At 42.4% G+C, this 72069-nt stretch overlaps 1 protein-coding gene and 1 pseudogene across 1 annotated transcript; both read left to right on the top strand.

The window, feature by feature from the left end:
- The first annotated feature begins 44287 nt into the window (after positions 1 to 44287).
- On the top strand, positions 44288 to 53060 carry LOC128068911 (pregnancy-associated glycoprotein 1-like). Its single transcript, XM_052662183.1, has 9 exons — positions 44288 to 44388; positions 45331 to 45481; positions 46456 to 46573; positions 46673 to 46791; positions 47989 to 48182; positions 49102 to 49218; positions 50896 to 51037; positions 51125 to 51223; positions 52911 to 53060. Exons 1-9 carry the CDS (start codon positions 44288 to 44290, stop codon positions 53058 to 53060), a joined length of 1191 nt encoding a protein of 396 aa, XP_052518143.1.
- A 6744-nt stretch (positions 53061 to 59804) lies between these two features.
- LOC128068561 (pregnancy-associated glycoprotein 1-like) lies at positions 59805 to 71534 on the top strand (annotated as a pseudogene).
- Positions 71535 to 72069: the final 535 nt, after the last annotated feature.

The following is a 72069-nucleotide window of genomic DNA, read 5'->3' as shown; positions in this document are numbered from 1 at the left end:
GGTAAGGTGATCTGGTACTCCCATTTCCTTAAGAATTTTCCACAGTTTGTTGTGGTCCACACAGTGAAAGGCTTTAGCATAGTCAGTGAAGCAGATGGAAACGTTTTTCTGGAATTCTCTTGCTTTCTCTATGATCCAATTAGTGTTGGCAATTTGATCTCTAGTTCCTCAAACCAGTTTGTTTATCTAGAAGTTCTCAGTTCATGTACTGTTGAAACTTAACTTGAAGGATATTGAGCATTACCTTGCTAGCAAGTGAGATGAGCACAATGGCTTGATAGGTTGAACATTCTTTGGAATTGCCTTTCATTTGGATTGGAATGAAAACTGACCTTTTCCAGCACTGTGGCCACTGCTGAGTTTTCCAAATTTGCTGACATATTGAATGCAGCACTTTTATAGCCTCATTCTTTAGGAATTTTAAACAGCTCAGCTGGAATTGCATCACCTTCCATAGCTTTTCTTGTAGTGATGCTTCCCAAAACCCACTTGACTTCATACTCCAGTATATCTGACTTTATGTGAGTGACCCCAGCATCATCCCTATCCCTGTCATTATGAACTTTTTGTATAGTTCTTCCGTGCATTCTTGCCATCTCTTCTTAGTCTCATCTGCTTCTGTTAGGTCTCTGACTTTTCTCGTCTTTATTGTGCTCATCTTTGCATGAGGTGTTCCTCTGGTATCTCTACTTTTCTTGAAGCGATCTATACTCTTTACAATTCTATTGTTTTCCTCTAATCCTTGAACTATTCACTTATGTAGACTTTCTTATCTCTCCTTGCTATTTTCTGGAAGTTTGCATTCCATTGAGTATATCTTTCCCTTTCTCCTTTGCCTTTCACTTCTCTTTTTTTCTCAGCTATTTTTAAGGCCTCCTCAGGAAACCACTTTGCCTTCTCATATTTGTTTTCCTTGAGGATGGTTTTGATGACCACCTCCCGTACAATGTTACAAACCTCCACCCATGGTTCTTCAGGCTAACAGACCTAATCTCTTCAATCTATTTTTCACCCCCACTATATAATCATAAGGGATTTGATTTAGGTCATAGCTGAATGTCCTAGTGGTTTTCCTTACTTTCTTCAATTTAAACGTGAGTATAATTTGCTTCTGCCTAAGCATTGCTTCCAGATCATCACCTACCATTCCTGGTGGGTGTGGAGCAAAAACACACAATTTGAGGACTGTTACCGTGGGTTTGTGCTTGGCTTTTCACATGCTTCACTGTGTGAGCTTGATCAAGTCTCTTAACCTCAGTTTTCTCATCTGGAAAATGGGCACCATGATGATAATTCCACCCTCTAGATTGCGTGTGTGCTTGCGAAGAGCAAGTGGTGCTGAGAGGACTTTCTGGGTTCCTGAGTCTGGAACAAATATGAATTATTCTGCCACCTGGGGAGAAGGAAATCTTCTGTTTAGAGGTTATGGCTTCCATCCCCAAGGCTAAATATTGATTCAAGCCAAACGACATCTATCTCTGAACCCTGACCCAGAACTCTGAGCTGATGCTTGTTTTTGTGGTCCCACAAGAGCTAATGATTACTCTCTCAGATTACTCCCTTCCTCAGCCTTACCAGTCAGCCTTTCCTTGTCAACTACTTCTCCCCTGAAGTCACACTGCAAGGAAAGTCCTAAAGGCTCTTGGTCTCTTGCCAGTTTCCCACATCTCTAGCATAGCAACAAGTAGCTGTTATGGCTAGTTGTCATAGTAACAACTATGGCAACCTGTACAGTCCAATCTTAGCCTGTTAAGTGAATCTTTCCCCATTTGGCCCCTTATGTTTAAATTATCTATAATTGCCTTAGTAACCTTTCTATGCTTGCTGTTTAATGTTGAAATATGTGTGTACCTCATCTAGTTTTCTTTCCCAAGCATAATCCCAACCATGCAATGAAGTAACCAAACATTTAGTCATCTAACTACCCACAGGAATTGACAAAAGCAAAACACCCATCATGCATTTCTTGCTTGCCCCAAAACACTATTGAAATGATCTGCTGAAACAATGTGATACATTGGCATGTACACTACAGAAGGGACACTTTTTCTCTGGATTTGCTTTCCATCTAGTGAAGAATGTCTACCATAAGCCTGGCCCTCCAGCACCTGGTCACCTAATTTTTGCAGATTCAGCCCACTCCAGATCCCTTCCACATCCCTCAGTAAAATCTAGAGAACAGACTCAGTCGAAGTTCTCAATCCTGCAGAAAACAGTTTTGTTTGTTTGTTTGTTTAGAAAACAATACTTGGTAATACATTCAAATCTTCAAAATTTGGAAACACAAAATTTTCTTATGCTACTTGCCTTGGATTCAAGGACCTGCACCAAAGGATGAGAAGCCTCCCCTTCCAACTAAATCTTTTACCTCTCCCACCAGGCCCACAGGCTTGACTGGACCCCAGAGACTTCTGCCTGTTTCCTGATGTCCTCTGTACATCAGTTCAGTTCAATTTCTCAGTCATTTCCAACTCTTTACTATATCATGGGGTGCAGCATGCCAGGTTTATCTTTCCATCACCAACTCCCGGAGCTTGCTCAAACTCATGTTAATCAGGTCGGTGATGCCACCCAACAATTTCATATTCTGTCTTCCCCTTTAACTTCTGCCTATAATCTCTCCCTGCATCAGGGTCTTTTCTAATGAGTCAGTTCTTCCCATCAGTTGGCCAAAGTATTGGAGGTTCAGCCTCAGCATCAGTCCTTCCAATGAAGATTCAGGACTTATTTCCTTTAGCATGGACTGGTTGAATTTCCTTGCAGTCCAAGGGACTCTCAAGAGTCTTGTCAAACACCACAATTTAAAAGCATCAATTCTTTGGTACTCAGCTCTCTTTATGGTCCAACTCTCACATCCACTCATGATTTCTGGTAAAACAATAGCTTTGACTATACAGACCTTTGCTGGTAAAGTAATGTCTCTGCTTTTAGCATGCTGTCTAGGTTTTTCATAACTTTTCTTTCAAGGAGCTACCTCTTCCCCCCGCCCCCGCACCTCCCCACCCCACAATTGTGGTCACAATCTACAGTGATTTTGGAGCCCAGGAAAATAAAGTCTGTCACTGTTTTCATTGTTTTTCCAGGTATTTGCCATGAAGTGATAGAGCTGGATGCCATGATCTTCATTTTTTGATCTGTACATGCCACATCAAGACCATCCCAAAGAAAAAAGAAATCCAAAAAGGCAAAGTGATTGCCTGAGGAGACGTTATAAATAGAAAAGAAGAGAAGCAAAAGGCAAAGGAGAAAAGAAAGACAACTCAACTGAATGCAGAGTTCCAAAGAATAGCAAGAGGAGATTTAATAAAAGCCTTCCTAAGTGCAAACAAATAAAGGAAAACTTTAGAACTGTAAAGACCAGAGATCTCTTCAAGAAAATTAGAGATAGGGAGGGAATGTACAAGAACTGCACAAAAGTGATATTAATGACCCAGATAACACCGATGGTGTGATCACTCACCTAGAGCTAGACAATTCTGAAATGCGAAGTCAAATGGGTCTTCAGAAGCATCACTAAGAGCAAAGCTAGTGGAGGGGATGGCATTGCAGTAGAGCTATATCAGATCCTAAAAGATGATGCTGTTAAAGTGCTGCACTCAATATGCCAGCACATGTGGAAAACTCAGCAGTGGCCACAGGACTGGAAAGGTCGTTTTCATTGCAATCCCCAAAAAAGGTGATTTCAAAGAATGTTCAACTACCACACAGTTGCACTCATCTCACAGGCTACCAAAGTAATTTCTCCAAGCAAGTCTTCAGCAGTACATGAACTGAGAAATTGCATATGTTCAAGCTGGATTTAGAAAAGGAAGAGGAACCAGAGATCAAATTGCCAACATTCACTGGATCATAGAAAAAGCAAGAAAATTCTAGAAAAACACCTACTTCTGCTTTATTGACTGTGCAAAAGACTTTGACTGTGTGGATCACAACAAACTGTGGAAAACTTACTGAGAAGGGAATACCAGATCATCTTACCTTCCTTCTGAGAAATCTGTATGCAGGTCAAGAAGCAACAGTTAGAACTGAACATGGAACAGCAGACTGGTTCCAAATCGGGAAAGGCGTACATAAAGTCTGTATATTGTCACTTCGCTTATTTAACTTATATGCAGAGTACATCATGTGAAATGCCCAACTAGATGAAGCAAAAGCTGGAATCAAGATTGTTGGGAGAAATATCAATAGACTCAGATATGCAGAAGAAATCACCCTCATGTCAGAAATTGAAGAGGAACTAAGAGCCTCTTGATGAAAGTGAAGTAGGAGAGTGAAACATCTGGTTTAAACTCCACATTCAATAAATGAAGATCATGGCATTTGGTCCCATCACTTCATGGCAAATAGATGGGGAAATAACGGAAACAGTGAGAAACTTTATTTTCAGGGGATCCAAAATCACTGCAGATGATGACTGCAGCCATGAAATTAAAAGATGCTTGCTCATTTGAAGCAAAGCTGTGACAAACCTATGCAAAATTTTTAAAAGTAGAGAGATTACTTTGCTGAAAAAGTTCAGTATAATCAAAGCTATGATTTTTCCAGTTGTCATATATGGATGTGACAGTTGCACTATAAAGAATGGTGAGCAATGAAGAATTGATGGTTTTGAACTGTGGTGTTGGACAAGACTCTTGAGAGTCCCTTGGACTGCAAGGAGATCCACCCAGTCATCCTAAATGAAATAAAACCTGAATATTCATTGGAAGGACCAATGCCGAAATTGAACCTCCAATACTTTGACCAACTGATGTGAACAACTGACTCATTAGAAAAAAACCCTGTTACTGGGCAAGATTGAAGGCAGGAGGAGAGAGGATGACAGAGGATGAGATGGTTGGATGGAATCACCAACTCGATGGACATGAGTTTGCTCAAGCTCCAGGAGTTTGTGAAGAACAGCGAGCCCTGGCATGCTGCAGTCCATGGGGTTGCAAAGAGTCGGACATGACTGAGTGACTGAACTGAACTGAACATACCACATAGCAAATACTATTTGTGGTTGGCATGTTTCTCCAGCAAGACTGGGGCTCCCTAAGGCCCCAACACATATCCCAATCAAGTTTGCACCCAGGCACAGAAGTCAGTGTCTAGCATTCACAAGGTGAGTCTGATTGCAGGGGGACCTCCATTTTAGTCGACATAAAGGAGTAAAGGACACATTTATCCTGCTGTTTCAAATAACTCCAAAGTAGAAAAGGCAAATGAAAAAGCATTGTTTTACATCAAACATCTGGCAGCAAAGAATGGATTCCCAAGGCGGGGAGCAAGCAAGGAGAGTTCTATAATTGCTTCTACTCTAAAAATATTTTCCATCACATACATGGAAGGTGTACCTAGGCAGAGACAAACAGTCTCCCCAAGAAGAGAGATTTATGACTCTATATAATTAGCATTCACAGGAGAGCACTACATAAAGAGAACTGTGTGAGTGTACAGATGATACCCTTCCAGTTTTCAGCAGAGAGTTGATAGTATGGTCTGAATTCTAGCGAACAATCCTTGAGTCTCAAATTTGAATAAATCTAATTTTGTCCCTACCCACCAGCGTTGAAATTACTCATTTTTAAATATAAATTTATTTACTTTAATTAGAGGTTAATTACTTTACAATATTATATTGGTTTTGCCATACATTGACATGAATCTGCCACGTGTGTACATGTGTTCCCCATCCTGAACCCCCTCCCACCTACCTCCCCATACCATCCTTCTGGGTCATCCCAGTGCACCAGCCCTGAGCATCCAGTATCATGCATCAAACCTGGACTGGCGATTCATTTCACATATGATAATATACATGTTTCAATGCCATTCCCCCAAATCATCTCACCCTCGCACTCTCCCAGAGTCCAGAAGACTGTTCTATACATTTGTGTCTCTTTTGCTGTCTTGCATACAGGGTTATTGTTACCATTATTCTAAATTCCATATATATGTGTTAGTATACTGTATTGGTGTTTTTCTTTCTGGCTTACCTCACTCTGTATAATAGGCTCTAGTTTCATCCACCTCATTAGAACTGATTCAAATATGTTCTTTTTAGTGGCTGAGTAATACTCCACTGTGTATATGTACCAAAGCTTTCTTATCCATTTGTCTGCTGATGGACATCTAGATTGCTTCCATGTCCTGGCTATCATAAACAGCACTGCGATGAACATTGGGGTACATATGTCTCTTTCAATTCTGGATTCCTAAGTGTGTATGCCCAGCAGTGGGATTGCTGGGTCATATGGCAGTTCAATTTCTAGTTATTTAAGGAATCTCCACATTGTTCTCCATAGTGTCTGTACTAGTTTGCATTCCCACCAACAGTTTAAGAGGGTTCCCTTTTCTCGACACCCTCCAGCATTTACTGCTTGTAGACCTTGGGTAGAAGCCATTCTGATTGGCGTGAAATGGTACCTCATTGTGTTTTTGATTTGCATTTCTCTGATAATGAGTAATGTTGAGCATCTTTTCATGTATTTTTTAACCATCTGTATGTCTTCTTTGGAGAAATGTCTGTGTAGTTCTTTGGCCTATTTTTTGATTGGGTCATTTATTTTTCTGGAATTGAGCTAAAGGAGCTGCTTGTATATTTTTGAGATTACTTGTTTGTCAGTTGCTTCATTTGCTATCATTTTCTCCCAATCCGAAGTCTGTCTTTTCACGTTGCTTATAGTTTCCTTTGTGCAAAAGCTTTTAATTTTACTTAGGTCCCATTTGTTTTCTTTTTGCTTTTATTTCCAATATTCTGGGAGGTGGGTCATAGAGAATCCTGCTGTGATTTATGTCGGAGAGCATTTTGTTTATGTTCTCCACTAAGAGTTTTATAGTTTCTGGCTGTACGTTTAGGTCTTTAATCCATTTTGAGTCTATTTTTATGTATGGTGTTAGAAAGTGTTCTAGTTTCATTCTTTTACAAGTGGTTGACCAGTTTTCTCAGCAACATTTGTTAAAGTGATTGTCTTTTCTCCATTGTATATTCTTGCCTCCTTTGTCAAAGATAAGATATTCATAGGTGCATGAATTTATCTCTTGGCTTTCTATTTTGTTCCATTTATCTATATTCCTGTCTTTGTGCCAGTACCATACTGTCTTGATGACTGTGACTTTCTAATAGAACCTGAAGTCCGGCAGGTTGATTCCTCCAGTTCCATTCTTCTTTCTCAAGATTGCTTTGTCTAGTCAATGTTTTTTGTATTTCCATTCAAATTGTGAAATTATTTGTTCTAGCTCTGTGAAAAATACCGTTGGTAGCTTGATAGGGATTGCATTGAATCTATAGATTGTTTTGGGTAGTATCCTCATTTTCAATATATTGATTCTTCAGATCCAAGAACACGGTATATTTCTCCATCTATTAGTGTCCTCTTTGATTTCTTTCACCAGTGTTTTATAGTTTTCTATATATAGGTCTTTTGTTTCTTTAGGTAGATATAGTCCTAAGTATTTTATTCTTTTCGTTGCAATGGTGAGTGGAATTGTTTCCTTTATTTCTCTTTCTACTTTCTCATTATTAGTGTATAGGAATGCAAGGGATTTCTGTGTGTTGCTTTTATATCCTGCAACTTTACTATATTCATTGATTAGCTCTAGTAATTTTCTGTTGGAGTCTTTAGGGTTTTCTATGTAGAGGATCATGTCACCTGCAATGGTGAGAGTTTTATTTCTTCTTTTCCAATTTGGATTCTTTCATTTCTTTTTCTGTTCTGATTGCTGTGGCCAATACTTCCTAAACTATGTTGAAAAGTAGTGGTGAGAGCGAGCACCCTTGTCTTGTTCCTGACTTTATGGGAAATGCTTTCAATTTTTCACCACTGAGGATGTTTGCTGTAGGTTTGTCATATATAGCTTTTATTATGTTGAGGTAAGTTCCTTCTCTTTCTGCTTTTTTGGGAGTTTTATCATAAATAGATGTTGAATTTTGTCAAATACTTTCTCTGTATCTATTGAGATAATCATATGGTTTTTATTTTTCCATTTGCTAATGTGGTGTATTACATTAAATGATATGCAGATATTGAAGAATCTTTGCATCCCTGGAATAAAGCCTACTTGGTCATGATGTATGATCTTTTTAATATGTTGTTGGATTTTGATTGCTAGAATTTTGTTAAGGATTTTTGCATCTATGTTCATCAGTGATATTGGCCTGTAGTTTTCTTTTTTGTGGCATCTTTGTTTGGTGTTGGTATTAGGGTGATGGTGGCCTCATAGAATGAGTTTGAAAGTTTACCTTCCTCTGCAATTTTCTGGAAGACTTTGAGTAGGATAGGTGTTAGCTCTTCTCTAAATTTTTTAGTAGAATTCAGCTGTGAAGCCATCTGGTCCTGGGCCTTTGTTTGCTGGAAGATTTCTGATTACAGTTTCAATTCCATGCTTGTGATGTGTCTGTTAAGATTTTCTGTTTCTTCCTGGTTCAGTTTTGGAAAGTTGTACTTTTCAAGGAATTTCTCTATTTCTTCCAAGTTGTCCATTTTATTGGCATATAATCACTGAGAGTTGTCTCTTATGATCCTTTGTATTTCTGTGTTATCAGTTGTGATTGCTCCATTTTCATTTCTAATGTTATTGATTTGATTTTTCTCCCTTTGTTCCTTGATGAGTCTGGCTAACGGTTTTTCAATTTCATTTATCCTCTCAAAGAACCAGCTTTTGGCTTTGTTGATTTTTGCTATGGTGTCTTTGTTTCTTTTGCATTTATTTCTGCTTGCATTTTGAAGATTTCTCTCCTTCTAGTAACACTGGGGTTCTTCATTTCTTCCTTTTCTAGTTGCTTTAGGTGTAGAGTTAGGTTATTTATTTGACATTTTTCTTGTTTCTTGAGGTATGCCTGTATTGCTATGAACCTTCCTTTTAGCACTGCTTTTACACTGTCCTACAGGGTTTGTGTTGTTTTCTTTTCATTTTCATTGTATTTTTCCTCCCAGTTATGTTGCCTTCTGAGGTGCCAAGGCTCACCACAGACTCGCCATTGAGACTGTTTCGTGGTGTTTGGAAACTTCACTCTTTTTTAAGACTCGATTCCTGGCACGGATTTCTGTCCCTACCTTTTTTGTCTCTCTTTTTATATTTTTACATTTTTTCCTACCTCCCAAGGCTATGTTTTTTCCAGTGGTCATGTATGGATGTGAGAGTTGGACTGTGAAGGAAGCTGAGTGCCAAAGAATTGATGATTTTGAACTGTTGTGTTGGAGAAGACTCTTGAGAGTCCATTGGACTGCAAGGAGATCCAATCAGTCCATTCTGAAGGAGATCAGCCTTGGGATTTCTTTGGAAGAAATGATGCTAAAGCTGAAACTCCAGTACTTTGGCTACCTCATGAGAAGAGTTGACTCATTGAAAAAGACTCTGATGCTGGGAGGGATTGGGGGCAGGAGGAGAAGAGATGACAGAGGATGAGATGGCTGGATGGCATCACTCAGACGAACTCCAGGAGTTGGTGATGGACAAGGAGGTCTGATGTGCTGTGATTCATGCTGTGGTCACAAAGAGTCAGACACGAGTGAGCAACTGAACTGAACTGAACTTCAAAGACAATGGGCTGCTTTTCTGGGTGCCTGATGTCCTCTGCCTTCATTCAAAAGTTGTTTTGTGGATTTCCTCAGTTTTCAAATGTGGTTTTGATGAATTTGTTGGGCAGAAAGTCTTCCCCTTGTCATCTTAGGAAGATGACATCTTCATCTTGTCATCTTCCTTCCCCTCCGCCATCTTAGGAATGCCCCCTTCTAATGCCTAAGTCAGAAACTTTCTCTATCTCCTTTATACTTAAATAAAATTTTATTACACAAAAGCTCTGAGATATCAAGCTTTGTCTCTGGCCCCGGATTGAATTGTTTTCTTCCGGGGGCCAAGAATCCCAGTGTCGTGATTCAACAACAACCTTTCATCTTGGGGGCTCATCCGGGATCCTTCAGGACAAGGTAAGGATGCTTGGAGCTCTAGTTTTTTGTTCTCTTAGTGAACATGTTTTATGCTGCGCTTTACTAACACTACGGTGTGCTTGTGTGAATGAATGACATGCCCTGTGAGAAGCAAGTGAGGAGTCATGCTCTGCGGTTCCACAGTGATCTCATACAGCTTATGGCAGAAAACTGTCAGGGGTTTATATTGACCTGCCAATGCCAAAGGAGACATTTGGGAACCGACCAGAAATGGGCAAAGCGTGTGGACCAAACTCTCCTTTCTTGGTCAAACTTTTCGGTCTCTCTGACCATTTCATAACTCCTTGGGAATTAGAAGTTCTAACCTAATCTATCGGATCATAGACTTTCAAGGGACTTATGATCTATACTGTTACTGTGTACTGTGGCTTAGGTCCCAAGCTTGGATTGGTAGTCAAGAAAGTGCCTAGCCTCGCTAGAAATCTAAAGTTCAGAAGCTAGATAGAGCTCTAGCTCCAAGAACACCTCTGAGGTTAAAGGTTACTCAGATTGGGATTGGAATGGGTTTTTTTACCTTTGGTAACGCTGGCTTTTAGTGTACCAGAGGAGGCTCTTATACCGGTGTGGTGATGCCTGAAAACAACATCTTAGCTTTATGTTTGTATCGGTCTTATTGTGGTCAGGAATATACTCAGGGTCATGCACAGGCACTCAGGTGATGAATGATTCCCCCCCAGCAGTCTTAGCTTGGGAGGCATTCCAGAAGGTTACTCTGATTGCACTCTGGGTGGTATCAGAGGCCAGCAAGGTTAAAGGTGAAGAGCTGTACATCAGGTAGAGATGCTATCAGGTCTACCCCCTGGAACATCCTCACCCCATCTTGGTGGTAGAACCGGGAGGGTCGACGACAGCGCCTGCATCAATAAGGGACAGACTAAGTCCGACCAGGAAGGAAAAGCTTTTGGTGTAAAGTCTGTCTACACCCCCATCTAGAGCAGGGAATGACGCCTCCGGTAGAAAAATGGCGCTGGTCGCTTTTTTTCTCCCTTACAGATGAACTGTATCCTGAAAAACTGGGATAGATTTGATCCCCAGGGATTAAAGAAGACACACCTGGTCTTCCTATGCAATACTGCATGGCCACAGTATCCATTCGAGGACGGAGAACGGTGGCTGGTTGGAGGGTCTCTTAAATATAACACTGTTTTACAATTAGATCGGTTCTGTAAGGAACAAGGGAAGTGGGTAGAAGTAGCATGTGTGTTGCCCTTTTTCTCTCTGCAAAATATGCCAAACTTATGTCCTAATGGTATAGGTTTGGACGTGAAACCTTCAGGTCCCTCTTTTCCTCCTACTTTGCCCCCATACCCAGGGCTCCAAGCTGAGTAAACTGACTTCAAACTGCCTTGTTCTCAGTGGAAACCCAAACTGAGATTCAAACTGCTTTGGTCTCAGTAGAAACCCATACTGAGATTCCAACTGCCCACATGGAGGTCCAAACAACTCCTGTCTCCGTATGACCTCAGACTACTCTGGTTTCAGTAGAAACTCAGACCATCGAAGTAAGAGATGAGATGGATGACAGGAGACAGAGAGAAAAAGAATAACAGGTTTCTCCAGTCTATCCCTGGGATCTTATGCACAGAGCTGCCAGAGAGACTGAGGAATAGCCACACAGCTGTTGCCTCTTCATGAAACACCCACCGGGAGAAATAATCAGTCTATGAGAGTTAATAAGCCTTTTTCTTATCAAAAAATACAAAGAATCAAGGAGGATCTGGGAGACTATTTAGAGGACCCAGAAAAATATATTGGAGCTTTAAAAGGTGTTACTCTGCTTATGACCTTACTTGGAAGAATGTGATGTATATCTTGGGACAAACAATGACTTCCAACTCAAAGACTTGAGTTTTGGGAAAAGTGGTTGCTTATGGAAATGAATGGCTTGGTAATGAATCAGTAGGGAAGAGGGAGGAAAAGACAGTGGCCCTCCCCCTGGGAATCATGTGGACCCAACTATAGAAGCAGACTGGGACTACAACACAGCTAAAGGAAGATGGGATCAGAGTCATTTTGTCAGATGTATTCTTGAAGGACTCAGGCAGGTGCGTTTTAAGCCTTTAAACTATAGCAAATTGGCTGAAATAGAACAGGAGGAGAAGGAAGTTCCTGGTAAATTCCTAGACAGACTAAGAGAAGCTCTTTGCAGATTCATTGAGATTGATCCCAAAAGTGAAGAAGGAAAAGTGATCTTAAAAGATAGATTTCTCACTCAGTCAGCTCCAGATATCTGCCATAAGCTACAAAAACGGGTGTATGAACCAAATCAGTCTTTAGATACTCTGTTACAACTGGCTCAGACAGTCTATTATGGTAGGGAATATGAGGAAAAGAAAGAAAGGCAAAAAAAAAGACAAAGGAAAAGACAGAAGCCTTCACAACGGCTATGAAAAACGTTCTTAAACAGCCAGAGAAAAATGCCCAGAGGGACCCAGGTGACAAGGGATGGGCTTGCTATTACTGTGGAAAGGAGGGCCACCTCAAGCGGGATTGCCCTCAGGAATCTAAGCCGCCCCCTGCTCCATGTCTGGTCTGCAAAGGACCACACTGCAAGACAGACTGCCCTTAGAGGTGTAGGTGTCCAGGGTCAGACTCTCAAGACAATCAGGACTGAAGGTGCCCGGGGGTCCCCACACAAGCTCCAGTCCTAATTACACCTGAGGAACTCTGGGTATTAATAATTGTGGGGGGCCAATTGATCGATATCCTTTTAGATAATGGGGCAACTTACTCTGTGCTTACTGAAGCCCCCGGCCCACTTGCTTCCCAATCCACTTCCATAATGGGACTGTCTGGATGAGCCAAAAGGAATTATTTCACTTATTCTTTATCTTGCAACTGGGATTCTGTGCTATTTTCACACGAGTTTCTGATCGTGCCAGAAACTCCCTCACCCCTTTTGGGGAGGGATATACTGAGCAAGGTCCATGCCTCTCTTTTTATGAATATGGAGCCCTCCTTTTCTTTCCCCTTAGTTGAACAAAATGTAAATCCTGGAGTATGGGCTGATGGAAAATCTGTGGGTCGAGGACAAAATGCTATTCCTGTAGTTGTCAAGCTCAAAGACCCGCACTTATTTCCACATAAGAAGCTGTATCCACTGATACCTGAGGTTAAGGAAGGGTTAAAACCTATCATTGAAAATTTAAAGGAACAGGGACTATTAATTCCCTGTAACAGTCCTTGCAACACAGCGATTTTGTGCATAAAGAAATCAAATGTTAAATGGAGACTAGTTCAAGATTTACATATAATAAATGAGGCTGTAGTTCCTTTACACCCCGTGGTGCCTAATCCTTATATTCTATTGTCTGAAATTCCTGAACTAGCCAATATTTCTCAGTAATTGGTTTAAAAGATGCCTTCTATTCAGTGCGTTTTTAACCTGGACAGTTTTGCCCCAGGGATTTCATGACAGTCCTCACTTATTTGGACAAAATTTGTCACGGGATCTACAAAACTTTAATAGCTCTGAAGCGGTAGTGTTACAATATGTGGATGATACTTTGCTCTGTGCTGAGACAGAGGAAGCTTGTTCGCGAGCCTCAGAAGATTTCTTAAACTTTCTGGCAGGTTGTGGTTACAGGGCATTAAGAGAAAAGGCTCAGCTTTGTCAACAATCGGTTAGATATCTGGACCTAACCATATCAGAAGGGACTAGGGCCATAGGCCCTGAGAGAATTAAACCTATACTAAATAATCCCCTATGTGTGACTTTAAGACAATTGAGAAGATTTTTGGGAATCACAAGTTACTGTCGCATTTGGACTCCAGGTTATGGGGAACTTGCCTGGCCTTTATATATACTTATAGCTGAAACTCAACAGGCCCAAACTGACAAACTGGTTTGGTCTGCAGAAACTCAAACGGCTTTTAAGGTTCTTCAGACTGCTCTCCTGCAAGCCCCAGCTTTGAGCTTGCCCATGTGGTCAGAATTTAATTTGTTTGTCACTGAAAGGAAAGGTATGGCCTTGGGAGTTTTGACACAACCCCGAGGGCCTCACCAGCAACCTATTGCTTATCTAAGCAGAGAATTAGATGTAATGTCATGTGGGTGGTCCCACTGCCTAAGAGTAATTGGGGCAGTGGCTTTATTAGCACCTGAAGCTTCAAAAATAATTAATGGATGAAAACTTACTGTACTGACTTCTCATGATGTGAGTGGAATCTTAAATTCTAAGGTTAATATTTGGATGACAGACAGTAGGTTTCTTAAATATCAGTCATTGTTGTTAGAAAGACCAGTCACTAAGCTTAAAGTTTGTGGAAATTTAAATCCTTCCACTTTCCTTCCTGAGAAAGAAAATGAAACACCTGATCACGATTGTTCTCAATTCCTAACTTTAAACTATGCAGCTCGGGAAGATCTAATGGATACCCCATTAGACAATCCTGACATGGAAATATTTACAGATGGCAGTTCTTTTGTTCGGGATGGAAAGCGTAAAGCAAGTTTTGCCCTGGTGACTGCTGAACAGGTTTTGGAAGCAAAATCTCTCCCCCAGGGAACCAGTGCTCAGTTAGGGGAGCTTGTGACTCTGACCCAAGCTCTAGAGTTAAGCAAAGGGCAGCGGGTAAATATCTACACTGATTCTAAGTATGCTTATTTGACTTTACATGTTCATGCTGCAATATGGAAAGAAAGACAATTTAAAATGGCAACAGGAGAACGTGTTAAGCATTTCAGGGAGATTTAGAGATTTTTAACTGCTATATAGTGTCCTAAAGAAGTAGCTGTTATGCATTGTAAAGGGCTCAGCAGGGATGGGAGTACAGTAGCTTGAGGTAATCAGCTGGCTGACTGTCAAGCCAGAAAAACAGCACTTTACAAAGCCCCTTCACTGCAGACGCCTTTGATCGGGACAGGTCCTGTGGAACAGGAAAAACCACAGTATACTGAGTAAGAATTAGAAAGATATGAAAAAAGAGGAACAAAGATTACTGATAAAGGATGATTACAGTCTGAGGATGGACGATTAAAAATTCCTGAAAATGCTCAATGGAAAATTCTTAAGGGTTTACATCAGAGTTTTCATTTGGGTGCGGAGAGTACTTACTAAGTGGCTTCTCGTTTGTTTGAAGGTAAAAATGTAATGAAAACTTTAAAGAATATTTTCAAAAGATGTGAGGTTTGTCAGAAAAATAACCCAAAGACTGAAAAGCTAGCAAAATGTGGATTACACCGAAGTGGGAAGTACCCTGGAGAAGACTGGGAAATTGATTTTACTCATATGCCAAAAGCTAATGGATATTCTTGCTTAAAAGTTTGGGTAGATACTTTTACTATATGGATTGAGGCTTTTCCCTGTCGTAGTGAACAGGCTAAGGAGGTTATAAAGATTTTAATCCGTGAAATTATCCCCAGGTTTAGACTGTCACGGGGAGCCTTCAGAGGGTATCTAAGGCTCTAAGAATAGAATATCACTTACACTGTTCCTGGAGACCCCAATCCTCAGGAAACGTTGAAAAAGCTAATGCCGTTAAGAGACACAGGACAATTAGATTAAAGTCCTTCCCATAGCTTTAATGAGGGCTCGAACTTCCCCCCAAAAAGAGGGACATTCCCCCTTTGAATGTATTTATGGAAGGCCTTTCTTACACACAGACATTGTTATAGACCCTGAAGCCTTGGAATTAATTAGTTATGTAACTCAGCTCTCAGCTATTCAACAGACATTAACAAAACTCCAGGAGACGACTCCTGACCCCGCCTCTGAGTCAAGCAAGCCTCTATTTGAGCCAGGAACTGAGGTCCTCATAAAAACTTTGGGATCTGGGGGCCCATCCCTTGAGCCCCTCTGGGAAGGCCATTACCAGGTTATTCTTTCTTCTCCCACAGCTGTCAAAGTGCCAGGAATTGATTCGTGGGTACATCACACTCAAGTTAAGAGGTGGCACCCTGACCAAAACTAAGTGATACCTTTTTATGTCTTTATTTTCTATGCTCTGACTTTGTACTTTTCAGATGGGCCTGATAACCTATGTGAGCTTACTTCTGCTGACTCCAAATATCCTGAATCTGCCATTGGATCCTCAAGACAATGCCTTCCTGTCCTGGGCTCACTCCTATGCTGCACTCCACAATCAGTCTAACTGCTGGGTCTTGGAGCACTTCCCTCTTCATCAGTGGAAGGCTTCCCATGGTGGACTTCTCCACTTCAGGGAAAAGACTTTCTCCAAGTGTGTGAATACCTTCAACAACAGTCACATGCGATGCCTCTTCTTCATCTGATGACATCTAACAACCCTAAAATGGACTAGTGCAACACATTGTACTTTAACTATGGACATAATATGATTTTTAATTTTGATTTTAACTTGTTTTAATGACTATGTTGCCTTACATCTGTAACTGTGTAACTAAATTTGTTTCTAGCCACATGAAAGCTTTTAAGTTACAAATGGTTGCTCAAACTCCTGCTACTGCTGCACCTGCCTCCAACTACTATTTGGGGCCCCTGGATCAGACATCCTCAATATGAGGATTAGGAGAATATGTTGCCTCCCCAATTTAGGGACAACGCCCCTTCTCAGCTTGGAAGCAGTCATGGAAATGTTAGGTAGGTATAATAGGGAAAAGGAGTCCAAAATGGCGGTGGCTATAAGACAAGGAAGGTCCGAGGATCAGAGTGAGGACCTCAGGAAAAACAAACCACACTCCTGGCTGGCCCAATTTACATAAGACAGGCCCAGGGAGAGATAAGCATATAAATTGAGGAGCCAAAGCTAGCTCTCTCTCTCTCTCCCCCGCACGCTGGGATGCTCTTCTCCTGTCTTTAGATCAACGTGCCCTCATGCCTCAAAGATTGATTTTCATGGTATCTTCTAAATAAAATAGAGCTGTAACACTGATTTGTCTAAGAGCTATAACATGGTCCATTTGAGACCTGAGAGCTATAACACAGTCTATCTAAGACCTGAGAGCTGTGACACGCCAAGGGGGCTTTAATATCCATCACTCTAAATCTCTGTTGTGACAAGACAAAGAATCAAGGAACATACACTCGCATGACATCTATGGGGCCGTGACTTGGGTTTAACCTGGCTGAAACAACCTCTGCTTGGAAGAGGCCAAGCACAGCAGGAGCCCAACTCAGCGAAGCTCTCGCGGTAGAGGCAGAATGCGAAGAAAATCCAGCGCAGGGGAAGGCCCATCGTTGTGGAAACCGGGACAACGGAAAGCCCACGCAGCCCAGTCTCAGATCCCAGGAGAACTCTAGTTAAGGTAAGAGGTCCTTGCTCTTCTGGCTGGAGGGACATGCCTAACAAAATCTTAATTCCTTTACAATCTCTTGTTTCTTGTTTCCTCGAACCTCCCGCGAATAGGTGGGCAGCAGGGGGCAAAACTGAGGGACTCTGGAGAGGCTACTCCTCAGCATGTCCAAAAGGTGCTATCTGCTGAGCCTCAGTAGCTGTTACACAAGCCGGTGGGGGTTCTTTTGTCCTTTCTCTTCTCTGTACCAAGGATGGGACCAAAGAAATGGTGAGCACCGGTCAGATATTTAGCAAATTTTCCAGTGGGCTATGAAGGGGATTCCTTGGCACGTTTTTCCCACTGCTTTTTCTTCCTGTCCTTCAGCTCTCTCCTGGGACTCAAGCCCGGCCTAAATTAATAAAGCTTAGGCTCTGAGGTCTCGTTACAAAAATTCATTGAGAGTCAAAGCGATAGACTTACCAAGTAGACTTGTTAAGATTCAGAGAAAAGTACTGCACTCTACAGGGTACTGGTCATGGAATGCTGCCTGGCTAGGTTTTGCGAGCAGGGTGAATTCGTATGCTAATGAGTGAGAAGATCATCCCACCCATTGGGGAACCACCCACTCCCCCATCTTTTTCACAGCGCCTTGGAGCTGTCCTGCCAACTCTGGGTGTGTATGTTGGCTTATAGATTGGGGATTAAGGTTTACTTGAATTTGACTTGCCATCTTGGATTCAATTGATTTTAATTGGTTTACATTATACCCTTGTGCTATGTCATTCTTTCAAAGGTTGTGCTCTGCCCTCTTCCCTCCTGTTTCATGATCTTATTTCTTTTTCTTGTTTCTTGAGGTATTCCTGTATTGCTATGAACCTTCCCCTTAGCACTGCTTTTACAGTGTCCCACAGGGTTTGGGTTGTTGTGTTTTCATTTTCATTCATTTCTATGCATATTTTGACTTCTTCTGTGATTTGTGAGTTATTCAGCAGCGTGTTGTTCAGCTTCCATTTGCTGGAATTTTTAATAGTTTTCCTCCTGTAATTGAGATCTAATCTTACTGCATTGTGGTCAGAAAAGATGTTTGGAATGATTTCAATTTTTTTGAGTTTACCAAGGCTAGATTTATGGCCCAGGATGTGATCTATCTTGGAGAAGGTTCCGTGTGCACTTGAGAAAAAGGTGAAATTCATTGTTTTGGGGTGAAATGTCCTATAGATATCAATTACGTCTAACAGGTCTATTGTATCATTTAAAGTTTGTGTTTTCTTGCTTATTTTCTGTTTAGTTGATCTGTTTAGTTGATCATAGGTGTGAATGGGGTATTAAAGTCTCCCACTATTATTGTGCTATTGTTAATTTCCCCTTTCACACTTGTTAGCATTTGTCTTACATATTGTCATGCTCTTATGTCGGGTGCATTTATATTTATACTTGTTATATATTCTTCTTGGATTGATCCTTTGATCATTATATAGTGGCCTTCTTTGTCTCTTTTCAAAGCCTTTGTTTCAAAGTATATTTTGTCTGATGTTGGAGATTACGAGTGAAATGACATAAAACAAGACACACACAAAGGAGAGACGACACGTACACACTCCAGCTGGAGGAACAGAACAGAACTGCCCAAACTATTTGGGCTTTATTATTATAAAGCCCCCCCTAGGCAGGATTCCAGACTGCATGAATAAGCCTTTTCAGTACAGTGCAGGTGCATACATATGATCATACAGCAAAGGGGAGTGAAATTCTGGCCTTCTGCAGAGTCTGTCCAGAGCCCTTATCACAAGAAGGGAATGTTCCCTTACTTGCAAGATCAATCTCTAGGCTGTGTCCGTCTCCTTGGCAGAACAACTTGTTTGCAAGCAGCACATCTCCACTTTCCCTATTGTGGCCACATTAACACTTCATCTCCCCCTTTTTTATTTTATTTAAGCCCTCGAGACATTTGTAATGGAGCCCAATCTCGTCAGCATTAAAGGGCTTTTTTTTTTTTTTCCAATCTTGGGGCCATTGTTGAGAAGAAATGACTGAAACATCTGTCCCTGTGTCTATTAGTCTTTTAAAGTTGTGGGGTTTTTTTTTTTTTTTTTGTATAATCAAGGAGGGAACAGGGTGGGAATCTTTGATAAGCATTTTTTAAAAATATATGTTGCCCAGTATTCTTAAATCTTTTTGTTTGTTTATTAGGAAGAGCCAAAAAGGGGTGATAAGGTAGGAGAAGTATTTGAGCAATATGTTTTTCAGCTAACAATGAAAGTGTGGTAGAAATAGAGACCATAATTAATTTTTTTTTAACATAGTCAGAGTCTATTACCCCAGGAATTATGGTTAAACCTCTCAAAGCCGAGATGCCTAATATCAAGCCAAAAGTGCCTTTAGGCAGTGGCCTAAATACATTTGTTTTTAATATATAAATGCTTCTCCCTGGTGACAAAAGACCATTATCAGCTAGTGGCAAATCAGCAGCAGCACTCCCTGAAGTAGAAGACAGTAAATCTGAAATCATCATTTGAGGTCTTTTTAACGGGTCATCGACTCATAACGGTTTTTGGGAGGGAATAGGGTTGGGGCAGATGGGATGGGAGGAGGGCAAGGAGAAGTCTCCCGTATTGTTCTTGGGCCCCAAGGACTTAGGCCCGCAGGATAGTTTTTTGGTATCGGGTTGCTCATTTTGTCCATTTTAAATCTGCATTTATTAGTCTAATGAAACCCCTTTTTGCACCGATGGCAACGTCTAGGAGGAGTCTTATTTTTTTTTTTAGCAAGAGATCTGTCTTTAGGAATTGCACCTTGATCAGCTTTCAATTTTTAACGTTTTTTTTTTTTTTTTATATGACCAGGTTTTTCACAATGAAAGCAGTTACCTCCCTTTGGTGGTCTCATAACTTTGGCCAAGGCTGTAGCAAAGACATTAGCCTAATGCTTAGTCTCTCCTATTTCCGAGCAGGCTCTGATATATTTAGCTATAGATGCACCCTGTCCCTTTAAAGGTTTCAGTATACGCTTGTATTTAGGATTTGCATTTTCAAATGTTAAAGTTTGTAATAATATCTCTGAAATTTTATCTTTCCCCTAATTTGCATTTCCCCAATGAATCTAGCATAGCCAAAATAAAGGGAGATTGAGGACCATATTGCGCTATTGTAGCTTTAAGATCTTTAAAAAATTTATATTCTAAAGGAGCATATTGAACATTTATCACATTGCCATCCTGCTGTCTCTGGATGGGAAATAATTGTGGAGGATCGATAAACCCACCAGCGGGTGCAGGCAAGTCATCATCATGAAGCATAGACAAAGGAAAGGAGAACCGACAATGTTCCCTGCCCACATCGGGCCAATTAACCTCAGTGGGGAAAAGAGAAGCACAAGGAGGAGCAGAGGGTGTAGATTTTTTCTCCTTCTTACGGGATTTTTACCATTCCCGGAGTAGATGGGTCATTTCTTTAATCTCCTTGCCCTCCTCTGACAAAACCGGAGAAGCCTCCGAATCTGATTTTGAACTATCAGATGTTTCACCATTTACAGGAGGAGGCTCATTTGTATCCTTGCCTTCAGGCGATGCAGAAGCCCCACCAACGTCTGACACATCCTCATAAATTATTTCTCCCCTCCTTGAAGCATTAGATTTAGTTTTATTATCAGTAGAGAGCAAGGTCAAAGCCTGTGTTATAGCATTACACAAAGTCTATAACTTCAAAGGGATCACATTACCCTTTTGATGTTGCTTTTTAAATTCTTTTTGAATTATTTTCCATTCCTTTAAGTTTAACTGTAACTTAGTTTGATATTGAAACCAATGACAATATTGCTCAACCAAGCGAAAGAGCTCACTCAACCGACGAGTTGAGGCCTTAACGCCTATGGAGTGGAGAAGTCCTTTGACTAACTCAATGTACATGAATTCCCCTAGCAATTCTCTATGATTTTTTGAAATTTCCCCTGCTAGGGTGAGGAATTCCCCATGATTTTCTGAAAGTTCCCCTGCTAGGGTGAGGAATTCCCCCATGATTTTCCTGAAAGTTCCCCTGCTATGGATTTAAAATCCCCCCAGGGTTACTCACCCTTTCAGTTTCACTCAAGCCCCACGTTGGGCACCAGATGTTGGAGATTACGAGTGAAATGACATAAAACAAGACACACACAAAGGACAGACAACACGTACACACTCCGGCCGGAGGAACAGAACAGAACTGCCCAAACTATTTGGGCTTTATTACTATAAAGCCCCCCTAGGCAGAATTCCAGACTACATGAATAAGCCTTTTCAGTACAGAGCAGGTGCATACATGTTATCGTACAGCAAAAGGGAGTGAAATTCCGGCCTTCTGCAGAGTCTGTCCAGAGCCCTTATCACGAGAAGGGAATGTTCCCTTATTTGCAAGGGACCATCAATCTCTAGGCTGTGTCCGTCTCCTTGGCAGAACATCTTGTTTGCAAGCAGCACATCTCCACTTTCCCTATTGTGGCCACATTAACCCTTCAGTCTGATATGAGTATTGCTACACCTGCTTTCTTTTGGTCTCTATTTGTGTGAGATATCTTTTTCCAGTCCTTCACTTTCAGTCTGAATGTGTCCCTTGTTTCGAGGTGGGTCTCTTGTAGACAACATATATAGGGGTCTTGGTTTTGTATCCATTCAGCCAGTCTTTGTCTTTTGTTTGAGGCATTCAACCCATCTACATTTAAGGTAATTATTGATAAGTATAATCCCATTGCCATTTACTTTATTATTTTGTGTTCAAGATTATACACCCTTTCTCTGTTTCCTCTCTAGGGAAGATCCTTTAGTATTGGTTGGAGAGCTGGATTGGTGCTGCTGAATTCTTTCAGCTTTTGCTTGTCTGTAAACCTTTTGATTTCTCCTTCATATTTGAGTGAGATCCTTGCTGGGTACAGTAATCTGGGCTGTAGGTTTTTTTTTTTCTTTCATTACTTTAAGTATGCCTTGGCATTCCCTCCTGGACTGAAGAATTTCTTTTGAAAGATCAGTTGTTATCCTTGTGGGAATCCCCTTGTGTGCTATTTATTGTTTTTCCTTTGCTGCTTTTAATATTTGTCCTTTGTGTTTGATCTTTGTTAATTTAATTAATATGTGTCTTGGGGTGTTTTGCCTTGGGTTTAATCTGTTTGGAACTCTATAGGTTTCTTGGATTAGGGTGATTTTTTCCTTCCCCAATTTAGGGAAGTTTTCAACTATTACCTCAAATATTTTCTCATGGTCTTTCTTGTTGTCTTCTTTTTCTGGGACTCCTATGAATCAAACGTTGGGGCTTTCAACATTGTCCCAGAGGTCTCTGAGATTGTCCTCATTTCTTTTAATTCTTTTTTTGTTTTCCCTCTCTGTTTCACTGATTTCTACCATTCTATCATCTACCTCACTTATCCTATCTTCTGCCTCTGTTATTCTACTCTTGCTTACCTCCAGAGTGTTTTTGATCTCATTTATTGCATTATTTGTTATATATTGACTCTTTGTTATTTCTTCTAGGTCCTTGTTAAACCTTTCTTGCATCTTCGCAATCCTTGTCTTGAGGCTATTTGTCTGTAATTTCTTTTTGTTTTCAAGATTTTGGATCATTTTCATTATCATTATTCAGAATTCTTTATTAGGTAGATTCCCTATCTCTTCCTCTTTTGTTTGGTTTGGTGGACATTTATCCTGTTCCTTTGCCTGCTGTGTATTTATCTGCCTCTTCATCTTGTTTATATTGCTGCATTTTGGGTCACCTTTCCGTATTCTGGCAGTTTGTGGAGTTCTCTTTATTGTGGAGTTTCCTTGCTGTGGGTGGGGTTGGATGGGAGGTTTGTCAAAGTTTCCTGCTTAGGGAAGCTTGTTTCTGTGTTCTGTAGGTGGAGCTGGATTTCTTCTCTCTGAAGTACAATGAAGTGTCCAGTAATGAGTTATGAGATGTCAGTGGGTTAGGAGTGACTTTGGGCACCCTGTATATTGAAGTTCAAGGCTATGTTCCCGTGTTGCTAGAGAATAGGTGTCATATGTCTTGCTCTGCAACTTTTTGGCCCTTTGGTGGTACTTGATTTAAGTGTAGGTATGGAGGCGTTTGATGAGCTCCTATCGATTTTGGTTCACTGGACTGAGGAGTTCTCTGGTGTTCTCAGGATTTGGACTTAAGCCTCCCGCCTCTGGTTTTTAGTCTTACTCTCACAGTAGTCTCAAGACTTTTTCATCTATACAGCACCAATGATAAAACATCTAGGTTAAAGAGGAAAAAATTTCTCCACAGTGAGGGACACCCAGAGAGGTTCACAGAGTTACACGGAGAATAGAAGAGGGAGGAGGGAGATAGAGGTGACCTGGAGTAGAAGAGGGAGAATCAAAAGAGGAAAGAACAAGCTAGCCAGTAATCACTTCCTTATGTGCTCTCCACAGTCCGGATCTCTCAGAGATGTTCACAGAGTTACATAGAAAAGAGAAGAGGTAGGATGGAGAAAGAGGCGACCAGGAGGAGAAGAGGGGGAATCCAAAGGGGAAAGAGCAAGCTAGCAAGTAATCACTTGCCTAAAAAAGGAATATGTCAAGGGTGCATATTGTCACCCTGCTTGTTTAACTTATATGCAAAGTACATCATGAGAAACGCTGGACTGGAAGAAGCACAAGATAGAATCAAGATTTCTAGGAGAAATATCAAAAACCACAGATATGTAGATGACACCACCCTTATGGCAGAAAGTGAAGAGAAACTGAAAAGAAGCTTCTTGATGAAAGTGAAAGAGGAGAGTGAAACATTTGGCTTAAAGCTCAACATTCAGACAACTAAAATCATGGTATCTGGCCCCATCACTTCATGGGAAATAGATGGGGAAACAGTGGAAATAATGTCAGACTTTATTTTGGGGGGACTCCAAAATCACTGCAGATGGTGACTACAGCCATGAAATTAAAAGACGCTTACTTCTTGGAAGGAAAGTCATGACCAACCTAGATAGCATATTCAAAAGCCGAGACATACTTTGCCAACAAAGTCTGTCTAGTCAAGGCAATGGTTTTTCCTGTGGTCATGTATGGATGTGAGAGTTGGACTGTGAAGAAAGCTGAGCACTGAAGAACTGATGCTTTTGAATTGTGATGTTGGAGAAGACTCTTGAGAGTCCCTTGGACTGCAAGAAGACCAACCAGTTCATTTTAAAGGAGATCAGTCCTGGGTGCTCTTTGGAAGCAATGATGCTAAAGCTGAAAGTCCAGCACTTTGGCCACCTCATTTGAAGCGTTGAGTCACTGGAAAAGACTCTGATGTTGGGAAGGATTGGGGGCAGGAGGAGAAGGGGACGACAGAGGATGAGATGGCTGGATGGCATCACCAACTTGATGCATGTGGATTTGAATGTACTCCCGGAGTTGGTGATGGATAGGAAGGCCTGGTGTGCTGCAATTCATGGGGTCGCACAGAGTCAGACATGACTGAGCGACTGAACTTAACTGAAGTGATGTGCTGTCCACAGTCTGAATCCCTCAGAGATGTTCACAGAGTTACACAGAGAAAAGAAGAGGGAGGAAGGAGACAGAGGTTGCCAGAGTGATAAAGGGAGGGAATCAAAATGAGAGAGACAGATCCAGCCAGTAATCATTTCCGTAAGTGTTCTCCACAGTCTGGAACACACATAGAGATTCACAGTGTTGTGTAGAGAAGAGAACGGGGAGGGGGGAGAAAGAGGTGACCTGGTGGAAAAAAGGAGACCCAAATTGGGAGCGAGCAAGCAGGCCAGTGATCTCTCTCCCATGTAAAAATGGTTACTGAAGATTGGGTTCTTAAAGGTACAAAATTGATAACAAATACCAAAAATCAAAAATTGAACATCTAGAGTAGAAGTTGGATTCTCAAAAATACAATGTTTAAGGAAAAAAACAAAGTCACAAAAATTATTTTATATATATATATGAAGTTTGCTTTAAGAAATAGGGTCTTTTTTTTTTTCAAAGTAATAGCAGGTTATAAAAATGAAAATTAAATGAGTAGTAGAGGACTTAAAATTTAAAAAGTAATAAATTTAAAGAATGAAAATAATAAAAAAAAATGTATCTAGGACTTTCTCTGGTGTTGTTGTAAACCATGTGGGGTCAGTTTGCTTTCAGATAGATCCTTCATCCAGCTTATACTTCTCAGGATCTATAGTCTCCTCCCTCGGTAGTCGGTGCTAATTGCAGGGTTTTAATCTATTGCACCTGTCACTTCCAGGGTCATTCCCTCTGTTTTAGCTTCTTCTGTTTACTGGTCTCTTCAGTGTCTAATTTCACCCTGACCCAAGGGGATGTTGGTGGACAATTTTTTAGGCTCACTTGTTCAGTCGTGCTGTGGGGATGGAGGAATACTGCAAACAAATATCACTGGCGTGTGTGGGGAGTGCTCCCAGTGTCTTGGACACACTGGGTTTGCCCCCTCTCACGGGGGCGTGTGTGCTTTCCCAGTCTACACTGCTCAGGCTCTAGGTTGCTCTGCAGGGAACTGTCTGAAGTGGGCCCTGGGTTGTATGAACTTCCCAGGTCTAAGTCGCTCAGGTTCAGGTACTCAGATACTCCTCAAAGGCACAGACTCGGTTGGGCCTGCATTTTGTGACTTTCCCAAGTAAGAGCCGCTCAGGTGACCAGATGTTTGGAGAGTGCGTCCACTGTGACTTATTGCCTCTCCCATCCCTGCCGCTCATTTTTCTGGGTGTACAACTGGCGCAGCTTCTCAGGCGGATGTTGACCATCCAGAATCCCAAGAAGTCTTGGTTAACAATGAAGCCTGCTTGCAATTTGGTAGATGATGCCTCTCTAGGGCCATGGTTGCCCCCTTCCAGCTCTGGCTGCCCTTGCCTCCCTGTCTTTGGCAGGGAATGGGCCAGCCAGCTAGCTCTGCTCAGTCCTTTGTTCTGTGAGCAGGACTGGTGGTGTCTTAGTTTAGGGCTTTTCTCTGGGGTAGCTATCCCAGGGTCTGGTTTGCTATCTCAAGTTAATTCCCTCAGATTTCCCTCAGTGCATTCAGGCCCGGTCCTTACTTTAAGCAATGCAGCCTGTGCCTCCCTGCCCAGCCCCCGCTTGCTAGTGGCAGATGCAGGGGTCTGTGCTGCTTCTCCACTGGGAGTTACCATTGGGTGTGTAATCTGTGGGTTTAAATTATTTATTTATTTTTCCAACCAGTTATGTTGCCCTCTAAGGTTCCAAGGCTCACCACAGACTCGCCAGTGAGAGTGTTTCCTGCTGTTTGGAAAATTCTCTCTTTTCTAAGACTCCCTTCTGGGGACAGATCACCATCCCTACTTCTCTTGTCTCTCTTTTCATCTTTTATATTTTTTTCTACCTCCTTTCAAAGACAATGGGTTGCTTTTCTGGGAGCCTGATGTCCTCTGCCTGCATTCAGAAGTTGTTTTGTGGCATTTACTCAGTGTTCAAATGTTCTTTTGATGAATTTGTTGGGGAGAAAGTGTTCTCCCTGTCCTATTCCTCCACTATCTTAGGACTGTCCCTGAAATTACTCATAATTCCTATGAAATCAATAGGGCCCTGAAGACAATATTAACATCCTAGTGGGCAATGGTAAACCTGGTCTAAAAGCTAGTTTCATCTCAGCTTTAAAAACTTTACAGCAACCGTTCAAAAAAGGCAATTGTTTCCTAGAAATTAACAGTGTTTGCAAAGAGTGAAAGGGATAATTTATGAAAATTAAAAAAATATCCAGCATCCAAAGGTAAAGTGACCACATCCACAATCCAATTTAAAATTTCTATATAAATTGTGAAAGTATTTGTCCTAGTTTTATCTCAATATTGTAAGGTAATTATCCTCTGATTAAGATAAATAATAAATTTAAAACTAAAAAAAATACAGATGTGTAAAGAGGAAAGAAAATATCCATAACGAGGGGAAAAAAATTAGTAAAAACACAAGTTAAATATTTACTACATAATTAGCAGGGAAGGACATTATAATGTTTACTATATCAACAATTCTTATATTCATGAAGCTGAAGATTATTCAGTATGTTAAATACAGACATGTAAAATAGAAATGCAAAGATTGTGGAAAAAATTAATTGTGCATCAGAAAGATTTGAAGTAAGTTTAAGAGTGCTAAAATATATGTAAATAGAATCCCACAGGAAGTAATCGGGAGGAGAATAGAGCAAAGAACATCATAATTACTGGCTGAAAAATTCCCATGGATAATGAAATCTTTAAACCCATTAACACAGAAGCTCAATTAATTCAAGGACAAGAAATATGACAATTACGCAGAGGCACATCATAATTCGTGGTTTAAGACCATCAATGAAAGAAATGTAACCAGAAGGAAAAATAGACACAGTAGAACAAAAAATGGGGATGACAGCAGATTAGGCAAATGAAACAATGTTAGCCAGAGGACACTGGCACCACATCTTAAATGCTGAGAGAAATATAATTGACTCAGAATTCTATACCCAAGAAAAATACACATCAAAAACAAGATAAAATATGTTCTCACACATACAACAATATAAGACTGCATCACCACCACCTTTTATAAAAGGTCTCCAGTCAGAAGGAATTTAAAAAGAAGTGAAAATCTGGATTCACAGGGGGAATGAACAGTACCCAAAATAATAAGAGAGAAAAAGAGAGAGAGGCTAATCCCATCATGAGGGACCACCATCAAAATCCCATGTCAACCTGGGTACTTCCCAAAGGCCCTACTTCCTAATTCCATCACATTGGGAGTCAAGGGTGGACACAATATAATCAGCTATCGGTTTTTAAATCAAGACAGACAGTCATTTCATTCTCTCTTTTACCCCTTATTCATTTTTCCTGAAGTATTTTAGGGACACGATGAACATTTCACAAAATGTACATAATGAGTTTGTAGTAGAATGATAGGACATGAAAAAAATGCTCTTTTGTTCCCTCCAAAATGAACATTTTATATCCAGTCCATGTGCAAATTTCCCTGATGCTCAAAAAGCAGATGTCTTTTCACAGTTAATTAAAAGAATGTAGTCATATATTGCACTTGGTTGTTCTCCTTTAGGACTAAGTAACTGTTCCTCTCCCAATTTTAATGCCATTTGTTTGTTCAGAAACAGGGAGGAAGCAGGGTGGTTTTACCTACAGAATGTCCCACTATTGGGTTTAGAGCAGGAGTCCACAATACCAGCACAGTGGATCAGGACCAGTACCAGTCCTTGGTCTATTAGGAACCAGACCTCCACAGCAGGAGGTGAGCTGCAGGCCAGTGAGTGAGGCTTCATCTGTATTATAGCTGCTCCCCATCACTCTCTCATCACCCCTAGAAGGGACAGTCTAGCTTGTTTCCCTGGAACCGTTTGTAGTTACATAACCTATACTTAATAGAAACAAACATAGCATAAATATTGATGAATATTTTTCTTTCTCAGTGCTCAGAATGTTGAGTTGGTGGCCTAGCAGTCTATCACAGTGACAATTTAGATGTTGACTATTAACATTTGGACACATTGGGCCAGCTTAAATTTAAATATTTAAAAACTAACATCATGGGATCCAGCCCCATCCTTCATGGCAAATAGAAGGAGAAAAGTTGGAACCAGTGACAGATTTCTTCATCTTAACTTCTAAAACCACAGTGGATGCTGCCTGCAGCCATGAAATCAGAAGACGTCAGCTTCTTGGCAGGAAAGCTTTGGGAAACATAAACAGTGTGTTGAGAAGCAGAAACATCATTCTGCCCAACAAACTGTTAGATGTTTAGCCTTTTCATTTGGATTCCTCAACTTTCTGTCCAGTCCCCATTGGTCTTTGAAGTCCCTCACTTTTCTGGTCCTTCATGATTCCAAGATTATTTTGAGCATTTCTTTACCCAGTCCTGAAATCAGCCATCTCTTTAAGATCTTCTGATGAAAAATGTATTTAGAAGCTCAATGTTAGACCTCAGAATAGTCCCTGTTATCAAGTTGTCATTTCTTCTAGGCTTTACAGTGGTCGGAGAAGGAAGTACACATTTTCCTTAAAAATTAAAATAGAATGGGATGTAATTAGCTTTTAGAAACTTATGCTTTCAGTTCAAGATTTAAGACAGCAGGGTTTGAATTAAACTTCTAAATGTTATGTGTGAACCTCTTTTTCTAGCCACTGAAAGGCTTACTTCAGAACACTAGTTTTAATTATTGTCTTGCTTGTACCTTTTAGCATACATACTATTCTGTCACAGTAACAGAAACAATATGGGGAACAATAAGTTGTTGAATTATTGCTTGCCGCAGCTGTGATGGTGGTGCAGATGCATGGTAGCTGTAACGGGAGCGCAGACGCAGGGTGGAGATGAACTACCCCACGTCCAAATCAGGGGCAGCAGCTGAGATTATCTACCTTACTTCCAAGGTAAGGAGCAGAGGCTGCACTTTGCTGGAGCAGCCGTGAAGAGATATCGCATGTCCAAGGTAAGAGAAACCCAGGTAAGATGCTAGGCCCTGAGAGAGAGCATCAAAGGGCAGACCGATTGAAAACACATTCACAGACAACTAGCCAATCTGTCACACGGATCACAGCCTTGTCTAACTCAATGAAACTAAGCCATGCCTTGTGGGGCCACCCAAGATGGACGGTTCATGGTGGAGTGGTCTGACAGAATGTGGTCCACTGGGGAAAGGAATGGCAAACCACTTCAGTATTTTTGCCTTGGGAACCCCATGAACAGTATGATAAAGCAAAAAGATAGGACACTGAAAGATGAACTTTCCAGGTTGGTAGGTGCCCAATATGCTACTGGAGATCAGTGGGGAAATAACTCCAGAAAGAATGAAGGGATGGAGCCAAAGCAAAGACAACACCCAGTTGTGGGTGGGACTGGTGATAGAAGCAAGATTCAATGCTGTAGAAAGCAATATTGCATAGGAAGCTGGATTCTTACTTCCATGAATTGAGGCAAATTGGAAGTGGTCAAACAGGAGATGACAAGAGTGAACATAGACATTCAAGGAATCAACTAATTTAGATGGACTGGATTGGGTGAATTTAATTTAGATGACCATTATATCTACAACTGGGCATGAATCCCTTAGAAGAAATGGAGTAGACATCATAGTCAACAAAAGAGTCTGAAATGCAGTACTTGGATGCAGTCTCAAAAATTACAGTATGATCTCTGCTCGTTTCCAAGGCAAACCATTCAATATCACGGTAATCCAAGTCTATGCCATGATCAGTAACACTGTAGAAGCTAAAGTTGAACAGTTCTATGAAGACCTACAAGACCTTCTAGAAAACACTCAAAAAAGATATCATTTTCATTATAGGGGACTGGAATGAAAAAGTAGGAGTCAAGAAATATCAGGAGTAACACGCAAATTTGGCCTTGGAGTACAGAATGAAGCAGGGCAAAGGCTAATAGAGTACTGCCAAGAGAACGCAGTGGTCATAGCAAACACCCTCTTCCAACAACACAAGAGAAGACTCTGAAAGGTTATTGTTGAATTACGATGCCGGGATTCTTGGCCCCCGGAGGAGAAGAATTCAATCCGGGGCCAAAGACGAGGCTTGATCACTCAGAGCTTTTGTGTAATAAAGTTTTATTAAAGTATAAAGGAGATAGAGAAAGTTTCTGACATAGGCATCAGAAGGGGGAGAAAGAGTACCCCCCTGCTAGTTTTCAGCTGGATGTTATATAGTCACCAGTAGCCTGTTAATGAAAGAAAGGAATGTCTCAAAACGTAGAATGGCACCAGGCCCATCACCCATAAGATGTATTTTGAGATAACCTTGGCACCAAATGGTTTATCTTGGGCCATAAAATGATTAACTTGAATCTTGAAGAAGGGCAGATCGCAATATAGTTTCGTTTATATAGATTAGAGGAACAATATCAGAGTATAACATACTGGTTTATCAAGTAGGTTCTGAGCCAAGAGGCAGAACCCAATTGAAGACAGAGTTTGGGGTAAATGCATAGTTCATTAGCATAGCTTAAGATAGACATTTCCATAAGAAAAAGGCATTGGTTAACTTCAGGTGAAACCAGGTGTCATTATGGCAATATAGAATTTTAAGAGAAACCTCCTTTTAAATTTGTATAGAGAAGGAAAAAAAAAATATATCACTAGTTTGTTTCCTCCTGCTGCTTAAGAGAGATAAAAATGTCTGACAGTTGCAGGCTATTTCCTACATTTGGAGACCCCTGCTTTCCTGCCTGTTATCCTCTCATTCCCCACTTTTCTTTTAGGAGAATTATGTTGCCTAGGGAAAAGGGGCGTTGTTTTCGTTCCATAACTGCTTCTGAGCTGAGAAGGGGTGTTGTCCCTAAATTGGTGAGGCAGCATATTTTCTTAATCCTCATATTGAGGATATCTGATCCAGGGGCCCCAAATAGTAGTTGGAGGCAGCTGCAGCAGTAGCAGAAGTTTGAGCAACCATTTGCAACTTGAAAGCTTTCATGCAGCTAGAAACAAATCTCATTATACAGTTACAGATGCAGGGAGCCAACAGTAAAAAGAAAACAATCAGAATTATTATAATTAAGATAGTTGTCCACCATGGGGAACTAGTTAACGTCTCCCAAAGTGAGGCAATTGAGGCTTCAGGAGTATCCATGGCCCCAATCATCTTGTTCATGTGTTTAGTAAAATAAGTAACATTTGTGTTCATATTGGATATATATGTACAGCATTGGGTATGAGTAATAGCACACGTTCCTCCTTGCGCAGCTGTCAGAATATCTAAAGCCAATCTGTTTTGTAAAACCACCTTTTTAATTTGTGCTTGTTCAGCATTAAGAGCTTAAATAGCCTTTGGAGAATCTTATGATGCCTGTGGAGTAAAATTAGTCAAAGCATCCACTTGTAGCATAACATCTGTAGTTCTCAAAGAGGGAAGAAACACTGCAGCCAAATAATCATATCAGTGAAATACCAATCTGGCCCACGGAGATTTAAGGTGGGGTAAATTATCAGGCTTTTCTGGAAGCTCTGAAAATACAAAGGCGTGAGTAAAGGCTAGACCCAGAGTGCATCTGCCTATCCAACCAGGGAGAAGCCATGCCCATATTAAGAGCCACATATCCAGTAAGTCCTGTTTGGAGCAAGCCAGCATGACTGAGATATCCAGTCCCAATTAGTGCCTGGCCACACAAAGGGAGAACTTGAACCGGGGTTGGAAAACGTGGGAATGATTATGTTGCATATTTTCTGAGGCAAAAATCCCAATTGTTTCCAATCATTGTAATTAAGTTGTTGGCTAACTTTTGGGGATGTCTCTGTTTGTCCTCCGGAGAAGGCAATGGCACCCCACTCCAGTACTCTTGCCTGGAAAATCCCATCGACGGATGAGCCTGGAATCTGCAGTCCATGGGGTCGCGAAGAGTCACACACGACTGAGCGACTTCACTTTCACTTTTCACTTTCATACATTGGAAAAGGAAATGGCAACCCACTCCAGTGTTCTTGCCTGGAGAATCCCAGTGGCAGAGACTGGTAGGCTGCTGTCTGTGGGGTCGCACAGAGTCAGACACGACTGACGTGACTTAGCAGCAGCAGCAGCTGTTTGTTCTCAGCATATAGGGGCAGTAGATATTAAAAGTCCTTTTTCAGGAGTTAGCCATATAACCTCATCCCATATGTGAAAAACGTCAGGTAAACAAGCATTAAATCTAGACCTATTTGCTTTATGTGTAGCAAAAGTCATTGAACCAAGACAATGTATAACAAAATTAAAAGCCACTTTATGTCCATAGTTAAAAGTACAAAGTGTTGCACCCATCCATTTTAGGGTTGGTAGATGTCATCAGATGAAGGAGAGGCATCGCATGTGACTGTTGTTGAAGGTATTCACACACTTGGAAAAAGTCTTTTCCTTGAAGTTGATATGTCCACCATGGGAAGCCTTCCACTGATGAAGAGGGGTGTGTTCCACTGACCCTGAAGTTAGACCGATTGTGGAATGCAGCATAGGAATGAGCCCAGGACAGGAAGGCATTGTCTTGAGGATCCAATGGCAGATTCAGGATATTTGGAGTCAGCAGAAGTAAGCTCACATAGGTTATCAGGCCCATCTGAAAAGTACAAAGTCAGAGCATAGAAAATAAAGACATAAAAAGATGTCACTTAGTTTTGGTCAGGGTGCCGCCTCTTAACTTGAGTGTGATGTACCCACGAATCAATTCCTGGCACTTTGACAGCTGTGGGAGAAGAAAGAATAACCTGGTAATGGCCTTCCCAGAAGGGCTCGAGGGATGGGCCCCCAGATCCCAAAGTTTTTATGAGGACCTCAGTTCCTGGCCCAAATAGAGGCTTGCTTGACTCAGAGGCGGGGTCAGGAGTCGTCTCCTGGAGTTTTGTTAATGTCTGTTGAATAGCTGAGAGCTGAGTTACATAACTAATTAATTCCAAGGCTTCAGGGTCTATAACAATGTCTGTGTGTAAGAAAGGCCTTCCATAAATACATTCAAAGGGGGACAGTTCCTCCTTTCTGAGGGCAGTTCGAGCCCTCATTAGAGCTATGGGTAGGACTTTAATTGTCCTGCGTCTCTTGAGGTAATTTGTGCAGATGTCTTTTGATAATGTCATTAGCTTTTTCAACCTTTCCTGAGGATTGGGATCTCCAGGAGCAGTGTAAGTGATATTCTATTCCTAGAGCTTTAGATACCCCCTGAGTTACAGCAGCTTTAAAGGCGGAGCCATTGTCACACTGAAGGCTTCGTGGCAACCCAAACCTAGGGATAATTGCATGGATTAAAATCTTTATAACCTCCTTAGCCTGTTCACTACGACAGGGAAAAGCCTCAATCCATCCAGTAAAACTATATACCCAAACTTGTAAGCAAGAATATCCATTAGGTTTTGGTATATGAGTAAAATCAATTACCCAGTCTTCTCCAGGATACTTTCCACTTCATTGTAATCCAGATTTCGTTAGCTTTTCAGTCTTTGGGTTATTTTTCTGACAAACCTCACACCTTTTGATAATATTTTTTAAAGTTTTCATTACATTTTTACCTACAAACAAACGAGAAGCCATGATAAGTACTCTCCACACCCAAATGACAACTCTGATGTAAACCCTTAAGAATTTTCCACTGAGCATTTTCAGGAATTTTTAATCGTCCATCCTCAGACTGTAATCATCCTTTATTAGTAATCTTTGTTCCTCTTTTTTCATATCTTTCTAATTCTTACTCAGTATATTGTGGTTTTTCCTGTTCCACAGGACCTGTCCCGATCAAAGGCGTCTGCAGTGAAGGGGCTTTGTAAAGTGCTGTTTTTCTGGCTTGACAGTCAGCCAGCTGATTACCTCAAGCTACTGTACTCCCATCCCTGCTGTGCCCTTTGCAATGCGTAACAGCTACTTCTTTAGGACAATATATAGCAGTTAAAAATCTCTAAATTTCCCTGAAATGCTTAACATGTTCTCCTGTTGCCATTTTAAACTGTCTTTCTTTCCATATTGCAGCATGAACATGTAAAGTCAAATAAGCATACTTAGAATCAGTGTAGATATTTACCCGCTGCCCTTTGCTTAACTCTAGAGCTTGGGTCAGAGTCACAAGCTCCCCTAACTGAGCACTGGTTCCCTGGGGGAGAGATTTTGCTTCCAAAACCTGTTCAGCAGTCACCAGGGCAAAACTTGCTTTACGCTTTCCATCCCGAACAAAAGAACTGCCATCTGTAAATATTTCCATGTCAGGATTGTCTAATGGGGTATCCATTAGATCTTCCCGAGCTGCATAGTTTAAAGTTAGGAATTGAGAACAATCGTGATCAGGTGTTTCATTTTCTTTCTCAGGAAGGAAAGTGGAAGGATTTAAATTTCCACAAACTTTAAGCTTAGTGACTGGTCCTTCTAACAACAATGACTAATATTTAAGAAACCTACTGTCTGTCATCCAAATATTAACCTTAGAATTTAAGATTCCACTCACATTATGAGAAGTCAGTACAGTAAGTTTTCATCCATTAATTATTTTTGAAGCTTCAGGTGCTAATAAAGCCACTGCCCCAATTACTCTTAGGCAGTGGGGCCACCCACGTGAAATTACATCTAATTTTCTGCCTAGATAAGCAGTAGGTTGCTGGTGAGCCCCTCGGGGTTGTGTCAAAACTCCCAAGGCCATACCTTTCCTTTCAGTGACAAACAAATTAAATTCTGACCATGTGGGAAAGCTCAGAGCTGGGGCTTGCAGGAGAGCAGTTTGAAGAACCTTAAAAGCCTTTTGAGTTTCTGGAGACCAAATCAGTTTGTCAGTTTGGGCCTGTTGAGTTTCAGCTATAAGTTTATATAAAGGCCAGGCAAGTTCCCCATAACCTGGAATCCAAATGTGACAGTAACCTGTGATTCCCCAAAATCCTCTCAGTTGTCTTAAAGTCATAGGTAGGGGATTATTTAGTATAGGTTTATTTCTCTCAGGGCCTATGGCCCGAGTCCCTTCTGATATGATTAGGCCCTGGTATCTAACTGATTGTTGACAAAGCTGAGCCTTTCTCTTGATGCCTTGTAACCACAGCCTGCCAGAAAGTTTAAGAAATCTTCTGAGGCTCACAAACAAGCTTCCTCTGTCTCAGCACAGAGCAAAATATCATCTACATATTGTAACACCACCGCTTCAGAGCTATTAAAGTTTTGTGGATCCCGTAACAAATTTTGTCCAAATAAGTGAGGACTGTCACGAAATCCCTGGGGCAAAACTGTCCAGGTTAACTGAGAAGCTGGCTGCGCAGGGTCTTCAAAGGCAAATAGAAATTGACTTTCCTCCACCAAAGGCATTGAATAGAAGGCATCTTTTAAATCAATTACTGAGAAATATTTGGCTCGTTCAGGAATTTCAGACAATAGAGTATAAGGATTAGGCACCATGGGGTGTAAAGGAACTACAGCCACATTTATTATACGTAAATCTTGAACTAGTCTCCATTTAACATTTGATTTCTTTATGCACAAAATAGCAGTGTTGCAAGTACTGTTACAGGGAATTAATAGTCCCTGTTCTTTTAAATTTTCGATGATGGGTTTTAACCCTTCCTTAACCTCAGGTTTCAGAGGATACTGCTTCTTATGTGGAAAAAAGTGCGGGCCTTTGAGCTTGAAACTACAGGAATAGCATTTTGTCCTCGACCCACAGATTTTCCATCAGCCCATACTTCAGGATTTACATTTTGTTCAACTAAGGGGAGAGAAAGGGAGGGCTCCATATTCATAAAAAGAGAGGCATGGACCTTGCTCAGTATATCCCTCCACAAAAGGGGTGAGGGAGATTCTGGCATGACAGAATCCCAGTTGCAAGATAAAGAATAAGTGAAATAATACCTTTTGGCTCATCCAGACAGTCCCATTATGGAAGCGAATCGGAAGATTGTGGCTCAGGGGCTTCAGTAAGTACAGATTAAGTTGCCCCAGTATCTAAAAGGGAATCGACCAATTGTACCCCCCAATTATTTATACCCAGAGTTCCTCAGGTGTAATTAGGACAGGAGCTTGTGTGGGGACCCCCGGGCACCTGCAGTCGTGATTGTCTTGATAGTCCGAACCCGGAGGCCTACACCTCTGAGGGCAGTCTCTCTTCCAGTGTGGTCCTTTGCAGGTCGGACATGGAGCCAGAGCCTGCTTAGATGCCTGAGGGCAATCCCTCTTGAGGTGCCCCTCCTTTCCACAGTTAATAGCAAGCTCATGCCTTTTCACCTGGGTCCCTCTGGGCATTATTCTCCGGCAGTTTAAGGAAGTTTTTCATAGCCATTGCGAAGGCTTCCACCTTTTCCTTTGTGTTTCTTTGCCTTTCTTTTCCTCATATTCCCTACCATAATAGACTGTCTGAGCCAGTTGTAACAGAATATCTAAAGACTGATTTGGTTCATATGCCCATTTTTGTAGCTTACGGCGGATATCAGGAACTTACTGAGTGAGAAATCTATCTTTAAGATCATTTTTCCCTTGTTCCTTACAGAACCAGTCTAATTGTAAAACAGTATTATACTTAAGAGACCCTCCAACTGGCCACCGTTCTCCATCCTCCAATGGATACCGTGGCCATGCAGTATCGCATAGGAAGACAAGGTGTGTCTTCTTTAAGCTCTGGGGATCAAATCTATCCCAGTTTTTCAGGATACAGTTCAAAAGAGTGAGGCTGGAATTGTTAGCTCCCATCTGTAAGAGAGAAAAAAAGTGACCAGTGCCATTTTTCTACCAGAAGCGTCCTTCCCAGCTCTAGATGGGATGTAGACAGACTTTACACCAAAAGCTTTTCCTTCCTGGTCGGACTTAGTCTGTCACTTACCGATGCAGGTGCTGTACTCGAACCATCCGGTTCTACCACTGAGATGGGGTGGGGATGTACCAGGGGTAGACCTGCTAGCATCTCTACCTGATATCCAGCTCTTCACCTTTAACCTTGCTTACCTCTGATGCCACCTGGGGTGCAATCAGAGTAAACTTCCGGAATGCCTCCCAAGCTAAGACCACTGGGGGGGGGGGGGGGTGGGGGGGGGAACATTCACCACCTGAGTGCCTGTGCACGACCCTGAGTATATTCCTGACCATAATAAGACTGATACGAACATAAAGCTGGGATGATTTTTTCAAGCATCACCACACCAGTATAAGAACCTCCTCTGGTCGACTAGGAGCCAGCATTACCAAAGGGGGAAAAAAAAAATTGCAGTCCCAATCTGAGCAACCTTTAACCTCACCGATGTTCTTGGGGCTAGAGCTCCATCTAGCTTCTGAATTTCTGATTCCTAGCGAGGCTAGGCGCTTTCTTGACTACCAATCCAAGTTTGGGAACTAAGCCACAGTGCACAGTAACAGTATAGATCACAAGTCCCTTTAAAGTCTATGATCCAATAGATTAGGTTAGAACTTCTAATTCCCAAGGGGTTATGAAATGGTCAAAGAGACTGAAAAATTTAACCGAGAAAGGAGAGTTCAGTCCACATGCTTTGCCCATTTCTGGTTGGTTCCCAAAGGAGACATTGGGTGCCTCTTGGCATTGGCAGGTCGGTATAAACCCCTGACAGGTTTCTGCCATGAACTGTATGAGATCACCGTGGAACCACAGAGCAAGGCTTCTCACTTGTTTCACGCACGACATGTCATTCATTCACATAAGCACACCGTAGAGTTAGTTAGTTCAGGCCAGTTTAGTTCAGTTGCTCAGTCGTGTCTGACTCTTTGCGACTCCATGAATCGCAGCACGCCAAGCCTCCCTGTCCATCCCCATCTCCCGGAGTTCACTCAGATGTATGTTCATGGAGTCTGTGATGCCATCCAGCCATCTCATCCTTTGTCATCCCCTTCTCTTCCTGCCCCTAGTCCCTCCCAGCATCAGAGTCTTTTCCAATGAGTCAACTCTTCGCATGACATGGCCAAAGTACTGGAGTTTCAGCTTTAGCACCTTTCCTTCCAAAGAAATCCCAGGGCTGATCTCCTTCAGAATGGATGGGTTGGATCTTCTTGCAGTCCAAGGGACTCTCAAGAGTCTTTTCGAACACCACAGTTCAAAAGCATCAATTCTTTGGCCCTCAGCCTTCTTCACAGTCCAACTCTCACATCCATACATGACCACAGGGAAAACCATAGCCTTCACTAGATGGACCTTAGTCGTTAAAGTAATGTCTCTGCTTTTGAGTATACTATCTAGGTTGGTCATAACTTTTCTTCCAAGGAGTAAGCATCTTTTAATTTCATGGCTGCAGTCACCATCTGCAGTGATTTTGTAGCCCAAAAAAATAAGTCTGACACTGTTTCTACTGTTTCCCCATCTATTTCCCATGGAGTGATGGGACCAGATGCCATGATCTTCGTTTACCGAATGTTGAGCTTTAAGCCAACTTTTTCACTTTCCTCTTTCACTTTCATCACGAGACTTTTAGTTCCTCTTCACTTTCTGCCATAAGGGTGGTGTCATCTGCATATCTGAGGTGATTGATATTTCTCCCAGCAATCTTGATTGCAGCTTGTGTTCCTTCCAGTCCAGCGTTTCTCCTGATGTACTCTGCATACAAGTTAAATAAGCAGGGTGACAATATACAGCCTTGACTAACTCCGTTTCCTATTTGGAACCAGTCTGTTGTTCCATGTCCAGTTCTAACTGTTGCTTCCTGACCTGCACACAGGTTTCTCAAGAGGCAGGTTAGGTGGTCTGGTATTCCCATCTCTTTCACAATTTTCCACAGTTTATTCTGATCACACAGTCAAAGGCTTTGCCATAGTCAATAAAGCAGAAATAGATGTTTTTCTGGAACTCTCTTGCTTTTTCCATGATCCAGCGGATGTTGGCAATTTGATCTCTGATTCCTCTGCCTTTTCTGAAACCAGCCTTGAACATCAGGGATTTTACGGTTCACGTATTGCTGAAGCCTGGCTTAGAGAATTTTGAGCATTAATTTACTAGCATGTGAGATGAGTGCAATTGTGCTGTAGTTTGAGCATTCTTTGGCATTGCCTTTCTTTGGGATTGGAATGAAAACTGACCTTTTCCAGTCCTGTGGCCACTGCTGAGTTTTCCAAATTTGCTGGCATATTGAGTGCAGCACTTTCACAGCATCATCTTTCAGGATTTGAAACAGATCAACTTTAATTACATCACCTCCACTAGCTTTGTTCGTAGTGATGCTTCAGCGCAGTAGAAAACTTGTTCGCTAAGAGAACAAAGAACTACAGCTCCAAGCATCCTTACCTTGTCCTGAAGGATCCTGGACAAGCCCCCAAGATGAAATGTTTTTGTTGAATTACGATGCCGGGATTCTTGGCTCCTGGAGGAGAAGAATTCAATTCCAGGCGAAAGATGAGGCTTGATCGCTCAGAGCTTTTATGTAATAAAGTTTTATTAAAGTATAAAGGAGATAGAGAAAGTTTCTGACATAGGCATCAGAAGGGGATAGAAAGAGTACCCCTCTGCTAGTCTTCAGCTGGATGTTATATAGTCACAAGCAGCCTGTTAATGAAAGAAAGGAATGTCTCAAAACGTAGAATGGCACCAGGCCCCTCACCAATAAGATGTATTTTGGGATAATCTTCGCAAAAAATGATTTATCTTGGGCCATAAAATGATTAACTTGAATCTTGAAGAAGGGCAGATCACCATACTAATAGTTTCATATGAGAGTATAATATACTGGTTTATCAAGTAGGTTCTGAGCCAAAAGGCGGAACAGACTTAAAGACAGAGTTTGGGATAAATGCATAGTACATTAACATAGCTTAAGATAAACATTTCCATAAGAAAAAGGCATTGGTTAACTTCAGGTGAAACCAGGTGTTCTTATGGCAACACAGGATTTTAAGAGAAACATCCTTTTAAATTTGTATAGAGAAGGAAAAAAAAAAACGTCACTAGTTTGTTTCCTCCTGTTGCTTAAAGGAGATAAAAATGTCTGACACTTGCAGGCTATTTCCTCCCTTTGGAGACCCATGGCTTTCCTGCCTGTTACCCTCTCAACTCTACACATGGACATCACCAGATGGTCAACACCAAAATCAGACGGATTATATTCTTTGCAGCCAAAGATGGAGAAGCTCTATACAGTCAGCAAAAACAAGACTGGGAACAGACCGTGGCTCAGATAATGAACTCCTTATTGACTAATTCAGACTGAAATTGAAGGAAGTGGAGAAAAGCACTAGACCATTAAGGTATGACCTAAATCAAATCCCTTAGGACTATACAGTGGAAGTGAGAAATAGATTTAAGGGACTAGATCTAATAGACAAAGTGCCTGATGAACTACGGATGGAGGTTCATCACATTGTACAGGAGACAGGAGTCAAGACCATTCCCAAGAAAAATAAATGCAAAAAAGCAAACTGGCTGTCTGAGGAGGCTTAACAGATAGCTGTGAAAAGAAGGGAAGCAAAAAGCAAAGGAGAAAAGCACAGATATACCCATTTGAATGCAGAGTTCCAAAAAATAGGAAGGAGAGATAAGAAAGCCTTCCTCAGTGGTCAATGCAAAGAAATAGAGGAAAAGAATAGAATGGAAAAGACTAGACATCTCTTCAAGAAAATTAGAGATGCCAAGGGAATATTTCATGCAAAGATGAGCTCAATAAAGGACAGAAATGGTATGGATCTAACAGAAGCAGAAGATATAAAGAAGAGGTGTCAAAAATACACAGAGGAACTGTACAAAAAAGATATTCAAGACTCAGATAATCACGATGGTGTGATCACTCATCTAAAGTCAGACATCCTGGAATGTGAAGTCAAATGGGCCTTAGGAAGCATCACTACGAACAAAGCTAGTGGAGGTGATGGAATTCCAGGTGAGCTATTTCAAATCCTGAAATATGATGCTGTGAAAGTATTGTACTCAATATGCCAGAAAAATTGGAAGACCCAGCAGTGGCCACAGGACTGGAAAAGGTCAGTTCTATTCCAATCCCAAAGAAAGGCAGTGCCAAAGAATGCTCAAAGTACAGCACAATTGCACTCATCTCACATGCTTGTAAAGTAATGCCTAAAATTCTCCAAGCCAGGCTTCAGCAATATGTGAACCATGAACTTCCAAATGATCAAGCTGGTTTTAGAAAAGGCAGAGGAACCAGAGATCGTATTACCAACATCTGGTGGTTTATCAAAAAAGCAAGAAATTCCAGAAAAACACCTATTTATGCTTACTGACTATGCCAAAGCATTTGACTGTACGGATCACAATAAAATGTGGAAATTTCTTAAAGAGATGGGAATACTAAATCACCTGACCTGCCCCTTGAGAAACCTGTACACAGGTCAGGAAACAACAGTTAGAACTGGACGTGGAACAACAGACTGGTTTCAAATAGGAAAGGAGTACATCAAGGCTGTATATTGTCACCCTCCTTATTTAACTTATATGCAGAGTACATCATGAAAACGCTGGGCTGGAGGTAGCACAGGTTGGAATTAAGATTGCCAGGAGAAATATCCATAGCCTCAGATATGCAGATGACACCATCCTATTGCAGAAAAGAAGAAGAAAAAGAAACTCTGATGAAGGTGAAAGAGGAGAGTAAAATTTGGCTTAAAGCTCAACATATAGAAAATTAAGATCATGGCATCTGGTCTCATCACTTCACGGTCAATAGATGGGGAAACATTGAAGACACTGGTTGATGTCAATTCCTGGGCTCCAAAATCACTGCAGATGGTGATTGCGGCCATGAAATTAAAAGACACTTACATCTTGAAAGGAAAGTTGAGACCAATCTAGACAGCATATTGAAAAGCAGAGACATTACTATGTCAACAAAGGTCTGTGTAGTCAAGTCTATGGTTTTTCCAGTGGTCATGTATGGATGTGAAAGTTGGACTATAAAGAAAGCTGAGCCCCAAAGAATTGATGCTTCTGAACTGTCGTGTTGGAGAAGACTCTTGAGTGTCCCTTGGAGTACAAGGAGATCCACCCAGTCCATCCTTAAGGAAATCAGTCCTGAATTTTCACTGGAAGGACTGATGCTGAAGCTGAAACTCCAATACTTTGGCCATCTGATGTGAAGAGCTGACGCATTTGAAAAGACCCTGATGTTAGGAAAGATGGAGGGCAGGAGGAGAAGGGGATGACAGAGGATGAGATAGTTGGATGGCATCACCAACTCAATGGACATGGGTATGTGTGGACTCCAGGAGTTGGTGATGGATAAGGAGGCCTGATGTGCTGCCGTTCACGGGCTCACAAACAGTCAGACACGACTGAGCACCTGAACTGAACTGAAGTTGTTGAATATAGTTTCAGAATCCTTTTTTTTTTTTTTTCTTTTGGTTTTCTTTCATTTTATTTTTGATGGGCAGTATTTTTGTTTTTATTTAGAAGACATTCCACTCTCAATGAAGAGGCATAAGTCTGAATTTTAAAGCCACTTAAGTAATGCGTTGTTATATGTAGCTAGTCAACTTGATGCAATTAGATTTATTAGTCTTTGTTCTCAATTTGTTTAGTTCAATTTAGTCCTTCAGTTGTGTCCGTCTCTTTGCAATGCCATAGACTGCATCATGCCAGGCTTCCCTATCCATCACTAACTCCCAGAGCTTGCTCAAGCTCATGTCCATCAACTGGATGATGCCATCTAACCATCTCATCGTTTGTCTTCTACTTCTCCTCCTGCCTTCAATCTTTCCTAATATCATGATATTTTCCAATGAGTCAGCATGTTTAGTATGCATTCAGTCCCTTTTTAAATCAACCAACATGAATTAAATTCCTCTCTGTCCCTACTGCACTCCCAACTCTAGGCCAGAAACAAAAAATTGCAGAGACTGAAGGCTGATGCCAGCACATCGCTGTGGATATTTCGTTCCCACTTTTTTTTTTGGGGGGGGGGGGGGCGGAATTAGTTGCTAACATTAAAATCAGCAGATTGTACATAAATATCCAAACTTCCGATTCTCTTGAAAACATGCCAACTAGCCTGCTTTTCAGCATGGGTGAAGTGGAGAAAAGGCCGCTCCCAGTGGTAATGCCTGTGCTGCCCAGATTCGAACATGGCCACCTAGTCTTAGTATCATATCTCCTGCCTTCTGGGGCCATGAGTTTGTGAGAACTAGACTTCTAGCTCTCTTAGGATAAAGACTACTTTTGTCTTGATCAACTTTGACTCTGAAGCCTTTAACCCAGAACCTAGCACACAGTTCTTCCTTGTACAGTTGTTCGATGATATAAAATATCTTGTGGATGCACGCAATATATCTTCCAATACTGAAACCATACAATTGAAGTAATATTCTTCCCTAAATCTTTGATGCAGCCTGTCTCCATAGGTGCCCCTGATGTCTGCCATTAGACCCGCTCCCTGAAGCCAGTTGTATGTCCCTGGGCTGTGCCTGAAGTCTTCACTTTGCCATTTGACCACTTCTCCTCCTAGCAATCTCCTCTCCAATGAAGACAGCAATGCATATCTCATGAAGTGTCTAGGAAGATGACATGAATCCATGAATGTCAAGCCCAGCCCCTAGTATCCATTTGCATGATGTTCTTAGTAGCTTTTTCTCCATGTAGGCAAGGTTCTCTGTCTTCTTAGAGTCAAGAGTCCATGCAGATCAGTTTGATTTTTCCAGCCAAGCTTCAAGGAAGAGATTACAGTTCAATTCTCTGTATTCTGAGACGCTTCAAAGGCTACTTGCCAAGGACACTGATGAAGGTAAAGATTTTATCGAGAGCTTTTTTTTTTTTTTTTTTCAGATCTTTTATTCGCCTAAAGGGGAAAACTCGGGTAGGTCAGAGAATATATAACTAGGGGCTCTTGGTCACCACTACATGTTAAGAACCCAAACTTCCCTGAGTACCTTGATCCAGGAAAGAAGCATGAAGTGGCTTGTGCTCCTTGGGCTGGTGGCCTTCTCAGAGTGCATTGTCAAGTAAGTATGGGGACTGTAAGCCACATCATATCCCTTTCTCGGATTTTTCTTTTCATCTGATTATTCTTCCACCCATTAGGTTTAGAAGCGAATGGGATATTTCCCTAAGAGTATTAAAGCTCCACAGTTCAGTGCATATTCTATGCAGATGTCTATGTGATCCTGTGGAATAGCACTTTTTTACATTTTATTCAACATGTCCTCTTTTTTCCCTGTCTACTTCAGTGTGCATATGCCTATGTCTGCATCTCTGTGTCACTGTCATTTATCTCTACATTAATTTGGAAGTCACTGGGAGTGTATTTCTCTTTGTGTTGTTTGCTTTTAATTGTTCATTTGACTCTTACTTCCTTCTCAAGCCTTTGAATTTCCCTTACTCATTCCCTATATCTTGGACTCTTCTTTCAACTCTCTCTTCTCTTTCAACTTGGAGAAAGTTACACTGTTTTATATCTGATAAGCAGTGTGATCACAGCCAATGCAGAAACCTCTTGCATTTCAAATTGCTCCCTTGTAAAAGAGGAAAGTAGTCCCCCTTCTACCTCATTACTTGAGGTTCTATGAGAAGGAATGCGTGAGATGGCAACAGCAATGCTAACGGCTGTCATTGTTGATACTTCCTATTTATCAGGTACCTTATATCCATCACTTCACTTATTCCCAAGATATTCTATTTGGAGGGTTTGTATGGTTGCATTCCACTATTTTAGCGAAGGGGAGACTGAGAAACCAAATGGTCATATAGCTTACCCAAGATTTCAGAACAGATCCTGTATTCAAATCTACGTCTTTGCCATGGTATATGCATAAAATTCTGATAATAATGTGCCTAATAAAAACGATTATTAAATACACAGGGCCATTACAATGACAGTTATACCTTAACACTGACAGCTAATTGTGACATCTTCTTTGGTTTCTTTGTCAAATGCTCGGTGAAAGAATACCTCTAAGGAGAGTGAAGACCATGAGAAAAACCCTCAGTGGAAAACACATGCTGAACAATTTCCTGAAGGAGCATGCTTACAGACTGTCCCAGATTTCTTTTCGTGGCTCAAATCTAACTATTCACCCGCTGAGAAACATCAAGGATGTGAGTATTTTGGGAAGATGGTGCTCCGCAGCTCCCCCTGGTGCTCTAGTCTAGCAGTGGGGCTCATCTGGAGGTACCAGGTTGGATATTGGGGTTGGAGTTCCTGCAGGAGGCAGAGACACTGGAAAACAGGGACCCCAACCAGAGGAGTAGGCACTCTCATCCTCAACTGTTTGTCTTTGTGACTGGGCCTGGCAATTACCAGGTGGCAGGTAAATATTCATTTCTGTGTCAAAGATGTGTCATTAATTTGAGGGCGATTGTTCCTTCTGAACTAAGTGAGCCCCTCAGTTACAGAAAAAGAGTGAACCATCACTGATCAAAAGGTAGAACCAACTGCAAAGCAATTGTGAATCCCCAGGTAGAGGAAATCAGTTTTCACAGATGCAAGAAAGACAGCAGTAAAAAGTTACTGAACCTGTATTCCTTGTATGGCCATAAGAATCACTGTGGTTACTGTTTTCAGATTAGACAAAGGGCTTATTTTGTCTTCAAGAATGCCCACGCAAGCCTGAGAGATAGGCAAAGAGTAAATACATGTCAAATGAAAGGGTCACCTATGTGGTATTAATTAGATGTGGTCTGAGTTTGGAGGGAGTGGCTGGGGTTGAACAAGAAAGACCTCCTGGAGAAGGGGGTGCTAAGGCTGGGATTGAAGAGACTATAGAACTTCTCAAATGAAGGCACCAGGACTTCCTTGTGCGCCCAGCGGTCCTGGAGGCACAGTGGTTATGCTTCTGGGGTTCCCATGAAGGAGGTACCACTTCAACGCCTGGTCATAGAGTCAATATCCTGCATACAATATAGCACAAGAAAAATATATCAAATGCAGATACCTCTGTGACCAAAGTCTGTGAGCTGCACCATGGTTGGAAGGTGATCTCAAGAGATATGTGACACCCAAAGGGAGGCAGCAGTGTGGGAATAGAGGGTAGCCAGTTCTGCACTAACCCACTCCCTCCTTCTTCCTGTAGGTGGTCTACATGGGTAGCATTACCATTGGAACACCCCCTCAGGAATTCCAGGTTATCTTTGACACAGGCTCATCAGACTTGTGGGTGCCCTCTGATATTTGCGCCATTCCACCCTGTTGTGAGTACAGACACCCCATACCCGGACCATCCTTCACTTGCCCTGCCTCCCTGTTTTCCACCCTTGGCACCTGATGACACTCATCTCTTGTGTCTCCAGCTAGACACGGTAGGTTCAGACATCTTCAGTCTTCTACCTTCCGGATTACCAATAAGACCTTCAGCATCGCCTACGAATCTGGGAGCATGAAAGGAGTTGTTGCTCATGACACAGTTCGGGTAACAGTGTAACATATGCTGAATCAAGAGCGGCTATGGACTGACCACTGCTGGCAAAACAGAGGCAGGACCACCTGCTGGGACCCTTCCTAGTCTAACTCCCATAAATATTGGCCATCATATCCACAGGATCATGTCTCTGGGGAGGCAGTGCCCGTGGTAACACATGAGCAAGCAGATTAGCTAACGCACTGAGTGGTTTGAGGTGTGGACTTGCAGCTCCTCTGCCCATGAGTAGTTCAAGGTTCATTTTGCTGGGAGCGAGAAGAAGGGAAAAAAACATCACTTTTATATTCACAGACTGTTTCAGGCACTTTCAGGTGATAAGTGGTTTAATCCTGCAACATCCCCACACAGCAGTTACTCTGATTAGCTCATGAGACATATGAGGAAACTGAGGTGCAGACGGCAAGGGCCTTGCTGAGGGCACACATGTGATAAAAGGTGGAGTTAGGCTGGCTTTTCAGGACTGAAGTTGCTGTGGGGTGTTTGGGGACAGGATAAAACTGATCTGGGGACCCTGGGGGCAGTCAAGGACTTCAGGTATCCAGAGTGGGAAACTGGGGACCTGAGAAGTCAAGGGGCCTGATGAATGAGTTCTCACTCTAGAGAACCATTGAGAGTCTAATAAACCTATGGCCTACTTCCCCCCAAATTCTTGCGTAGTTTCCCTCTCTCCCTTTCCCTCTCATACACACTCACAGAAATATACACATTTCCCTAAAAGTGATTTCCTCAGGCAGTAATTTCATAGAACCCTGCAAGCGAGATTGTGTTTTTGGTTTTTGTCTTCCTGGACAGATGCAGAATCCACAGTACATTACAGAGAATGCAGTCCATTCTTGTCATTAGGTCACAGTGCTGCCAAAGAGAAAGCTATCTTGCTCTCGATTGTTTTGTCCATAAGGTGGCACCAATGGGACCTGCCCTGACCCCTGTAGCTCCACCTGTAGAGAAGCCACGAGGCCAATTTGACTCACTCAGTTGGTATTTTTCAGAGGGGCAGATGTTATAAAATTCACAGCCTCTCTCAAATGGAACCCAAATTCCCCTCCCGGTTTTATCTAACCTTCTGTCGGCCACTGAAGACAGACCCCAGCCTCAATTCTTCTCTGAGGATCTAATGGCAATGCATCCCAGCCCAGTCCTAGCCCTACTTCACGTATCTGTATGTGGGAACACTCTTCTTTCCCACAGATTGGGGACCTTGTAAGCACTGACCAGCCGTTTGGTCTAAGCATGGCGGAATACGGGTTTGAGGATGTAACTTTTGATGGCGTTTTGGGCTTGAACTACCCCAATGTATCCTTCTCTGGAGCCATCCCTATCTTTGACAAACTGAAGAATGAAGGTGCCATTTCTGAGCTTGTTTTTGCCTTCTACTTGAGCACGTAAGTCTGAGATGGAAAATCCCTTTCTCCAAATTATCTGTAAGATGCTTTCAGTTGCACAAATATTTATACAACACTTGAATAAGAAGTATCTGAGAGATAATCTAACCCAGGATAACTCTGTACCCAGGACCCAACCAGGCTTCACCCTTGGCTTTTAGAAATAAAAGTTAATTGGAAGCCTACTCTCCTGGGCTCACTACCAGTATCTTGGTCTAGAGGAATGAGTGAGGAGGAAGGCTAATGGAAGGCAGCAGGAAACAAGTTGAAGTAAAAGGTATTAGGATTTGTTATGATTTTGATCAGGAAGGAAGGAGAAGGATGGTGGATATCTTTTCTTCCTCATTAGCATTTCACTGGGAGCCCAGGACCAGCTACCCAATTTGTAGGACCCAGTGAGAAATGAAAGTGTGGGACACAAAAGTGTGGGACCTGTTGTTCAAGAAATATCAGGAACTTCATGAAAGGGAGAGCAGAAGTGGGGTCCCTTTTGACTTTGGGGCCCTTTTGACATTAGAGGTCACATGCCATTGGAACCAATCTGGGTGACCTGAACCCACACCCTGAGAACTCCCAGGCATTGATTTTCCTGAAAAATGACAAGGTGGACAAGGGGAAAGCCAAAACGCTTCAGCACCCTATCCTCTGAGGGTGTCTGAGCACTCAGGTCACTGGAGGTCCAGGGCGCCTTCAGAAGACATATTTGGTGGAGCTCTGCCAATGATTCAGCTTCTAACCTCCTCTGTGCCACTCATTAGCCAATAACAGACCTCAGTCTGGATGTCAATCTCTCCTAGACTCGATTTCTGCATCTGCACACGGGGACCTTATTAGGGCCTTGATGGGTTGACAAGCGTAGCTCTCAGAAAGTGTTGTTGTCACTGTCCTCTAAGAATCCCCCCATCACTTCTCTCTACAGAGACAAGCAGGAGGGCAGTGTGGTGATGTTTGGTGGGGTGGACCACCGCTACTACGAGGGAGAGCTCAACTGGGTACCATTGATCCAAGCGGGTGACTGGATTGTACACATGGACCGGTAAGCCTCTCCCTCTGAGGGTCAGCCCAAGTGATGCTCCCGCTAATGTACATGGACATAGGCAGACACACACAAGTGCATTCTCAGACACACAGTCACACAGACATGTATACCACCCACAATGATACAGACAGACAGACACACACATGGAAACACACAAGCAGACACATATAAACATGCACAGCAACACATAAAAAACATGCATAGCTAGTCAGAGACACACAAGCACACACAGAGACACATATAAACACAGATAAAAACAAACACACAAGCACATAGATAAACAAACAACCCATGGGTTCTTAATCCCCAGGCCTTCTGAGCATGGCTCTGACCAGTGTCCTAAAAGGCACCAGAGAGTTCTTTGTAGCTGGAAGAATGCTGCACCCACTGCCCTTTGAGGTGGGGAGCATGGTTAGAGGACTCTACAGTGTGGTGAACAGAGGATCAGGAAGAATTTCTCCAGCCTGAACAGAGTTATGATAAGATGACCGACTGTCCAGGGTTACCTAGGACATAGGAAGTTCTCAATACAGATAAATGTCATTTTAAAAACAGGGACAGTCCAGAGAAAATGGGGAAAACTGCTCTTAGTAGGGAGCAGCTACCCAGCAGTGAAGAGAGGTTGGCTTCAGTCTCAAGACATGAAAGCAACTAAGAAAAAGACATACCAAGTTCTTGGGCACACAGTGAGACAGGGGCTTTACAGAGAATCAGGAAGGTGGGACACAGCAGTGACCTGAGGACAAGAGGCATAATTGATAGGATTCTGTGTCATACCCTCAAACAAAAGCTGACCTGTCCTTTGGAGTTTCTGTGGGCTAGTCATGTATTTCCTGGCCAGTGTCTCAGGGTCTGAGCTGGTTGTAGGAGCAGGGCTGGGAGACACCCTGTCCCAGAGAAGCCCCTCTCTTCCCCTAGTATGAGAATCTGCTGCCCCTGCGAATCTCCATCTTTACTCTGTGTGTGACCCGTTATTTGTTCCCCACCAGATACAGCTCTCTGGAGGTTTCTTATTGTTTTCTAAGTTTTCATTCACTCATTGAACAGACAAGCATTGGGCATCCACTGTGTGCCAGGCACTTTAGGGAGGCAAGGAGAATAAAACTCACCCTCACATCTAAGAAGGCAGATGTACATGAAGTGACTCACCCACATAGTGAATTGTGACTTTGGAACACGCTAGACATGAGGAGGAGAAGGCAATGGCAACTCAATCCAGTACTCTTGCATAGAAAATCCCAGGGATGGCGGAGCCTTGTGGGCTGCCCTCTATGAGGTCGCACAGAGTTGGACACGACTGAAGTGAGTTAGCAGCAGCAGCAGCAGCAGACATGAGGAAGGGTCTACAGAGAGTGACCAAGACAGGAGACTGATAAACACCGGGGGAAAGACTTCCCGAAAACAATGCAGTAAAGCTGGAATCTGGAAGATGAAAAGAAATTTGCTAGTCAAAGGGGAATGGGGTCTTCTAGGAAGGAAGACCAGCTTCTGTCAAGGTACAAAAGATCCTGGTGTATTCAAGTACTCCATTCGAGGATGTCAAGAAAGGTGCTGTGTCGAGAGCAAAGGAAAAGAGGCCTAGAGACAAAGGGCTGTTTAGGAGATAGTTGGGAAGGGGACAACTCTGGGGACACTCAGTGACCTTGATGCCCGCTTTCTTCTTTTGTCTCTCAGCATCTCTATGAGAAGAAAGGTTATTGCTTGTTCTGGTGGCTGCGAGGCCGTTGTTGACACCGGGGTATCAATGATCAAAGGCCCAGGAATACTGGTCGATAACATACAGAAGCTCATCGGCGCCAGGCCACGGGGTTCCAAGGTGAAGGGTCATGCCCCAGGGTCACTCCCAGTCTCCACACATAACAAGGATCACCATGGCCAACCTCTCACCTTCTCTCTCTAACAGCACTACGTTTCATGTTCTGCGGTCAATACCCTGCCCCCTATTATCTTCACTATCAATGGTGTCAACTACCAAGTGCCAGCTCGAGCCTACATCCTTAAGGTGAGGGGACGATACTGAGGGTTGGTTCTCAAACTGGAGCTTGCAGGAACCCTTGGGCTGGTGCTGGGAGGAGGGCGCCCTCTGGAGGCCATGTCACACCACTGCAGATACTGCTGAGCCCTGTGGCTGGGCCAGTGTCTCCCACAAAACCAATCACTTGAGAGTAAAGGGCCGTGTGGGACAGTGATCTTCCTGAAAGAAATGTGGAGAGGCCATACCATATGGCATGGTGGGAGTCAGGGAGAAGGGAACGCTAAGGTTTTCAGTGCTCAAAGAATTTCAATTCAATCTGAACCCATAGGTGCATGAACATGGAATTCAGCACTAGCAGTCCCTGAATAGGCCATGTTACAAGGAGAATGGCAGAGACAGTCCCAGTGTGATGTCCCAGCATAAGTTAGCAGTCTCCCTTCCTTTCTTACAGTTTTCCTGGTTTGGATGATAAATTACATGGTCAGCCTAGTTCTCGGCTGCACCTTTCCCTTGCTCCAGTCAGGTGCCTCCTTTGTGAGTTGGGGTACCCAACCCCTCTGTGGGGAGGTTGGATGCTAATATGAATAAAGGGTACACAGTGACTGCTCAGCCCCGGCAGTGGGTGGAGGCTTCATGTCAGATCCCAGCGGGAGTTCAGAGCAGGCTGATGGGCTCACAGAAGGCTCTGAAGAAAAGAGGGAATTTCAGGAATTCCAAAACCACTAACTCATTGAGTCTTATGGAGAGTTGCTTGGTTCTAGGCAAAACTGCATGGGATTCCATGCAAATGGCATGTCAAGGTGGTCTGCACTGGGGCACTGGGGACTTACTAGGGGTGATGAGGGCTACAGACTGAGCAGTGGGGATGGGGAACAAGAGTACATTACCCAACCAAGCCTGGAGTGGCCAAAGAGGGTGACTGTGGGCTGAAGGAGGCATAACAGCGTTCCTGAGTTAAATCTTCAATAAAGTGTTGTGGGCACTGCTCTATTTAATATGGATAACCAACAATGAGTTACTGTGTATCACAGGGAACTCTGCTCAGTTATATGACAGCCTGGATGGAAGGGGTGTCTTTGGGACCAGGATACTTGGATACATACGATTGAGTCTCTTTACTGTCCACCTGAAATTCAGATTATTTTTAATCAGCTATGCTCGAATACAAAATAAAGTTTTTTAATAAAGTATGGATTGTGGGGTTGCTGGAGGAGAACCAGTATTCTCTGCAGAAAAAACAAGGAGCAGGAGTCAGAAGGAAAGAAACAGGGAGTGAGGAGAGCTATGGACACACTAGTTCTTTTTGAAAAAATTATATTGAAGTGTGGCTAATCTTCATTGTTGCATTAAGTTCTGCTGCACAGCAATGTGACTCAGTTATACACATAAAAGTATATATTTTCTTATTCTTTTTCATGTGATTTATCACTTTATATTGAATATAGTTCCTTACGCTCTACAGTAGGACTTTGTTGTTTTTCATTCCTGTTTCCCCACTCCTAGTCCACCCTTCCCCACACCCTTCCTCACGGCAACCTCATGTCTTGGCCCTCTTTGGTTTTGGATGAACTCTAATATCCCCTGCTGCTGAGAAAACCCCTTGGTACTTACCAAAAGAGGGAAATAAGACAAAGAATTGTGCTGGGTCTGGATATTGGGGGGGAGTCACCGGTAAGGGCTCATGCTGACTGGTGTGTGTCTCTGACTCCCCCAGGATTCTAGAGGCTACTGCTACACAATCTTTGAAGAGATCACTGTGAGTCCATCTACAGAGACCTGGATCCTGGGTAACATCTTCCTGAGGCTGTATTTCTCAGTCTTTGATCGAGCAAATGACAGGATTGGCCTGGCAAGGGCAGTGTAAATGCTTGGGGTGGTTCAGGAATCAGTAAGGCCGCTCCTAATACACACTCACTCACACTTTGGGCACTGCTGCCCAGGATGCTGGTGAACTGTGTTTGGTGGTCTGCACACCCTATTCTCAGTAAAGAATAAAGTATTTCACTCTTAATGGTGCTGGAACAAATGGTTGCCTCTGTTTGTGTCTGGGAGTGAAGGATCTAGAACCAAGTCTGAATCAAAATTGAGAGGAGCCCTACTCCAACTGGCTTCAAGGAAAAGTAAGACTCATTGAAATGATTCTGGGAATCCAGGACACAAGACTCAGAGCAAATACAGAGATCTCAGTGACTGGACCCAAGAAATTAGAAGTCATCAGTTCTCTCTTTCTCTCCCTTGGCCTTTCCCTTCCCTCTTCTTTGATGGTCTTAGCCTGACAACTTTCTTCCTTAAGGCTTCTACACCTAGTGAGGAAGTCCAAGCTACCTGCCCTAGGGTATTATATCCTGAAGGCATCTCCTAGTAAGGAAAGAAGCTTGGAGCCATTAGAGTTCAAGGGTGTTCCGTGAATGATTCACCCCAGTTCACCTGTACAGCCCTAGATCAGCCAACCTGGCAGGGACATGGGGTCCTATGATTGGCTTTACATGGTCACTGGCCCTGACTCAGCAGCACACATGATTGTCAATTTCCTCCAGAACTATATAACTGAAGCTGGGGAGAGGCAGCCCCAAGGATAGTGACTAGGGGATGCTCTAGGCCAGGAAAGAGTTTGTGATGACCCAGCAAATCCACAATCTCCTCATTCAGAGAAACTATAAGGGGTAATAAAATAGACTCTGTTCGTCCCTTCTCAGATGATCTTATCACTGGACTTCTCCTCCAGGGATTTTTGGGTGAGGTACTTCAGGCAGAGCTGGTTCCCTGTCATTCCCACACCCCAGTAACCAGCTCTCTGCCACGTATGCCTGCTCCTGACTTTCCAGGCCTACTTGGTAAGTGGTGGCCCCAGTGGATCCCTGAGGCATCCTCCTCCTCCAGGGCCAAGAATGCCCCTTCCTTTGCCTCCAATGCTGCTGGGGAGAATGCAACGCATGTATCGGGGGACCCAGGCTACACAGAGCCTTCAGACTTTCTGGGCTTCCTCCAGGGGTGGAGCTACAAACTATTTGCTTGGAGCTGCCATGGTTAGGCACCTTTGCAGTGGAAGCATCCGTTCTTTCCTCCTGGAGTCCCTCAGTAGATGCCTCAGCTAAGACAGCAGGGGTCAGAGGTTGATTTCATTTCAGATGGACTGGTTTGATCTCCTTGTTGTATAAGGGACTCTCAAGAATCTTCTCAAGCACCACAGTTCAAAAGCTCACTTCTTTGGCATGCACCCTTTTGTATGGTTCAGATTTCACATCTGTACATGATTACTGGAAAAATCATAGCTTTGACACTACAGACCTCTTTAGCAAACTGAGAATCTGCTTTTTAATACACTGTACAGGTTTTTCATTGGAGAAGGCAATGGCAAGCCACTCCAGTACTCTTGCATAGAAAATCCCATGGATGGAGGAGCCTGGTAGGCTGCAGTCCATGGGGTTGCCAGTGTTTCCAGTTTTCCATCATCTATATGCCATGAAGTGGTGAGACTGGATGCCGTGAATGTTGAGTATCTTTGTGAATAGTTTTTTGAATGTTCAGTTTTAAGCCAGCTTTTTTCATCTCCTCTCCTTATCAATTGGTCTTTAGTTCTTTGCTTTCTGCAATTAGGGTGGTGTCATCTTCATATCTGTGGATGTTGATATTTCTCCCAGCAATCTTTATTCCATCTTGGGATTTATGCAGTCCAGCATAACGAATGATCTTTCCTAAATACAAGTTCAATAACCAGAGTAACAATGTATACCTTGTCATGCTCCTTTCCCAATTTTAATCTTTTAGTTGTTCCGTGTCTGATTCTAACTGCCACTTTTTGACCTACATACAGACTTTCAGGAGACAGGTAACGTGATCTGCTACTCCCATTCTCTTAAGAATTTCCCTCAGTTTGTTGTGGCCCACACAGTGAAAGGCTTTATCATAGTCAGTGAAGCAGATGCAGATGATTTACTGGAATCCCCTTGCTTTTTCTATGGTCCAATGGATGTTGGCAATTTGACCTCTAGTTCCTTGAACCAGTTTGTATATCTGGAAGTTCTCAGTTCATGTAGTATAAAGCTTAGCTTAAAGGATTTTGAGCATTACCTTTGTAGTAAGTGAGATGAGCACAATTGCATGATAGGTTGAACATTCTTTGGAATTGCCTTTCTTTTGAATTGGAATGAAAACTGACCTTTTTCAGCACTGTGGCCATTGCTGAGTTTTCCAAATTTGGTGCCATATTGAACGCAGCACTGTTATAGCCTCATTCTTTACGATGTTTTAAACAGCTCAGTTGGAATTCCATCACCTCCACTAGCTTTGCTTGTAGTGATGCTTCCTGAGGCCCATTTGACTTCATGCTCTAGTATATCTGGCTTTACATAAGTGACCCCAACATCATCTCTATCCGGGTCATTATGACCATTTTTGTACAGTTCTTCTGTGCATCCTTGTTACCTCTTCTTAATCTCATCTGCTTCTGTTACGTCTTTGAGTTTTCTGTCCTTTATTGTGCCCATCTTTCCATTAAGTATTCCTATGGTATCTCCAGTTTTCCTGAAGTGATCTATACTATTTACAATTTATTATTTTCCTCTAATTTTTGCACTTTTCACTTACACAGACTTTCTTATCTCTCCTTGCTATTCTCTGGAAGCCTGCATTTCATTGTGTATATCTTTCCCCTTCTTGTTTGCTGTTCATTTCTCTTATTCTCTCAGCTGTTTTCAAGGCCTTCTCAGGCAACCACTTTGCCTTCTCACATTTGTTTTTCTTTGGGATGGTTTTGGTCACCACTTCCTGTACTATGTTACAAACCTCCTTCCATAGTTCTTCAGGCTACCAGACCTAATCCCTTGAATCTATTTTTCATCTGCACTGTGTAATCATAAGGGATTTGATTTAGGTCATAGCTTAATGGTCTAGTGCTTTTCCTTACTTTCTTCAACTGAAGCCTGAATATTGCTGCTTCTGCCTAAGCAATAGTGTCAGATTACCACCCACCACTCCCAGTGGGTATGGAACAACAACAACAGCAAAAAAAAAAAAAAAAAAAATTTGAGGACTATATAGTGTAAGTGAGAAATAATTAAATTATTTAATTTAAGAGACTAGATCTGATAGACAGAGTGCCTGACGAAATATGGACGGAGGTTTGTGACACTGTATAGGAGACAGGGATCAAGATCATCCCCATGGAAAAGAAATTCAAAAAAGCAAAATGGCTGTCTGAGGAGACCTTACAAATACCCGTGAAAAGAAGAGAAGTGAAAAGCAAAGGAGAAAAGGAAAGATAAAAGCATCTGGATGCAGATTTCCAAAGAATAGCAGGGAGAGATAAGAAGGCCTTCCTCAGTGATCAATGCAAATAATAGAGGAAAACAACAGAATGGGAAAGACTAGTGATCTCTTCAAGAAAATTAGAGATACCAAGGGAATATTTCATGCAAAGATGGGCTTTATAAAAGACAGAAAGGGTATGGACCTAACAGAAGCAGAAGATATTAAGAAGAGGTGGCAAGAATACACAGAAGAACTGTACAAAAAAGATCTTCACGGCCCAGATAAACACAATGGTGTGATCACTGAACTAAAGCCAGACATCCTGGAATGTGAAGTCAAGTGGGCCTTAGAAAGCATCACTACGAACAAAGCTAGTGGAGGTGATGGAATTCTAGTTGAGCTATTTCAAATCCTAAAAGATGATGCTGTGAAAGTCCTGCACTCAATATACCAGCAAATTTGGAAACTCAGCAGTGGCCACAGGGCTGGAAAAAGTCAGTTTTCATTCCAATCCCAAAGAAAGGTAATGCCAAAGAATGCTCAAACTTCTGCACAATTGCACTCATCTCACATGCTAGTAAAATAATGCTCAAAATTCTCCAAGCCAGGCTTGAGCAGTAAGTGAATCGTGATCTTCCACATGTTCAAGCTGGTTTTAGAAAAGGCAGAGGAACCAGATATCAAATTTCCCACATCCACTGGATCATCGAAAAAGCAAGAGAGTTCCAGAAAAACATCTATTTTTGCTTTATTGACTATGCCAAAGCCTTTGACTGTGTAGATCACAATAAAATATGGAAAGTTCTGAAAGAGATGGGAATACCAGACCACTTGACCTGTCTCTTGAGAAACTTGTATGCAGGTCAGGAAGCAACAGTTAGAACTGGACATGGAAAAACAGACTGGTTCCAAATAGGAAAAGGAGTACATCAAGGCTGTGTATTGTCACCCTGCTTATTTAACTTATATACAGAGTACATAATGAGAAACACTGGGCTCGAAGAAGCACAAGCTGGAACCAAGATTGCCGGGAGAAATATCAATAACCTCAGATATGCAGATGACACCACCCTATGGCAGAAAGTGAAGAGGAACTAAAAAGCCTTTTGATGAAAGTAAAAGAGGAGAGTGAAAAAATTGGCTTTAAGCTCAACATTCTGAAAACGAGGATCATGGCATCTGGTCCCCTCACTTCATGGGAAATAGATGGGGAAAGAGCGGCTGACTTTATATTTGGGGGCTCCAAAATCACTGCAGATGGTGATTGCAGCCATGAATTTAAAAGACGCTAACTCCTTGGAAGGTAAGTTATTACCAACCTAGACAGCATATTGAAAAGCAGAAACATTACTATGTCAACAAAGGTCCATGTAGTCAAGGCTATGGTTTCTCCAGTGGTCATGTATAGATGTGAGAGTTGGACTATAAAGAAAGCTGAACCCCGAAGAATTGATGCTTTTGAACTGCAAGGAAATCGACCCAGTCCATCCTAAAGGAAAACAGTCCTGAATGTTCACTGGAAGGACTGATATTGAAGCTGAAACTCCAATATTTTGGCCACCTGATGTGAAGAGCTGACTCATTTGAAAAGACCCTGATGTTAGGAAAGATGGAGGGCAGGAGGAGAAGGGGATGACAGAGGATAAGATAGTTGGGTGGCATCACCAACTCAATGGACATGAGCATGTGTGGACTCCGGGAGTTGGTGATGGACAAGGAGGCCTTGCGTGCTGCCGTTCATGGGCTCACAAAGAGCTGATCACGACTGAGCAACTGAACTGAACTGAACTGAAGTTATTGAATACAGTGTCAGATTTCTTTCCTTTTTTTTTCTTTTTTTTCTTTTGTTTTTCTTTGGTTTTGTGTTTTGATGGGCAGGATTTTTGTTTTTCCTTTAGAAGTTATTCTACTCTGAATGTAGAGTCATAAGTCTGAATTTTAAAGCCACTTAAGTAATGTGTCATTATATGTAGTCAACAACTTGATGCAATTAAATTTATTAGTCTTTGTTCTCAGTTTGTTCAGTTCATTTCAGTCCTTCAGTTGTGTCCGTCTCTTTTCAATGCCATAGACTGCAGTATACCAAGCTTCCCTATCCATCATCAACTCCTGGAGCCTTCTCAAGCTCATGTCCATCGATTTGGTGATGCTATCCAACCATCTCATCCTCTGTCTTCCGCTTCTCCTCTTGCCTTCAATCTTTCCTAATATCAGGGTCTATTCCAATGAGTCAGCATGTTTAGTATGCATTCAGACTCTTTTCAAATCAGCCAACATGAATTAAATTCCTCTCTGTCAGCACTGCACTCCCAACTGTAGGGCAGAAACAAAAAAGTGCAGAGACTGAAAGCTGATTCCAGCACATTGCTGGGGAGATTTTGCTCCCTCTTTTTTTTCTGGGGAAAAAAAAAAGTGGTTAACATTAAAATCAGTAGATTGTACATAAATAATCCAAACTACTGACTCTCTTGAAAACATGGCCAACTGGCTTGCTTTATAGTATGGGTGAAGTAGAGGAAAGGCTGCTCCCAGTGGTAAGGCCTGTGCTGCCCAGATTCCAATATGACCACCTAGTCCTAGTATCAAATCTCCTGCCTCCTGGGGCCATGAGTTTGTGAGCACTAGACTTCTAGCTCTCTTTAGATAAAGACTACTTTTGTCTTGATCAACTTTGACTTTGAAGCCTTTAACCCAGAACCTAGCACATAGTTCTTCCTTGTAAACTTGTTGGATGATATAAAGTATCTTGTGGATGCGTATGACATGTATTCTAATTAATGGAAATACTGGTCTACCCTAAATCTTTGATGCAGCCTGGCATCATAGGTGGCCCTGATGTCTGCCATTAGACCCGCTAACTAAAGCCAGTTGTATGTCCCTGGGCTGTCCCTGAAGTCTTCACTTTGCCATTTGACAATTTATCCTCCTAGCAATATCCTCTCCCATGAAGACAGCAATGCCTATCTCATCAAGTGGCTAAGAAGATGACATGAAATCATGAGTGTCCAACATGGCCCGTAGTATCCATTTTCATGATGTTCTTAGCAGTTTTTTCTCCAAGTAGGCAAGATTCTCTGTCTTCTTAGATGTCCATGCAGATCAGTTTGATTTTCCAGCCAAGCTTCAAGGAAGAGATTACAGTTCAATTCTCTGTATTCTGAGAACCTTCAAATGTCACTCGCCAAAGATACTGATGGAGGTAAAGATTTTATCAAGAGCTTTGTGTTTTTTTCAGATCTTTTAGTCGCCTAAAGGGGAAAACTCAGGTATGTCAGAACATATATAACTAGGGGCTCCTGATCACCACTACATGCTAAGAACCCAAACTTCCCTGAGAACCTTGATCCAGGAAAGAAGCATGAAGTGGCTTGTGCTCCTCGGGCTGGTGGCCTTCTCAGAGTGCATAGTCAAGTAAGTATGGGGACTGTAAATCTCATCATATTACTTTCTCGGATTTTTTTTTCATCTGATTATTCTTCCACCCATCTTGTTTAGGAAGGAATTGAATATTTCCCTAAGAGTCTTAAAGCTCCACTCTTACTTATTGATAAATAACTTGCTATAGGAACTGTGGATCCCAAAGTCTTGGTGTAGATTTGGGTTGCACAAATCTTGGGGCCCAGTCATGTCATGACCTGTTGAAAATGCAACTCCTTGCAACAGTTCAGTGCACAGTCTATGCTAATGTCGATGTGGTCCTGTGGAATAGCATTTTCTACATTTTGTTCAACATGTCCTCTTTTTTCCCTCTCTACTTCAGTGTGTATATGCCTATGTCTGCATCTCTGTATTACTGTCATTTATCTCTCCATCTCTTTGGAAGTCACTGGGAGTCTATTTCTCTTTGTGTTGTTTTCTTTTAGTTTTTCACTTGACTGGTCCTTCCTTCTCAAGCTTCTGAATTTCCCTTACTTGTTCCCTATATCTTGGGTTCTTCTTTCAACTCTCTCTTCTCTTTCAACTTGGAGAAAATTTCACTGTTTCATATATACTGTTTTATGTCTGACAAGCAGTGTGACCACAGCCAACTCAGAAACCTCTTGCTTTTCAAATTGCTGTCTTGTAAAAGAGGATAAGAGTCCCCCTTTTACATCCTTCCTTGAGGTTCTATGAGAAGCAATAAATGGGATGGCAAAAGCAATGCTAATGGCTGTCATTGTTAAGACTTCCTATTTATCAGGTACCTTATATCCATCACTTCACTTGTCCCCAAGATATTCTAATTGGAGGGTTTGTATTGTTACATTCCACCATTTCACCGAACCAGAGACCGAGACACCACATGGTCATATGGCTTACACAAGACTGCAGAACAGAACCTGTATTCAAATCTATGCCTTTGTCAATGTATATGCAACAAATTCTGATGATAAAGTGCCTCATAAAAATGGTTAGAAAATAAACAGGAAAATTACAATGACAGTTATATCTTACTTAACACTGACAGCTAATTGTAGCATCTTCTTTGTTTTCCTTGTCAAATGCTCAGTGAAAGAATACCTCTAAGGAGAGTGAAGACCATGAGAAAAACCCTCAGTGGAAAAAACATGCTGAACAATTTCCTGAAGGAGCATGCTTACAGACTGTCCCAGATTTCTTTTCGTGGCTCAAATCTAACTATTCACCCACTGAGAAACACCAAGGATGTGAGTATTTTGGGAAGATGGTGCTCCACAGTGCCCCCTTGGTTCTCTAGCCTAGCACTGGGCTTCATCTGGAGGTGCCAGGTTGGATGTTGGGGTTGGAGTTCCTGCAGGGGCAGAGACACTGGAAAACAGGGACCCCATCCAGAAGAGAAGGCACTCTCATCCTCAACTATTTGTCTTTGTGACTGGGCCTGGCAATTACCAGGTGGCAGGTAAATATCCATTTCTGTGTCAAAGATGTATCATTAATTTGAGGGTGATTGTTCCTTCTGAAAGAAGTGAGCCACTCAGTTACAGAAAAAGAGTGAACCATCACTGATCAAAAGGTAGAACCAACTGCAAAGCAATTGTGAATCCCCAGGCAGAGGAATTCAGTTTCCACAGATGTAAGAACGACAGCAGGAAAAAGTTACTGAACCTGTATTATGTGTATGGTCATAAGAATCACTGTTGTTTCTGTTTTTAGATTAGAAAAAGGGCTTATTTTGTCTTCAAGATGTCTTCAAGAGTGCCCATGCCAGCCTGAGAAATAGGCAAAGAGTAAATACCTGTCAAATGAAAGGGTCACCTGTGTGGTGTTGATTGGATGTGGCATGAGTTTAGAGGGAGTGGCTGGGGTTGAACAAAAGGACCTCCTGGAGAAACCTGTGCTAAGGCTGGGTTTGAAGAGACTACAGAGCTTCTCAAATGAAGGCACCAGGACTTCCTTGTGTGCCCAGCGGTCCTGGAGGCCCCGTGGTTATGCCTCTGGGCTTCCCATGCAGGAGGTACCACTTCAACGCCTGGTTATGCAGTCAGTATCATGCATACAATGTAGCACAGGAAAAATATATCAAATGCAGACACCTCTGTGACCAAAGCCTGTGAGCTTCACAGTGGTTAGAAAGTGATCTCAAGAGATATGTGACCCCCAGAGGGAGGCATCTCTGTGGGAATAGAGGGTAGCCAGTCCTGCACTAACCCACTCCCTCTTTTTCCCTGCAGATGCTCTATGTGGGTAACATCACCATTGGAACACCCCCTCAGGGATTCCAGGTGGTCTTTGACACGGGTTCATCTGACTTGTGTGTGCCCTTTGTCTTTTGAACCAGCCCAGCCTGTTGAGAGTCCAGACACCCCATATCCGACCATCCTCTGCTTGCCCTGCCGCCCTGTTTCTACCCTTGGCACCTGATGACACTCATCTCTTATGTCTGCAGCTACACAGGTTAGGTTCAGACATCTTCAGTCTCCCACCTTCCAGATTACCAGTAAGACCTTCAGCATTGCCTATGGATCTGGGAGAATTAAAGGAGTTGTTGTTCATGACACAGTTTGGGTAACAGTGTAACAAATGCTGAGGCAGGACTGGCTATGGAGTGACCACTGCTTGCTAAACAGATGCAGGACCATGTGGCAGGACCCTTCCTAGCCTAACTCCCATAGGTATTGGCCATCTTATCCACAGGATCATGTCTCTGGGGAGGCAGTGCCCATGGTGGAACATGAGCAAACAAATTAGCTAACCCAGAGAGTGGCTTGAGGTGTGGACTTGCAGCTCCTCTGCCTATGAGCAATTCAAGGTTCATTTTGCTGGGAGTGAGAAGAAGGGATAAAAGCGCCCACTTTTATATTCACAGACCATTCCAGGCACTTTCAGGTGATAACTGGTTTAATTCTGCAACAACTCCACAAAGCCGTTACTCTGATTAGCTCATGAGACGTATGAGGAAACTGAGGTGCAGACAGCAAGGGCCTTGCTGAGGGCACACATGTGGCAAAAGGTGGAGTTAGGCTGGCTTTTCAGAACTGAAGTTGCTGTGGGGTGTTTGGGGACAGGATAAAACCGATCTGGGGACCCTGGGGTCAAGTGCTTCAGGTATCCAGAGTGGGAAACCTGGGACCTGAGAAGTCAAGGGGCCTGATAAATGAGTTCTCACTCTAGAGAACCCTTGAGAGTCTAATAATCCTATGGCCTGCCTCCCTAAAATACTTGAGTATGTCCCCTCTCTTTCTCTCTCATACAGACTCACATAAATACACACATATCCCCAAAAGTGAATTCCTCAGGCAGGAATTTCATAGAACCCTGCAAGCAAGATTGTGTTTTCAGCTCCTGTCTTCTTGCAAGATGCAGAATCCACAGTACTTTGCAGAGAATGCAGTCCTTTCTTTTCATTAGGTCACAGTGCTGCCAAAGAGAAGGCTATCTTGCTCTCCATTCAGTTTGTCCACAAGGTGGCACCAATCGGTCCTGGCCTGACTCTTGGTTGCCCCACCTGGACAGAAGCCACAAGGCCAATATGACTCACTCAGGTGGTGTTATTCAGAGGGGCAGATGTTATAAAATTCACAGCCTCTCTCAAATGAAACGCAAATTCCCCTCCCAGCTTGGTCTATCCATCTGAGGTCCACCAAAGACACAGCCCAGCCTCAATTCTTCTTTGAGGATCTCACAGCAATGCACACCAGCCCAGTCCTAGCCCCATTTCACGTTATCTGTATGTGGGAACACTCTTCTCTCCCACAGATTGGGGACCTTGTAAATACTGACCAGCAGTTCGCTCTAAGCATGGCGGAATACAGGTTTGCGGGTATACCTTTTGATGGCATCTTGGGCTTGAACTACCCCAACATATCCTTCAATGGAGCCATCCCATCTTTGACAACCTGAAGAATCAAGGTGCCATTTCTGAGCCTGTTTTTGCCTTCTACTTGAGCAAGTAAATCTGAGATGGACAATCCCTTTCTCCAAATTAGCTGTGAGATGCTTTCAGTTGCATGAAAATTATAGAACACTTGATAAAGTAGTATCCTAAGAGATAATCTAACCCAGGATAACTATGGACCCAGGGCCCTACCTGGCTTCACCGCTGGCTTTTATAAATAAACTTTTATTGGAACACAACCTTACTCTTGGGCTCAAGATCAGGAACTTGGTCTAGGGGAGTGGGTGAGAAGGAAGGCTAATGGAAGGCAACAGGAAACAAGTTGAAGGAAAAGCATTAGGATTTGCTTATGAATTTGATAAGGAAGGAAGGACAAGGATGTTGGATATCTTCCTTTCCACATTAGCATATCACTCCAGCTACCCAATTTGTAGGACCCAGTGAGAAATGAAAGTGTGGGACACAAAAGTGTGGGATGCCTTGTTCAAGAAATATTAAGCATTTCAAGACAGGGAGGGTACAGGTGTGGTCCCTTCTGAGTGTGGGGCCCTTTGGATAGTAGAGGTCTCAGGCCAGTGGAGCCAACTCTGGGTGACCTGAACCCACACCCTTAGAACTCCTACGCCTTGATTTTCTTGAAAAATGACAACGTGGAAAAGGGGAAAGCCGAAAGCTTCAGCACCCTGTCCTCTGAGGGTGTCTGAGCACTCGGGTCGCTGGAGGTCCAGGGTCACTGGAGGTCGCTTCTTCAGAAGACATAGTGGGTGAAGCCCAGCCAAGTGCTTCAGCTTCTAACCTCCTCTGTGCCACTCATTAGCTTGTAATAGGGCTCAGTCTTGATCTCAATCACTCCTAGAGTCAATTTCTGCGTCTGTACGTGGGGACTGTATTAGGGCCTTGATGGGTGGACAAGCACAGCTCTCAGACAGTGCTGTTGTTACTGTCCTCCAAGGATCTCCCCCTCACTTCTCTCTACAGAGACAAGTGGGAAGGCAGTGTGGTGATGTTTGGTGGGGTGGACAATCGCTACTACAAGGGAGAGCTCAACTGGGTACCATTGATCCAAGCAGGTGACTGGATTGTACACATGGACTGGTAAGCCTCTCCCTCTCAGGGTCAGCCCAAGTGATGTTTCCACTACTGTTCGTGGACACAGGCAGACACACAAAAATGCATTCTCAGACACACAGTCACACAGACATATACACCACCCACAATGATACAGACAGATACACAGACACATGGAAACACACAAGCAGACACATATAAACAAACACAGAGACACATATAAACATGCATAGCTAGTCAGAGACACACAAGCACTCACAGAGACACATGCAAACACATAAAGAAACAAACACACAAGCACATAAATACACAAACAACCATGGGTTCATAATCCCCAGGTATTCTGACCAGGGCTCTGACCAGGGTCCTAAAAGGGACCAGAGAGGTCTGTGCAGATGGGAAAGGCCTGCACCCACTGCCTTTTGAGGTGGGGAGCATGGTTAGAGGACTCTACAGTGTGGTGAACAGAGGATTAGGGAGAATTTCTCCAGCTTGAACAGATTTATGATAAGATGACCGACTGTCCAGGGCTACCTAGGACATAGGAAGTGCTCAGTACAGATAAATGTCAGTTAAAAAATGGGGACAGTCCTGAGAAAATGGGGGAAACTGGTTTTCTTAGGGAGCAGCCACCCAGCAGGGGAGAGAGGATGGCTGCAGTCTTAAGACATGAAAGCAAATAATAAAAAAGACACCCCTGGTTCTTGGGCACACAGTGGGACAGGGGCCATAACAGAGAATCAAGAAGGTGGGATCCAGGAGTGACCTGAGGGCAAGAGGCACAATTGATAGGATTCTGTGTGATACTCTCAGACAAAAGCTGACCTGTCCTTTGGAGTTTCTGTGGGCTAGTCATGTATTTCCTGGCCAGGGTCTCAGCTGGTTATAGGAGCAGTGCTGGGAGATACCCTCTCCCAGAGGAGCCCCTCTCTCCCCCTACTATGAGAATTTGCTGCCCCTGCGAATCTCCGTCTTCACACTGTGTGAGACCCGTTATTTGTTCCCCACCAGGTACAGCTCTCCGGAGGTTTTTGTTTTCTCAGTCTTCATTCACTCAGTGAACAGACAAGCATTGGGCATCCACTGTGTGCCAGGCACTTTAGGGAAGCAAGGAGAATAAAACACGCTCTCACATCTAAGAAGGCAGATGTACATGAAGTGACTCACCCACATAGTGAATTGTGACTTTGGAACATGCTAGACATGAGGAGGCAAAGGCAATGGCAACCCACTCCAGTACTCTTGCTTGGAAATTCGCAGATTCAATGGAGCCTGGTGGTCTGCCTCTATGAGGTCGCAAAGAATCGGACATGACTGAAGTGAGTTAGCAGCAGTAGCAGCAGGAGACATGAGGAAGGGTCTACAGAGAGTGACCAAGACAGGAGACTGATAAACACCGGGGGAAAGACTTCTTGGAAACAATACAATTAAGCTGGAATCTGGAAGATGAGAAGAAATTTGCTAGTCAAAGGAGACTGAAGTCTTTTAGGAAGGAAGGCCAGCTTGTGTCAAGGTTCAAAATATCGTAGTTTATTTCAGTACTGCATTTGAGAATGTCAAGAAAGGTGCTGTATCGAGAGCAAAGGAAAAGAGGGCGAGAGATGAAGGGCTGTTTAGGAGACAGTCGGGAAGGGGACAACTCTGGGGTGACATAGAGCGACCTTGATGCCTGCTTTCTTCCACTGTCTCTCAGCATCTCCATGAAAAGAGAAGCTATTGCCTGTTCTGGTGTCTGCTAGGCAGTTTTTGACACCAGAGCAGAATTTATCGAAGGCCCAGGAACACTGGTCAATAACATCCAGAAGCTGATCAGCACCACTCCACGGGGTTCCAAGATGAAGGATCATGCCCCAGGATCACTCCCAGTCTCCACACACAACAAGGATCTCATGGCCAACTTCTCTCCCTCTCTAACAGCACTACGTTTCATGTTCTGTGGTCAATACCCTGCCCTCTATTATCTTCACCATCAATGGTATCAACTACCCAGTGCCATGTCCTACATCCTCAAGGTCAGGGGACAACACTGAGAGTTGGTTCTCAAACTGGAGCTTGCAGGAACCCTTGGGCTGCTGCTGGGAGGAGCACACACTCTGGAGGCCATGTCACACCATTGCAGATGCTGCTGAGCCCTGTGGCTGGGCCAGTGCCTCCCACAAAACCAATCATTTGAGAGTAAAGGGCAGTGTGGGACACTGATCTTCCTGAAATAATGTGGAGAGGCCACACAATATGGCACGGTGGGAGTCAGGGAGAGGGGAACACTAAGGTCGTCAGTCCTCAAAGAGCTTCAATTCAATCTGAACTCGTAGGTTCCTGAACATGAAATTCAGCACTAGCAGTCCCTGAAATAGCCCATATTACAAAGAGAATGGCTGGGGACAGTCCCAGTGTGCTCTCCCAGCATAAGTTAACAGTCTCCCTTCCCTTCTCAGTGTTTTCGTGGTTTCGATAATAAATTACATGGTCAGCCTAGTATTTGGCTGAATCTTTCCCTTGCTCTTGCAAGGTGCCTCCTTTGTGAGTTGGGGTACCCGACCCCTCTGTGGGGAGGTTGGATGCTAATGTGATTAAAGGGTACACAGTGACTGCTCAGCTCCAGCACAGGGTGGAGGCTTCATGTCAGCTCCCAGCGGGACGTCAGAGTAGACTGATGGGCTCAAAGAAGGCTTTGACAAAGAGAGGGAATTTCAGGAATTCTAAAACCACAAACTCATTGAGCCATATGGAGAGTTGCTTGGTTCTGGGCAAAACTGCAATGGATTCCATGCAAATGGCATGTTAAGGTGGTCTGCACGGTGATGGAATTGCAGTTGAGCTATTTCAAATCTTAAAAGATGATACTGCACTCAATATGCTAGCAAATTTTGAAAACTCAGCAGTGGCCACAGAAATGAAAAGGTTGTTTCATTGCAATCCCAAAGAAAGGTGATTTCAAAGAATGTTCATCTGCCACACAGTTGCACTCATTTCACATGCTACCAAAGTAGTTTCTCCAGGCAAGTCTTCAGCAGTACATGAACTGTGAAATTCCATATGTTCAAGCTAGATTTAGAAAAGACAGAGGAACCAGAGATCAAATTGCCATCATCCATTGGATTTTCGAAAAAGCAAGAGAATTCCAGAAAGATACCTACTTCTGCTTTATTGACCATGGAAAAGCCTTTGACTGTGTGGATCACAACCAACTGTGGAAAATTTACAGAGATTGGAATACCAGACCATCTTATCTGCCTTCTGAGAAATCTATGCAGGTCAAGAAGCAACAGTTAGAATTGAACATGGAACAGCAGACTGCTTCCAAATCAGGAAAGGAGTATGTCAAGGTTGTATATTGTCACCCTGCTTATTTAAATTATATGCTGAGTACATTATGTGAAATGCCCAACTGGATGAAGCACAAGCTGGAATCACAGTTGCTAGGAGAATTATCAATAACTTCAGATATGCAGAAGATACTACCCTCATGACAGAATGTGAAGAGAATCTAAAGAGCCTCTTGAGGAAAGTGAAAGAGGAGAGTGAAACATTTGGCTTAAACTCCACAACAGAAAATGAAGATCATGGCATTTTGTCCTGTCACTTCATGGCAAATAGATAAGGAAGCAATGGAAACAGAGAGAGACTTTATTTTGGGGGGCTCCGAAATCAGTGCAGATGATGACTGCACCCATGAAACTAAAACATGCTTGCTTGTTTGAAGAAAAGCTATGAAAACCTAGCAGCATTTTTAAAAGCAGAGATATTACTTTGCAGAAAAAAGTTCAGTATAATGAAAGCTATGCTTTTTCCAGTTGTCATGTATGGATGTGACAGTTGCACCATAAAGAATGGTGACCAATGAAGAATTGATGGTTTTGAACTGTGGTGTTGGACAAGACTCTTGAGAGTCCCTTGGACTACAAGGAGATCCAACAAGTCAATGCTAAAGGAAATCAATCTTGAATATTCATTGGAAGGAGCGATGCTGAAGCTGAAGCTCCAATACTTTGGCCAACTGATGTGAAGAAATTACTCATTAGAAAAGATCCTATTACAGGGAAAGATTGAAGGCAGGAGGAGAAGAGGATGATGGAGGATGAGAAGGCTGGATGGCATCACCGACTTGATGGACATGAGTTAGAGCCAGCTCGAGGAGTTGGTGAAGGACACGGAAGCCTGGTGTGCTGCAGTCCATGGGGTTGCAAAGAGTCAGACATGACTGAGTGACTGAAATGAACTGAACATACCCCATAGCAAATGCTAGTGGTAACTGTCATGCTTCTCCTGCAAATCAGGGCTCCCCAAGGCCCCAGTACATATCCCTAGTCAAGTCTGCACCCATGCACAGAGCCTAGCATCCACAAGGCATTTAGTGAGTTCTGATTGCAGGGGGATCTCCATTTTGGTAGATATAGAGGGGCAAAGGCCACATTTATCCTCCTGTCTCAAACAGCTTGAAAGAAGAGATAAATGAAAGAACAATTTTTTACATCAAACGTCAGGCAGCAGAATATCGATTCCTGAGGTGGTGAGGAAGCAAGGTGAACTCTACAATTGCCCCAACTCTAGAAATAGTTTCCAACACATACATGGAAGGGCTGTCTAGGCAGAGACAAATGGTCACCTCAAGAAGAGAGATTTTTAGACTCTAGATCGTTAGGGTTCACAGGAGAGAGCTGCACACAGAGAACTGTGGCCGTGTACAGGTGATACCCCTTCAGTTTTCAGCAGAGAGTTGATACTACTGGTCAGGATTATAGGGAACAATCCTTGAGTTTCAAATTGAGCCAAGTCTAATAGTGTCCCCACACACCAGAGTGGAAATTACTCATAATTCCCAAGACATCAGTATGTCCTTGAAGACAATATTGACTTACTAGTGGGGAATAGTAAACCTGGTCTAAAGGCTAGTCTCATATCAGCTAAAAAAATTGAACAGGAAGCCTTCAAAAATACAATTATTTCCAAGGTATTAATAGTGTTTGCAAACAGTGCCAGGAATAATCTATAAAAATTTAAAAATATCCAGCATCCAAAGGGTAAAATTTACCATATCCAAAACCCAATTTAAAATTTCCATATGAATTGTGAAAATAGTTGTCCTAGGTCAATCACAGTATTGTAAAGTAATTATCCTCTAGTTAACAAAAATACATAAGTTTAAAAAGAAAAAAAAAAAAAACATTTCTGATGTACAAAGGAGTAAGAAAATATCCATAATGAGAGAAAAAATCAATTAGTAAAAACACAGCTAAAATATACATTACCTAATTAGCAGGGAAGGACATTAAAATGCTTACTACATCAGTAATCCTTATATTCATGAAGCTGAAGAATATTGAGTATGTTAAATAGAGACATGGAAAATAGGAATGAAAAGACTGTGGGAAAAAATAACTGTGCATCACAGAAATTTGAAACAACTTTAAAAATACTAAAATATATGTAAATGGAATCTTACAGGAAGTGAAAGAAGGAGAATAGAGAAAAGAACTTCATAATTACTGGCTGAAAAATTTCCAGATACGATGAAAATTTTACACCCATTAAGACAGAAGGTCAGTTAATTCATGGACAAGAAATAGGACAACTATTCAAAGGTGCATGATAATTCATTGTTTAAAACAATCAACCAAAGTAATGTAACCAGAAGGAAAAACAGACACAGTAGAACAAAAAATGGGAAAGACAGCAGATTAGTCATGTGAAACAATGTTAGAGGACACTGGCACCACATCTTAAAATGCTGAGAGAAATATAATTGAGTCAGAACTTTATACCCAAGAAAAATATATATCAAAAACAAGACGAAATACTTTCTCAGACGTACAGCAACTATAAAACTTCATCACCACCAACAGACCAATATAACAAGAAATGATTTTTAAAAGGCCTCAAACGTGAGATCTCCATAATTCTAGCCATCTCAGTCCTTCAGAAGACCTTGATAAAGACAAACAAATACTAAGGTAGAAATAGTCATTGTGTTTGTACCCACTTCTAGAAAGTGTTGCTGACTCCTTAGTACTGTATCTTGCAATGCTGGTGGACTAGATGGAGAAGTGATATGAACAGAAATAAGGAAGGTGAGACAGGTAGGTCAGAATGTGAGGTGACAAAGACAAGGTATTTAGAAGCTGAAGAATTGAGAGAGATTTGGGACCTGAGTTGGAAAAGCAGTTTTCAAACCAAATTGGGTCCTGTGATATGTATAATCCTCACTTCAGTCCTTCGATCTCTACTGAGAGGTCTGGCTTTTTTTCTGGAGCACAGTTCAAGTCCATCTAGTGTTTCTCATTGCTGTCCCTTCCTCCTGGCTCCCACACTGTGCTCAGCCATTCAGCCTAATCCATTCAGAAAAGGTTCCTTCTTTAAGGTAGGCGATGCAGGCTACCTACAAAAAGATCTATTCTCTGCTTCTCTTTCAAACTGAAAATAGTTTGTTATATAGCCATGAGCCCAGTATCTACAGGACTGCATTTCCTGCCCACTTGTGCTCTTACTCATGACAGGTGACTTAGAGATACAAACAGATCTGTAAGAGCGATTTCTTGAAAGACTGCTTTCAAGGAGCTGATTTAGCTGAGAGATGGTACTCTTTCCCTCTCCATCTACTTCCTAACTGTTGTCTGTATTTTAGCTGTGATGGCTGGAACTCCTGCAGTTGTACTGGACAATAATGTAACATTGGAGATGGATACCACCCAAGCTCTGGCTGGCCGAACTTCAGCTTTGTTTCAGTAGGAGAGAAAAATCAGGCTTATCTTGCTAAAGTTATACTTGTTTTAGTTTTTTGCAATGTGCATCGAAACTTAATCCTGATATTACTATGTGTTTAATATGATATAACCTTATTATATTGTTGGGTTTAATGAATATGTTTATATTTTACATTTCTCTAATTTTTATTTGCAAATTGATTCATCAGCCATTATATCTAAATTGTATAAATGCAAAATTATGATTATAAGCATGTGTGTCTTTAGATTTTTAATTTTTATACTCTCTTATCTTCTTTCTTTTCTTCTTTTCTCCATATTTGGACAGTCTGGGCCATGTCCTCTCTTATAAATTCATCCATATCCATATCTGCAGGCCAAAACAGACCGAGAGCTGTTTGGGGAGAACCAAAGAAGAATGAATACAGGGATATGAATGAAGGGTGGTGGCCCTTGTTACTCATCATGAATGTTCTGAAGTAGGATCATATTCCCCTGTGCTTCTGTGTGCCCACCACCCCCAAGTTTGCCATGAACATGGAAGATACTTTGGTCAGTGG

Source organism: Budorcas taxicolor, chromosome 25 (assembly GCF_023091745.1).
Source record: "Budorcas taxicolor isolate Tak-1 chromosome 25, Takin1.1, whole genome shotgun sequence".
Classification (NCBI taxonomy): Eukaryota; Metazoa; Chordata; class Mammalia; order Artiodactyla; family Bovidae; genus Budorcas; species Budorcas taxicolor.
The sequence above is the reverse complement of the archived record's forward strand: the minus strand, read 5'-3'. Positions and strand labels throughout refer to the sequence as shown.

Bases quoted from the DNA above. Each gene is read 5' to 3' on its own strand.
- LOC128068911 (XM_052662183.1), top strand. From the start codon at position 44,288: ATGTTAAGAACCCAAACTTCCCTGAGTACCTTGATCCAGGAAAGAAGC. The intron at 48,183-49,101 runs GTAAGTCTGAGA...TTCTCTCTACAG, and splicing joins TTTGCCTTCTACTTGAGCAC to AGACAAGCAGGAGGGCAGTG. The intron at 49,219-50,895 runs GTAAGCCTCTCC...TTTGTCTCTCAG, and splicing joins TGGATTGTACACATGGACCG to CATCTCTATGAGAAGAAAGG.